This window comes from Nicotiana tomentosiformis, chromosome 11 (genome assembly GCF_000390325.3).
Source record: "Nicotiana tomentosiformis chromosome 11, ASM39032v3, whole genome shotgun sequence".
Lineage (NCBI taxonomy): Eukaryota > Viridiplantae > Streptophyta > Magnoliopsida > Solanales > Solanaceae > Nicotiana > Nicotiana tomentosiformis.
Window position 1 is genome coordinate 114,702,927 of NC_090822.1, and position 72,089 is coordinate 114,775,015.

Below are 72,089 nucleotides of genomic sequence, written 5' to 3' on the forward strand. Positions count from 1 at the left end.
CCTCGCCTTACGCCCACGCCTTTTAAAACACTGATCATAATGTGGCCTGTTTGGCTTTGTTTTTATTATATTTTGACACCCCTAGTAACTGCCCTAATTAGTTCCTAACATGTTATGATCTGTTGCAAATTGATTTCTTCTTATGACACTAGTTTCTGCACTTAACTTAATCTGGATCCTCCTTTATCATTATAAATCTATATATATATATATATATATATATATATATATATATATATATATATATATATAGTTTTCTTTATTTTTATGTAATTTTACCTGTTTATAAATATTTACTGTAATTATATTATTTTATAAAATATTAAAAATTAAATACCTATGGGGCTTCGCCCCGTGCCTCATGGCTTACGCCTCGCCTTACGCCCACGCCTTTTAAAACACTGATCATAATGTGGCCTGTTTGACTTTGTTTTTATTATATTTTGACACCCCTAGTAACTGCCCTAATTAGTTCCTAACATGTTATGATCTGTTGCAAATTGATTTCTTCTTATGACACTAGTTTCTGCACTTAACTTAATTTGGATCCTCCTTTATTATTATAAATCTGTCTTATGACTTGTCTTGTTAGCATGTGATTGAGTTTATTTCCTGAAACTTGACTAAGTCTGCCTAGGTTCAAGCATGCCTGTTATTTGTGTGTATATGCTCAGTTTGGATTCTGTCCTTCAGTGAAATACCTTGACTCCATTCTATTCCTTTACTATCTGGTCCTTCTGAATTCTTATTCTTAGCCGGCTGAAAATCAAGGCTATTTAGGTTCTGTCCTTTGACCTCCCTAGTGTGAGCACTGCTCAGGGTTCATGTGAGACCCTTGCGAACTCTGACACACTAGGACCTGGTCCCTAATCTTTTCCCGAATTATTTTTGATCAACCTCCCTAGTGTGAGCACTGCCCTGGGTTCTTGAAGCCCTTGGGAACTCTGGCACACTAGGATCTTGGGTTCTATATGCTCAGCCTTGATATATGTTCACTGGGTGAATCACTCAACAATTGGCTATTTATTTTTGGAGTTGTTGAAGGCTTGGCCTGTCCAGGTGTATTTGGTCCTGTTGTAGGCTCCCTATAGTTATATTTATTCTGTAATTTACTACATTCAATTCTGGGTCTGTAATAATTATTGTAATAACAATTCTGGGGTGTTAGTGAAATTGGTTACACTTGCAACAAAGTTGGGTAGAAATCCCGCATATAGGTTCGATACTATGTTGTTAAATGTTGTATGTTAGAAATCATGTCTATAGGTACTTTATTATGTTCAGTCATCATATGCTAGCAGCCATGCCCATAGGTTCAATACTTGGTTCAATTATGTTCTGTTAGAGACCATGCTTACAGGAAATGGTGTGATTCAATATGTGTGCAAAATCCTGTTTACATATTGTTCTGTTCACAATTTATAGAAACCATGCCTATAGGATCTAAAACTGGATCAAATTGTAGAAAGCATGTCTATAGGTCTGAATCTGTTAAATTATCATTTTTGCCCGTTGGCTTTACACTGTGCTGTTACTCTCATTAGAAAACATGCCTATAGGATTAAAACAAGTAATTATGGATATGTTTCTGTGATTACCACTATTTATTACCGCGTGAAACACCTAGATATCATGCTGGTAGGCTTAATCGTATTATGCTAAAATCAGTAGGCAAACTTACGTAGGTCCTGGTAATCGTATTAAGAAACTGGTTTTTGCGCACAACTGTCTGATCATTCGTTCAGTATCACATAGAGATCCTGCCTATAGGATTCTGCAAATTAGTTATAATCTGTCAACATTAATCAGTTTGGCGTGTATTTGTTATCTAAATGCGGAGGCTAATTTGAGCCCATGCTTGCTTATATTTGAAAGTCCTAAACTATTTTTGTATGTCACTTAGTATTTTCTATTTTGAGCAGCCTAGTTAAAGTCTAGAACCACCCTTAAATAGAGGTCCAAATGCCTCCTGGACCATAGGCATGGGACGGGTAGTGCACGCATAGGGTACGACTTAGAATTAAATAGAGTGCTTTAGGTAAATAACTTAAAGATAGTAATCAGGTAGCAGGAGATGATAGTCTATTCCCGTTGAATAATATGAGTAACACCCCATCTTGAGAGAGCTACGAAGTATTATTTATGTTGCACGGGGTGATCCTTTAGGCTAAAAAACTTAGGACCCCCCCACTTCTGTTTAAAGTAATTCGTTTATTGCACTTGTCCAAACTGTTTCCTTTCTCTTAGATTAATTCATATAATTTGAGTTCGGCCGGGACCCACCGTTGTGGACCTCGAGGAGTGCCTAACACCTTCTCCTCAAGGTAATTTGAGCCCTTACCCGATCTTTGGTGACGCAAGCTAGTAAACCCGAGTCATTAGCAAATAGGTGCCCTAACGCACCTTAATCCATTAGGTGACGGCTCTCTCTTTTAATACCCTTCCTTAAAAAGAGTTGTCACGTGTCGAAACCTGATTTTGCAAGAAAAAAGGGCGCGGCAGACTTGAGTTACGGAAAGATTATGATATCACTATCCTTTACCATCCGCGCAAAGTGAATGTGGTTGCAAATGCTTTGAGTAGAAATGCGGAAAATATTGGTAACTTGGAATTTATTTCAGCAGAGGAAAGGCTATTAGCTTTGGACATTCAGTCCTTGGCTAACAGAGTTGTGAGGCTGGATATTTCAGAGCCCAGCCGAGTTCTTGCGTATGTCGTTGCCCAGTATTCACTATTTGAGCAGATCAAGGTTCGCCAGTGTGATGATCCACACTTGTTGGTTCTCCGAGAGGTGGTACTACGGGGTGGTGCCAAGGAGGTTTCTATCGGTGATGACGACGTTTTGTGACTCCAGGGTCGCCTATGTGTACCTAATGTTGATATATTGAGGGCAAAGATCCTAGAGGAGGCAAACAACTCTCGGTATTCTATTTATCCAGGTGCTATGAAGATGTACCATGACCTGAGGCAGCATTTTTGGTGGCAGCATATGAAGAAGGACATAGTTGAGTATGTAGCTAGGTGCCTAAATTGCTAGCAAGTTAAGTATGAGCACCAGAGGGGTGGCCTACTTCAGCAGATGACGATACCAGAGTGAAAATGGGAATGCATTACTTTGGACTTTGTAGTTGGGTTGCCGCAGACCTTGCAAAATTTTGATGCAGTTTGGGTCATTGTCAACAGGTTGACCAAGTCGGCACACTTCATTCCGGTTGTGACAACGTATACTTCAGAGAGGTTGGCCAAGATTTATATTCATGAGATAGTTTGGTTGCACGGTGTGCCAATTTCCATCATATTAGATAGGGGCTCTTAGTTTACTTCATATTTTTGGAGGGCAGTACAGAGTGAATTAGGGACCCGTGTAGAGCTCAACACAGCCTTTCATCCGCAGACTGATGGGCAGTCGGAGCGGACAATTTATATTTTGGAGGATATGCTCAAGGCATGTGTGATTGACTTCAGAGGTCAGTGGAATCATTTATTGCCTTTGGCCGAGTTTGCTTATAACAACAGTTACCAATCTAGCATCAAGATGGCTCCATTTTATGCTTTATATGGTCAGCAATATTGTTCGCCCATCGGATGGTTTGAGCCCGCCAAGGCTAAGTTATATGGTACTGATTTGGTGAAGGATACCTTGGAAACGGTAAAGTTAATTCAGGAGCAACTTCGTACAGCACAGTCCAGACAGAAAAGTTACGCGGATCAGAAAGCGCATGATTTATCGTTTATGGTGGGTGAAAAAAATTCTCTTAAAGGTTTTGCCGATGAAGGGAATCATGAGATTCGGGAAGAAGGGCAAGTTGAGCCCAAGGTTTATAGGCACATTTGAGGTGTTGAGACGAGCTGGGGAGGTTGCTTACGGGCTTGCTTTGCCTCCCAGTCTATCAGGAGTTCATCCGGTTTCTATGTATCTATGCTCCAGAGGTATCATGCCGACTTGTCACATATGTTAGACTTCAGCATGGTTCAGCTAGATGAGAGCTTTGGCTATGAAGAGGAACCAGTTGCCATTGTGGATAGGCAGGTTTGCTAGTTGAGATCCAAGAAGATTTCTGCGGTAAAGGTTCAATGGAGGGGCCAACCAGTCAAGGAAGCAACTTGGGAGGCCGAGGAGGACATGCGGAGCAGATATTCACACTTATTCAGCACTTCAGGTATAATTCTAAACCCGTTCGAGGACGAACGTTTGTTTAAGAGGTAGATAATATAACAACCCAACCAGTTGTTTTGCCTTTTAAAACCCTGTTCCTCTAAATAAGAAGCCCCATATATGCTTTTACTGTTTTATGACTTGCAGGGATGGTTAGTTCGGGATTTGGAAGGGTTCGGGTTGAAATCGGAACACTTGGTTCCTTAGTTTGGCTTTAAAAGGCCAAGTTTGACTTCGGTCAATATTTTGAGTAAACGACCTCGGAATCAGGATTTGACGGTTCCAATAGGTTTGTATGATGATTTTGGACTTGGGTGTACGTTCGGATCGGGTTTTGGATGAACCGGGAGCATTTTGGCGCCTAATAGTGAAAGTTGGCTCTTTGAAAATTTTAAAGTTCTTTAAATTTAGTTTGGAGTAGGTTTTGGAGTAATTGAGGTCCGTTTGGAATTCATAGCCTAGGAATAGTTTTGTATGGTGATTTAAGACTTGCACGCAAAATTTAATGTCATTCTGAGTAGTCTACGTATTATTCGGCGCGTTCGGAGCAAATTGGAAACTTGAAGTTCATATTTTGATTTAATTCGATTTTGGGGTGCGATTCTTAGTTTCGTTATTGATTTACGCATTTCAAGAGTTCGAGCAGGTCCGTATTATATTTAAAGACTTCTTTGTGCATTTAGACGGGGCCCCGGGTGGCTCGGGTGAGTTTTGAACCACCCGGAGCTAAGTTGCAAAAACTAGAAATTCCAGTTCTGGTTTCCTTCTTCGCGAACGCGACAGGTCCCTCGCGTTCGCGATGAAGGAAAATGGGAGCTGGGCTATTGCCCTTCACGTTTGCGTGAAGGGCGACGCATTCGTGAAGCCTAGGAACTTAGGCCTACGCGTTGGCGAAGGCCCTCTCGCATTCGTGTAGAAAAGGGAGGGGGGGGGGGGAGGCCAGTGTAGTTCACCCTTCGCATTCGCGAAGGATCCCACATGTTCGCGAAGGGTAAGTCAGGCAAGCCTTCGCATTCGCGAGACCCTTGTCGCATTCGCGAAGGGCATTTTGTGGCCTGTGAAAATTTGCCTTCGCGAACGCGAGGCACCTGTCATGTTCGCGAAGAAGAAGTCAGCAGAGCTGGGCAGAATGCCTTAAAAATGGGGCTCAGCCATTTTTGAGCCCATTTCTTCCATTCTTGGGCGATTTTGGAGCTTCTTGATAGGGGTATTCAACTAGCAACTTGGAGGTAAGTTAATTCTACCCATTATGAGTTAAATACATAGATTGTGGGTAAATTATAACATGTAAATTGTAAAAATCAAGGGTTTAGATGAAAAATCTAGGTTTTGACAAAAATGAGATTTTAACCACAAAAATGGTTATGGAATGGGATAAAACTTGTATATTTGAGTTCTTGTGATTATGGGTATCGATTTCCTCCAAAAACTTTCGGAATCCGGGCACGTGGGCACAGGATAAATTTTAGGAATTTGGGTTGGATAATTAATCTAATTTCGATTTTTTTAAGCATTGTATTAATTAAATTATATAACATTTGGCTAGTTTCGGATTTTTCGGCACCAAATTGAAGCTTTAACACGAAATCGTGATCGGGAAGTGAACTTTGAGACAAGATAAGTCTCTTGTCTAACCTTGTAAGAGGGAATTTACCCCATAGGTGTTTCAAATAAATATTTGCTTCTAATTGTGGGGGCTACGTACGTACGAGGTGACGAGAATCCGTGCGTAGCTACTATTATGCTATTGTCCGGGTAGTTTTAGGACCCAATTCATATGTTATTTGGAATTATTGTATCACACTTGTTAATTTAAAAATGCCTAAATTATATTAGTAATGTTTGGAAAATTGTTGAAGATTGCTTGTGAAATTAGTATTATTATTGTCTAACCTCCGTAATATTAGAGTCAAATGCTTATAAAACATCATTTTCTTCTTGTAGAGCGGGCCGAACGCCTCGAAAGTAGATAGATGCATCTATGGTTCGTGCCGCTCGACCCTCGGCATTGTACACATTATTCTGGATCGGGCCATACGACCTCGACAGAAATCTTGCTTAATAATAAAAATCATTCGGTACTTTGATATTTATTTTATTGCAGCTTGTGAAGGTAAATGATTATTTGAAAATTTTCAGATTGTGAAAGAATTAATTATTTCTGCTTGCTAAGGAGATATTATTATTGATTGTATAAATTGTGTTTATTTAAGTATTTCTACCTAAATATTATTGACCCATAGTGAGTGTAAAAGTCGACCTCTCGTCATTACTTCTTCGAGATTAGACTTGATACTTACTGGGTACACATTTTTTACGTACTCATGCTACACTTGCTGCACTTTTTGTGCAGAATCTGAGACAGATACTTCAAACGGTCTTACTGGTGTGCATCCACGCTATCCTGAGGCCTAGTGGTGAGCTGCTTTTTCCTAAACCGTTCCGCAGCATCTAGTGTCTCCCTTTGTATTTGTACTCTGTCTATTTTATGTTCAGACAATATTTTAGATTTTGTATAATCTACTAAATACTCATACTCTTGTGACATCGGGTCTTGGCACACACGCTAGTAGAATTATAGTTTTGAATTATTTCTTCGATTTTATGTACTTAAACCTTTTATTTTTCTTAAATCATGCAATTAAGGAAAGGTTTATTACTCAAAAATTTATTAAAAGTGGGAATATTTGTTAAATTCATTAGTTGGCTTGCCTAGTCACGGCCTATAGGTGAATTTGGGTCGTGATATAGGTGTCTTGACCTGGCCTCGTCACTACTCTACAGAGGTTAGGCTTGATACTTACTGGTACCGCTGTGATGTACTCATGCTACACTTCTGCACATTTTTGTGCAGTTCCAGGTACTCATGATCGAGTTAATTTGAGACTTATGTCTGCGCGGCTGGAGACTTCAAGGTATACCTGTTGACGTTCGCAGGCTCCGATGTCACCTTTTGTTGTATTTTATTTCCATTGTTTCCCATTACTCCAGGATAGTGATGTATTGTTACCTCTAGTGACTCTTAGAAAAACTTATGACTTGTACTACCGATTTTGGAATATTGTATCATGTTGAGATTGTTGTCTCATTATAGAAATTTCTGTTTCATGCTTATTAGTTATTTGGTTAAAAATCTATTATCTAATCAGCAAGTGTTAGACTTACCTAATTTTAGAGATTAGGCGCTATCACAATTCCTAAAGTGGGAAGTTGGGGTCATGACACAGTCTAGTAGTGTACTGACACTTTTTAATTTCCTGCATAAATAATAATTTCTCTGCTCAGCCAAAAAAAAAAAAAAAAAAAAAAACTTTGGGCAGACCTCTACCTTTTCTGAAATTCCTTTAGCCAGGAAAAAGTGCTGCCCGAAGTTTCAACCAGTATGATACTACTACTGCTTTTTTCATATACGATCAGAACTCCACATGCTGGTTTGTTATCAAGTCACTGCCAATATCTATTTCCAGATCCGCAACTCGTGGAATTCTACCTTAACTCCATCTGTAATATATTATTCTCTAGGTAAGGAATAATTATTAGTATAGTGGACTAGAAGCTATATGTGTGTGCTCCTGTCCAACTCCTGTGACATTCACTGTGCTACTTTCCAGATAATATATATATCTGCATATCATTGAACTCTCTGAAAAAAAATCTTTCACCATATTAGTTTAATTTACACGAGAGTGGGTTGCTCTAGTGGTGAGCACTCTCCACTTCCAATCAAGAGGTTGTGGGGAGTTTTGGAGGGAGGGAGCCGAAGGTCTATCGGAAACAGCCTCTCTACCCCAGGGTAGGGGTAAGGTCTGCGTACACACTACCCTCCCCATACCCGAATAGTAAAATTATATTTGATTGTTGTTATTGTTGATGTTGTTGTTGTTGTTGTTGCATATTAGTTTAATTTATTGGTAGCACAACAAAATAAATTGAAAGAGGCTAAAAGAAAAATCAAGAAATGGCATTGAAAGATGTCAAACAAAAAAACAAACAAATAGTGAGTAAAAGGCTTTTCTTCACTTCTCACCATCCTTAGTAATTTTTGTTTTAGTTTTACAATAATTTTGTTTGTTGATAATACATGAAATGGCATATCAAGAATAGTTATTTCGAATTTAACTCAACCTTAAAAGTTGACTGCAAAATGAAAACGGTCCAAAATCATATAAGAAAGTAATAGTCAAATTCCTCGACAATGTCACATTAAAATTAACTACACTTTCCTCGTATAAGAAAACAAGTACACCATAATGTTCGAATATATGTCCAAACTAAAGGGAGGACCAGAAAAGGAAAGAACATTAGAAGAAGTGGGTTGTAGTGATGGTTTTCAAATGATGTTTGCAGAACATGGGGCTTTTCTATATGGTCACTTAAAAGGAAAGGAACAAATGGCCTACCTCGAGAATAGGATACTATGGTGAAAATAGTATTTGAAATTTAAAGTTGTGTTTGGACATGAATATAATTTTGGGTTGTTTTTGAAGTTCTGTATGTGATTTGAGTGAAAATTTTGAAAAATAGCTTTTTGGAGTTTTTTAAAGTTTCGAAAATTTCCAAAATGCGAAAATTAAAAATTTTATAAACAAACGCTGATTTCGAATTTTTTTAAAAAAAAGATTTTACTTTAAACAAGTCAAATTTCATGCCTCCAACCTTGAGTAGTAAAGTATCTGCAACTTGCCAGTAAAAAAGAATAAAAAGAAACTTTTTAAAGAAACGAAACATGATACACAAAGTATCTCGTATTTATGTAAAATTTGAGGAAGGAAAGACCGCACCCTAAAAGGTGTGATATAGGTAGTCTATCAAATTTTACGACTCGAACTCGTGACCTATACCCGACTGCAATCATGCTGTTTGTTTGTAGTGTAACAAAGAATGCCGGTTTGGTCCTTTTGGACAAGGCCCTGATTCTTTGGAAATTCGGCAACACATGAAGATGACAGTTTGTTAAAGAAAACAGGAAAGAGTTGTAGCGGTATCCTATGCATATCCATCTAATGTTGTTTCATGTTCGGCTATTCCTATTCAAGAAGATAACAATTTTGTTTCAAAAAGATCAAAGTGGTCCAGAGTGCAAGTGTCATACCTTTCGATTTTGAATCTTAATTCGGACATCAATTTCTTAATCTTCTCGATATATATATATATATATATATATATATATATATATATATATATATATATACCCTAAAAATCGGATAACAATTAAATTTATAAATGGTTTTAAGAATATACAGATTAATTTGATACAAAACGATAAATTGAGCTAGAATGGACAAGTAAAGATACAATAAATTCAAACCACGCGAGTAGGAGGATTCCAGCCTTAGTGACTTTTTCACTCTCGATCCGGGCTCACAGTGAATAATATCGATGAACGAGAGAAAGAGCTTACAATAGCAGTGAAAATAGTAGTATATTGCTTTGGAATGCGTGTTACAATGTGTCTAATGAATTATCAGACCCCCCTTTATATAGTAGGGGAATCCTACTCTAAGTACAACTCCATAAAAGGTAAAAAAATCTTTTGTTTAATTAATTACCGGTTCTTCATCGATACGTGCCGAGATCCACGCCGTGATACCCGCCTGGTCGCGGATATTACGGCCTTCTGTTGGTCATGCTCGATTGTCCGGCAATATTCTCCGAAGTCTTTCAGGATTTGGATCGATCTCGAATCATGACCCCGATATTCTCGAGGGCAGGCAACGTACCCCCGGATTCTGACTCGATGAGACCTTTACTTCGATTCCGATCCTTCGCAATCATATCTCGAGCTCGTTTTACCCTATTGGAGGTCGGAGTGTATCATGAGCTCGATTTTTACCTGTATACAGATAGTCTCCTCGTTCTCGGAGAGCAAGCTGACGAGAAACAACACGAGCGCCCTGATTCCTTCTTCAATACTCCATGACATAAACGACAAAAAGCCTGAAACGTCTCGTCAGTCATATCATAATGGCCTTAAATCCGCGTCAGCTGCCGGTTGGCTGTCCCTGGAGGCGAAACATCGCGGAACCCCTATAAATAACCCTTCTTTTGTTCATTTTTTACTTTACATCAAACCTTCTACCCTTTTATCCTCAGGATTTCATTACTCTTTTTCATATTCTAGCATTTTTACCTCCGTTAATTGAGATTTCTTTGCAAAATTTTTACTCGTCATCCACTCAAGCCAACACATATGATCTTTCAGCTTTTAACCTTTCTCTATATACTTCAAGCTTTCCCATATAACAATGGCAAAACCCTCAAAATCTATTCTCCAAAAGGTCACTTCTACCTCCCAAACGATTGCTAGAACCAATGAAACCACTTCCGATGTGGTCGACCTCGGGAGATCCGCTGCTAACGTGGTCATCGATGAACCGGCTCCTGAACCTCCCTTGAAGATGTTCATTCCCGGGGGTTGTTCGGTCACTGACGACTTCAAGGTCGAGAAACCCTCTTCGGTGCAGGGTCCGTGTGGGGAGGCATCGAGATATATTTGCTCGATCACCGAAGATGATCTCCCCTTAGTCCGAAAGGACTGCAACTGGGCCGAAAATAACATAGTGGACCCCGACTCTGAGGAGGCCATTACTACACACGTTGAGGGATACCTAAGTGTCTACACTTATCCCTTTACGCTGGGCTCGATGGTTCCGGTCATCATAGACTTCTGTAAGAGCTACGAGGTATGTCTCGACCAGATCCACCCCTCGTTATGGAGGATCGTAATCCTCCTTCGATTTTTTGTGAACAAGATCGACTCCTATCGGTTCACCGTAGATCATCTGGTCTATTTGTACAGTCCCTGAATCTTCCGAGGGTGACTGATAAAGCTCACACGCCGGGTTATTAAGGCCCCATTCTCAAACATCGATGAAGACCGGGATTGAGGTTGGCAGGGACGTTTTATCCGGTGAGGACCTCAGACTTCATTCCGGCCAAATCTAGGCCATTCCCCGAGAAGTGGAACGCGTCACGTAAGTACAACTTCTTTTTGAATTTTATTTCATCCTCATCTCCCCTTTTCCTCATTGGTGTTTATTGTGGCGCAGCTGTTGCTCAAGTCCCGAATGTCATTCCTCGGTTAAAGGAATGGATCGAAGGCATTGTCTTACAGATGCCCTATTCCGAGTGCTCGTGGCACAAACTTTCGAAGGGCCGTTGGGAGGCTCGTTCACATGGTAAGATCTCTTTCCCGAATAGGTTTCTCTATGCTTCTTCTTCTAGCATCATGTTCTTATTATTTTTTCTTTACTTCTCTCTTGCAGGTTTGCCTAAGACCGTCGAGCTTAGGCCTCCGGTTGGGGACGAGGACTTACCTGCCGATTCTTCCACTTCGGGACAGCCCGGAGCCACAACAGGGAAGAAGAAAAGTAAAAGGGCCCTGAGTTCCCCGAGCTCGGAGAAAAAGAAAATGAGAAGGAGGCTGGTTGGTAAGCCAAATGAAACCTCCATCTCCCGAGTGCTTGACTCAGATTCACTCATCCGGCTCAGAGACGAGTCCGAGGAGGATGAAATCTTTGTGGCTTATGAGCCGTCTGTCCCCGAGGAATGGGTGGGAGCCGAGGGGGACACGACGGAAGCTAATCCCCTTCAGGTTCACGAGGCTGATGTCGAACTAAGGGCCGAGAACTCGGGAGACACTAGCCCTGTCCCGCCTGGCATTATAGATATTTCGGGATCGCGTTCCTTCACAAAATTAATGTTCGATAAAGCCCGAACGACGAAGGAGCGATCCCATGAAGGGGTCCATGGAATGGATGATCCTCTCCGAGGCATTTTTTACGGTGCAGACTCATCTGCCCCGGAGGATTTCACCGGATTGGGTAACTTAGAGGTGCCGAGGAAAAGTCCACCCTCGGAGGTCGGTGGGTCGAGCTTGAGCCCTGATGGTAGGCTATAATTGCGTATTTGACGTGATTGCTTGGAATTGATTGCGAATTTTTTCCCAGTTTATTTAATCAAAAGAGGAATATTTTGGTGACTAATTTTGCATTATTTGGTTTGGTTTAATTTAGTGATTCTTCTAAGTAATCGAGATAGTTTTTTGAATTGTTGATTAAATAAGTTAGGAGAATATTCGAGAGAAGTTTTCCTAAATACTAGCCCATTAATGTCTTCTTGCATATCTTCACAGTGCTTTATATTAGTTTATTTTGTAGCGTTCAGATTTAATCTAGAGAGGAATCTTGACCTTACGTTTAAGCCAATTATCGAGTGAATTCGTGAGAATCATTAGAACATTAGAAGTAAATTCAAAAAGAGTAAAATCCTGAATAACTATCTTACACCTATCATATCATGGCCCTTATTTCTCATATTGTTTACAAACTATTTTAGTCTCAGTCTCTGTGATCGGGTCTAATTAATAGTAGTCTTAATTTAGTAGTTAATTGTAGTAGTAATCACTCCAACTCAAGTGTTGATCATCCCGAATAACAATTAAGCCAGAAATTACTCGAACATTATTTAAATCCAATCCCTGTGGAGACGATAATTAAACTATACTATCTTTGACTAGCGAGCAATAATTTTATGTTGTGTTTTGTGCTCGTCAAATTTTGACGTCGTTGCCAGTGATTGTCAATCAATAGTGTTTGAAATAATTTTTAGTGCTAATTCTGGAATTAGGTTTTAGTTTTTTTTCCTTTCCTTTGTTTTCTTTTTCCTTTTCTATTTTATTTTCTTTATTAGTTAACTTCTTTTCAAGATTTATTTTGTAGTACCTGTCACACCTCCTTTTTCCCGAGGGGATAGGGGATAGGGAGTTTTTTCAATTTAAGTGGCATTATTCGAAATGGGATTATTTATTTATTCAGAGTCGCCACTTGGAATAATTTATGGTGTCCCAAGTCACCGATTTATTTTAGAATCCCAAATCGAGAAAAATTGACTCTTATTTTATTTTTTGGGCGGGGGTTAATGATGGCTCAAAAGTGGTCAAGGGCTGGTGGTTTTGGAGTGGTGAAGCTGCTAGATTTTTCGAAAGAAAGCCGAAGAAAGAATGACACGAGTAGAAATTTCCTTATCATAGAAGAAGAAAAATAAATTTTTCTCAATTCCTTCCTCCCTATTTTTTCCTCTCTCTCTCTCTCTCTTTTCATCACATTTCTCTTCTATTTATAGAAAAAAATTTCGGAATTTTCAGATTTTTATTTTTATTTATTTTTTTATTTTTAATTAAAAGGAATTTTCACTTCCCATTTTTCTTATTTTTTTTAAAAAATAATTCCCCACTTTCATTTACTTTTATTTTTAAATTTCTAACTTTTTTTTTACTTTTAATATATTTAAAATCCCACTTTTTAGTTTTCTTTTTTTTATTTCCCACTTATTTTACTTTTCTTTTTTTATTTCCCACTTACTTTTACTTTTTTTTTAAAAAAAAAATCAGATACCCTTACTTTTATTTTTTAATTCCAACTTTATTTTACTTTTTATTTTTTAAATTTTCACATTCTTTTTACTTTTAGTTTTTTTAATTTTCCACTTTCTTTTACTTTTTTTATTAAATAATTTCTACCTACTTTTACTTTTACTTTTTAATTTTATATTTCTACTTTTCCTATTTTTTAATCCCCATCCGAAATTTATTTTTTTTTAAAAACAAATAATAATTAATTTTTATTTATTTTTGGTTTTTAATTCATTTTCTTTAAAAATAAAGATAAAAATAATACTAGTAGTAATAATTGACCTTTTAAATTATTAATAATTTATATATATATATATATATATATATATATATATATATATATATATATATATATATAAGTGTAACAAAGCTAAAAAATATATATTAAATTCTGAAAATATTTACATAGTAGAAGGTGATAAAAATTCAAATATAGTCAAAAATTAGGTGCTCACAGCTGCCCCTCTTTGCTTGGAAACATGAAGAGTTTTCAGGCAAAGATTAGGTGAGCCACGTGACTAATTTTTGACCAAACCATTATTCAAAAGGAAAAGAAATAAAAGATAGGGTGCAACCGAGTCCTGATTTTGGACAGCCTACATATCCCGGGTTATAGGGGAATCAGGTCGCGTGTAGTTCAAAGAAAATAGTGGAATGATGAGTTGAGGAGCCGAGTGAGGTTCCGTCGAGGCTCCGGTCCGCGGTCCTTCTATTATATCAAAATAAAAAAGAAACTAAACAAGCCTATCAATTATGAGTTACAAGATTCCTATCTATGAGTCTTCAGAAACTTGATCTTGAGTCTTGACTGGTTCTTCATGCAGACTCTGATCTAAACCTTGATGCTCGCTAGCTATAGGTTCTAGTTCATTGTTCTATAGCTTCTTCTAATCAAAACGGGACTCCAATGCTCGTGGCTTCAGTCATATCTTAGCATTCCATATTTTTTCAATTGCTTTTGCATTTTGGATTCACTTATTTTTTTCTTTTCTTTTATTCTGAAATGAGACTTCTTCTTTTGGTCATCTCGAACCCTGTGCCTCGAGGTAAAACCTACTCAGACACCAAAACAAACAATCGAACGAAATTTTTCTGCCCCAGTTTGCACTAGGAAAATTTCGTGAGTTATTGTAAAAAAATTCTAAACTACTTCTTTATTGAAAGCAATAAAAGGTCGGGAGTGGTGTACCCTGAAAATGTCTTTTTTTTTGGATTGTGTTCTTTTATTGTCAAAAGGATGTCTCAACTAAGGATTGGTGTACCTTATGTTGGGAAAATGTGGCCAGGGAATAGGATACCCAATATTGGCAAAGATATCGGGGAATGGTGTACCCTGCATTTAAGATCAAATCAACTAGGGATTGGAGACCCTATGTTGGAAAAAGTGACTAGGTAGTAGAGACCCTATGTCAAAAATAAAATCAACTAGGGAGTGGAGACCCTATGTTGGAAAAGACGACTAGGGAGTGGAGACCCTATGTCTACAATAATATCAACTAGGGAGTGGAGACCCTATGTTGCGAAAGCGACTAGGGAGTGGAGACCCTATGTCTAAAAACATCAACTAGGGAGTGGAAACCCTATGTTGGAAAAGAAACTAGGGAGTGGAGACCCTATGTCTAAAAATCATCAACTAGGAAGTGGGGACCCTATGTTGGAAAATCATCAACTAGGAAGTGGAGACCCTATATTTGAAAAGAGACTAGGAAGTGGAGACCCTATGTCTAAAATATCATCAACTAGGGAGTGGATACCCTATGTTAGAAAATCATCAACTAGGGAGTGAAGACCCTATGTTGGAAAAGAGACTAGGGAGTGGAGACCCTATATCTAAAATATCAATCAACTAGGGAGTGGATATCCTATATTGGAAAAGCGACTAGGGAGTGGAGACCCTATGTATAAAATAAAATCAACTAGGCAGTGGAGACCCTATGTTGGTAAAGGCGACTAGGGAGTGGAGACCCTATGTCTAAAAATAAAATCAACTAGGGAGTGAAGACCCTATGTCTAAAATAAAACCAACTAGGGAGTGGAGACCCTATGTTGGAAAAGGCGACTAGGGAGTGGAGACCCTATGTCTAAAAATAAAATCAACTAGGGAGTGGAGACCCTATGTTGGAAAAGCCGACTAGGGAGTGGAGACCCTATGTCTAAAAATCATCAATTAGGTAGTAGAGACCCTATGTTGGAAAAGCGACTAGGGAGTGAAGACCCTATGTCTAAAAATCATCAACTAGGGAGTGGAGACCCTATGTTAGAAAAGCGACTAGGGAGTGGAGACCCTATGTCCAAAATAACTTCAACTAGGGAGTGGAGACCCTATGTTGGAAAAACAGACTAGAGAGTGGAGACCCTATGTCTAAAAATATCAACTAGGCTATGTCCAAAATAACTTCAACTAGGGAGTGGAGACCCTATGTTGGAAAAGCAGACTAGAGAGTGGAGACCCTATGTCTAAAAATATCAACTAGGGAGTGGAGACCTTATGTTGGAAAAGCAGACTAGGGAATGGAGGCCCTATGTCTAAAAACATCAACTAGGGAGTGGAGACCCTATGTTGGAAAAGCAGACTAGGGAATGGAGACCCTATGTCTAAAAACATCAACAAGGGAGTGGAGACCCAATGTTGGAAAAGAGACTAGGGAGTGGAGACCCTATGTTTAAAATAAAATCAACTAGGGAGTGAAGACCTTATATCTAAAAACATCAACTAGGGAGTGGAGACCCTATATTGGAAAATCATCAACTAGGGAGTGAAGACCCTATGTCTAAAAACATCAACTAGGGAGTGGAGACCCTATGTTGGAAAAGAGACTAGGGAGTGGAGATCCTATGTCTAAAATAACTTCAACTAGGGAGTGGAGACCCTATGTTGGAAAAGCAGACTAGAGAGTGGAGACCCTATGTCTAAAAATATCAACTAGGGAGTGGAGACCCTATGTTGGAAAAGCGACTAGGGAGTGTAGACCCTATGTCTAAAAATCATCAACTAGGGAGTTGAGAACCTATGTTGGAAAACGCAGCTAGGGATTTGAGACCCTATACTACCATGATTTTTTTTCTTTCTTTTTAATTTCATATATTTTTTAAGATAATGAGTAAAATGCGGGAAAGAGTTTGGAGAAGACTTCCCTTTTGCAGTAGTTGCTGCAAAACTGTTTCTAGCCTGTGCGTAATTTCATTTTGGTTGCACCTGCTTCTTGCAAGGTTGCTTTTGGATTGCACCTGTTTCCCTATTATTTTTCAAACAAAGAACAATTTGTCAGTTTGAAACGATGGTTGGTTTTGTGGCCTTGATTGTTTCAGTCACTTGGTCTCGGTCCTTTCAGTTGCAACTGGTTGTTTCCTGAATATTGATTGCATTTCTAACCTCGGAGAACCTCTGGCATTTTCGGACTTTTCCATGATGGTTAGTCACATGGGACTTAACCTTTTCAACTTTTATTTTGCCCTTGTGGGCATTTGACTTTGAATTTCCTCTTTCAACAGTTTTTGATTTCGAAACATCGGCCAACATGGCCAGTTGGAGTCAACTTGATGCCCTTGCCGAGATTGGGTGCCTTTTCTTTTGCATATTGGCTTGTATCAAGTGAGAACCCTGTAAATCAGTCCTGCCTTCCCTTTTTTGTCTTAGTTTCAGAACAGAGTTAAACCGAAAAGGATTTAAAGAAAAGCAAACAATGGAATGGACAAATGAATTTAGACAAGAGGTATCCCTTTCGGGGAAAAGAAAGAAGGACTTATATGGAGTGTATACAGACTTCAATGAATATAACATGCCTCTTAGACTAGATGCCTGATTTGTGTAAACCGTCCAACTCTCAGAAATTCATCACAACTCTTGCTTTGAGACTGAGAAACTTTGTCCAGGACTGTGTCAATGCCAGTGACTGTGAGGATCCCCTTTTCGATCAGCGGTGCCCTTTGCGGGTTTTCACCAGCTGGCCTCTCTCATTTATCTTCTCACCATCGCCTTATAGTGCTCTTTGTGAGTTTTCACTAACAAGACTCTCATTTTTGAATTTCTCTGCTTACCATCGCCTTATGGTGCCCGTGAGGTTTTCACCAATAAGACTCTCTCATTTTATTTCTCTCATTTTGTTGTATCAGATCTGAGTAACTGTATCCTCCCATTTTGAATCTCTTTGCTGATTGATCGGAAGGACTTGAAAAGGATTTGGGTAAAAAGGATTTGGATTGAATTACAACTTTGGAACCTTTAGACAAAACCATCGCCAAACCATTATAAAATCTGCCCCAGTTTCACTTTTGAGGGAATTTGGGTTTTTGTTTTGGTGTGACTGAACCCTAGAGAGAGTCTGCCTACGTATTCTTTCGGAATCAAGTCGAACGTAGTTCAAGGAACTTTGTTTTTTTTTTTAAAATCTTTTTCTTTTTTCTCCTTTTCCGTAGTAACTTCCAGGTTCCAAAGAGGGTGATCAAAGAAACAAAAAAAGGGTCAAACATAATACCTCTTGACCGCATCTGCATTGACAGCTGTTTCGGGGTCATTTCTTTCAATGTCTCCCAAGTACAACGCTCCTTTCGGCAACAGTTTTCTTATAATGTATGGACCTTTCCAATTTGGAGCAAATTTTCCTTTTGCTTCCTCATGATGCGGGAGAATACGTCTCAGAATGAGTTGCCCCACTTCAAATTTCCTGGGTCGCACTTTCTTATTGTAGGCACGGGCCATTCTTTGTTGGTACAACTGCCCGTGGTAAACTGCGGCCATTCGTTTTTCATCAATCATAGTTAATTTTTCCAATCGGGCCTTGATCCATTCATCATCATCGATCTCGGCTTCAACAATGATTCGAAGAGAGGGAATTTCAACTTCTGCAGGTATTACGGCTTCAGTGCCATAAACCAATAAGTAAGGCATAGCCCCAACTAATGTGCGCACGGTTGTGCGATCTCCCAATAATGCGAAAGGCATGTTTTCATGCCACTGTCTAGAACTTTGAATCATTTTCTTGAGGATATTCTTGATATTCTTGTTTGCAGCTTCAACAACGCCATTAGCTTTAGGCCGATAAGGGGTAGAATTACGATGCGTAATCTTAAATTGTTCGCATACCTCCCTCATCAAGTGGCTGTTCAGATTTGCAGCATTGTTTGTAATGATAGTTTTAGGAATACTAAAACGACAAATAATGTTGGAATGCACGAAGTCCACCACCGCTTTCTTGGTGACGGCTTTGAAAGTGACTGCTTTAACCCACTTTGTGAAATAATCAATGGCAACCAAGATGAATCTGTGCCCATTTGAAGCTTTCGGCTCGATTGGCCCAATGACATCTATACCCCAGGAAACGAACGACCAAGGTTCGGACATAGGATGTAACTCTGTAGGCGGTGCATGAATCCGGTCACCGTGTATCTGACACTGATGACACTTTCGGACAAAACTGAAGCAATCTTTTTCCATGGTCATCCAGTAATAACCTGCCCGAAGGATTTTCTTTGCAAGGACATATCCGTTCATGTGAGGTCTGCATACCCCCGAATGCACTTCGTTCATGATCTTTTCAGCTTCTAAGGCATCTACACACCTCAAGAGATTCAGATCTGGAGTTCTTTTGTACAAGATTTCTCCGCTCAAGAAGAAACCGCTGGCAAGCTTTCTAATGGTTCTCTTTTGGTCTCCACTAGCCTACTCGGGATATTTCTTTATTTTCATAAACCTTTTGATATCATGATACCATGGCTTAACATCTAGTTCTATTTCAATTGTATTACAATAACCATGCCTCTTTCGAATTTGGATTTCCAGCGGGTCAATATGGACATTGCCCGGATACGGCAGCATTAAGGCCAAAGTAGCTAATGCATCAGCTAACTCGTTGTGGAATCGAGGAATATACCTGAACTCGACGGACTTGAATCGTTTTCTAAGATCTTCCACATGTTGCCTATATGGGATAAGCTTGATATCTCGAGTTTCCCATTCACCTTGGGCTTGCCGAATGATCAAATCTGAATCTCCCATGATTAACAATTCTTCCACATCCAGATCAACTGCCATATTCATGCCCATAATGCAGGCTTCATACTCAGCAGTGTTGTTGGTACAGAAGAACCAAAGCCGGGCTGTGGCCGGATAGTGCTGACCGATGGGCGAAACCAAAATTATCCCAATCCCGACACCTTTTGCATTTACAGCTCCACCAAAGAACATTTTCCAAGCATTGGTATCTTCTGGAATTACTTCAATTGAATTTACTTTCTCATCCGGAAAGTAAGTACTTAGGGGTTGGTATTCATCATCTACCGGGTTCTCAGCTAGACCATCCGCCAAGGCTTGAGCTTTCATCGTTGTACGGGTGACATAGACAATATCGAACTCAGTGAGCAGGATTTGCCATTTTGCTAACCTTCCCATGGGCATTGGTTTCTGGACTATGTACTTCAGAGGATCCATTCTAGTTATGAGATATGTGGTGTAGGCCAAAAGATAATGTCTGAGCTTCTGGGCGACCCAAGTTAGGGCACAACAAGTTCTTTCCAACAAAGTATACTTGGCTTCATAAATGGTAAACTTCTTGCTCAAGTAGTATATGGCCTTCTCTCTCTTCCCGGTCACATCATGTTTCCCCAGGACACAGCCAAAGGAATTTTCCAAGACTGTCAGATACAAGAACAAAGGTCTTCCTGGCTCGGGTGGAACCAATACTGGCGAATTTGACAGATATTCTTTGATCTTATCAAAAGCCTCTTGACATTCATTTGTCCATTTGATCGCTGCATCTTTCTTCAGCAACTTAAATATGGGCTCACACGTGGTAGTAAGCTGAGCAATGAACCTTCTGAGGTAATTCAATCTCCCTAGCAAACTCATGACCTCTTTCTTGGTTCTCGGAGGTGGCAAATCCCGAATAGACTTTATCTTTGTCGGATCTAACTCAATACCCCTCCGGCTGACTATAAACCCAGAAGTTTCCTAGATGGAACTCCGAATGTACATTTGGCTGGATTCAATTTCAAATCATACCTGCGCAGATGCTCAAAGAACTTTCTCAGATCTCGCACATGGCCTTCTTGTGTTCTGGATTTAATGATCACATAATCTACATACACCTTTATTTCCCGGTGCATCATGTCATGGAAGATGGCAGTCATGGCTCTCATGTAAGTTGCCCCGGCATTTTTCAAAGCGAATGGCATGACTCTGTAATAATAAGTGCCCCACGGCATGGTGAAAGCCGTCTTTTCTGCGTCCTCCTCACCCAGCATGACAATCCATGAAAGACTGTATCTCATGTTTGGCACAGTTGTCAACAATAATATGAATGTTTGGCAGTGGAAAGTTGTCCTTGGGACTTGCTTTGTTCAAATCCTGATAATCAACACACACTCGGGTTTTACCATCTTTCTTCGGCACTGGGACCACATTAGCCAACCACGAGGTGTATCGGACCACCCGAATCACACCAGCTTTTAATTGTTTGGTGACTTCTTCTTGATCTTATAACTGATTTCCATTTTGAACTTTCTTTGCTTTTGTTGTATGGGTGGGTAACCGGGATAAGTTGGCAATTTATGTACTACCAAATCAATCCTCAAACCTGGCATATCATCATAGGACCATGCAAACACATCCTTGAATTCAAACAAAAGTTGAATCAATGCATCCCTAGTTCTTTCATCGGCGTGAATGCTTATCATGGTTTCTTGGACCTCTTATGGACTGCCCAAATTAACTGGCTCGGTTTTATTTAAGTTTGGCTTAGGCTTATTCTCAAATTGTTCCAATTCTCGATTTATTTCCCTAAAAGCCTCATCTTTATCATATTCTGGATCTTGATTCATTATTTCACAGTTAGACAATATTTTAGGATCTGGGCATGAAGTCTGCAAGTATGTCATGTTATTTAAGTCTGCATTATTAGAACTGAAAAGGAAAAGATAAGAAAAATAGCAAAATTAGAATAAAGAAAAAGGAAACATCCATTGATGATGAAATATTGATTTTATTTCATTAAATTGAAGATAAGAGGGTTTACATCGAAATCAAAAGACAATAAAATAAAAACATTCAAGTTACACCCTGAAATAACTCGTAATGTAGAAACGATGGCAAGACTGGACTACCGGGATTCCCGCTTGATAGGGAATGGGGTAGCTTTCCAATTTTGAAGCTTGGCATTTGGCCCCATGTATAACACCTCAGCAGTGCTCGTTCCTTCCCCCGGCTGGACCATTGGGACTCATACATCATTCGTTTCATGGCTTCACAAATATCCTCAATCTCTTCAGCCGTGAAGGATTCTTCTTCTTCTTCTTCTACATATTTGGGATCAATAAATGACTTGGCGAGATGCGGAACGGGCTGAGGAAGGACCCACCCATTTTTCTTGCGCTCATCAGCCCATTTTCTATCGGCCTCTGTAGCTCGGAAACCTACGCCGAAGAACTTCTCATTGGCGATTGATGTAACGGGCTCTATGATGCCTTGTAGATATACCCCAAGCCCCTTTCCGGGCTTATACCCATGTTTAATCATTTCAGTGGCGACCATGACCGAGGCATTAGATAAGCAAGGTTGAGGGAATGGGGCCACTTCTTTGTATTGATCAACGATCACAATTTCGAAGGCTTGGTAGACAATGTGCTCACTTCCTTCTCTAGCTTCGAGACATGGGACTGAAGGGTCCCTGTAAATGGACTGTTCATCCTCCTCGTGGATAACAATTTCTTGGTTTTCATGTTCAAATTTGACCATTTGATGAAGAGTGAAGGGCACAGCTCCTGCAACGTGAATCCATGGTCTTCCTAGGAGAAAATTATATGAAGTATCCATGTCTAGAACCTGGAAAGTTACTTCGAAATCCATAGGGCCAATGTTCAAAATCAAATCAATTTCCCCTATTGTGTCTCGTTTGACACCATCAAAAGCGCGCACACATACATTGTTTGGTCGGATTCTTTCTGTTCTAATTTTCATCCTCTGGAGCATTAAGAGAGGGCAAATGTCGACCCTAGACCCACCATCTAGCATGACTCTCTTCATATAATAACCTTCACATTTGACCATTTGACAGTAAAGTGAAGGGCTTTGTTGTGGGCGGCTCCCTCTTGGGGAAAATCATTGCGGCTGAAGGAAATACTATTAACTTCAAAGAATTGTTCAGCCATTCTTTCCAGTTGTTCAACTGAAGTTTCAACCGGGACATATGCCTCGTTCAATGTTTTCAGGAGTACCTTCTGATGTTCATTTGAGCTAATAAAAAAAGATAAAAGTGAAACCTGGGAAGGAGTCTTCCTGAGCTGGTCAATTATTGCATATTCCAAAGTTTTCATTTTTCAGAAAAACTCTTCTGCTTCCTCAGAACTCACAGGCTTCTTAGGCAGAAACCGTTTATCCTTGCTCAGTTTTAACATCTTTTGCTCTTCTGGGTTGTGGTACTTCCTAGGTTGGTTCATTTCGTTCACCTCTCCAATAATCTCTTTCCCCTTGTAAGTAACCACTGTTTTGCTATAATTCCAGGGGACTGCAGTGGGGTCTCTCATAGGGCTGTGTGGTGCGCGGCTAATAAGCACGGGCTCATTCAGCCTTGGTGAAATTACCGGCCCCCGCGCCACATAATTTCCTTTTGGCACATACAACTTTGGCACATTTAGCGTGACTTTGCTCTGCTCAAATCTTTTGGGAGTGTTCAATATGAGTTATTCTTTACTTGGGGCTCTAGGAATATAGAGAATTGCATCCTTAGCAGGTGCTGCCCCAGTATTTGTTTCTGCAACTTGAGGAGTTAGAGAGATTTTCTTCTCATTTTTGGCTTGTTTCACCGCCGCTTTAGGTCTTGCCTCTGAATCGACAATGGCCATGATAGCTTTCAAAGCTGGATAAAACTCTTTATCATCAAAAATCATTCCAATGACCGGCCCGTTGTTGTGAGTCGGTAATGGATTGTTAGTCACATTGGGGACTTCCTCGTCCCTCAGCACCACTCGTTTTTGTTCTATCAAATTCTCAACGGCTCTCTTGAGAGTCCAACAATCCTCCGTATCACGACCCTCTGCCCCCGAATGATAGGCACACCTAGTACTGGGACGGTATGATGGAGATTTCGGATTTTGCCGGTTTGGAGGCACAAGTTGCAATAGACCCATCTGGACTAATTTTGGAAATAGGCTAGAGTAGGACTCACCAATAGGGGTGAAGTCGTTTCTCCTAGGATGCTCACGAGGGCGTGTATTATGTTGGTAATTGTTTTGTGGGGGACAGGGGTTATATGGAGCTTGGTAAGGATGGTTATTTCTGGGAGTTGGAGCTCGGTTTTGGTTGTAGTGTTGTTGTGGCCGTGTATAAGGTGGGACATTCACCACCACATAGGGAGGCGGTGCCATGGCATATGCTGCATCTTGATGCGGGTAGTAGTGTTGTGGGGTTCTGGAAGGCAGGTAAGAATGATCGCGGGATCGATGGGGGCCTCTCAAACCTGAAGTCATCATGGCTCCTTCTTCCCTCTTCTTCCGATTTGCTAAACCTCCCGAGCCGTTCTGGATGGCTTGGGAGGTGGTTCTCAAAGCAGATTGACTTATGATTCGACCAGTTTTCAAGCCATTTTCTACCATTTCTCCGATTTTTATGGCCTCTGCAAAAGGTTTTCCCATTGCAGACATCATGTTCTGAAAGTAATAGGCCTCTTGGGCCTGCAAGAAAACATTAACCATTTCTGCCTCATCCATAGGCGGTTTCACTCTGGATGCTTGCTCATGCCACTTGATAGCATATTCACAGAAGCTTTACGCGATTTTCTTCTTGAAATTGGTCAGAGAATTCCTATCTGGAGCTATATCAATATTGTATTGAAATTGCCTGACAAAATCTCGGGCCAAGTCATCCCATATATGCCAATGGGAGATGTCCTGATCTATGTACCATTCTGACGTAATTCCCGTCAAGCTCTCCCCGAAATAGGCCATCAAAAGTTCTTCTTTTCCACCTGCCCCTCTCAGCTGATTGCAATATCTTTTCAAATGAGCGATTGGGTCTCCGTGCCCATCGTACTTTTCGAATTTTGGCGTTTTAAAATTGGCGGGCAAATGAACATGAGGAAACATACACAGATCGGAGTAGGAGACACTCTTTTGGCCACTCAGGCCTTGCATGTTCTTCAGACCTTTTTCGAGGCTTTTTATCTTTCGAACCATCTCTTCTTGCTCGGGGTTTTCTCATAGCTCTTTCCTATTCCATAGGAGACTCAAATTGCGGGTGTTGAGGGTAAGAGTTTGGGGTAACATGAGCGTTGTCTAGCTGAAATTGCGGGACTTGAAAAGTGAAAGCTGAAGGCTCGAAGCATAGCCTGGGAACTGTTGGTTGTGCCGTAGTAGAGACTGGTGGTGCGGTGAATAATGTAGAAGGTACCCCTGAAAATGGTGCCTGAGGGCAAACCTCAGAAGGCATACCGATGAAATTGGCCGATATAGTGGGGTACCCAAAAGGGATGAATGGGTTTGTTATGTGGATGGGGACATTAGACATTCCACTCGTCCTGGGAAGCAGATCAGGAAATCTGGGGATTATACTAGGCGGTTCTTTGCCGTTAGACCAAGCGTCCCACATTTCTAACATGCGGATGCGCAGCCTCCTATTTTCCTCAGTGGCTGCGGACTCTGACTGTGGAATAGCCGATACAGGACTATCCTCAGGCTCAATAATTGGTAGATGACTTTCAGAGGCCATAGGAACACTACCTTTCGATCTCGTGAAGTAAGGATGGGAAGCCAGATTACCACAAAATCAACCACCTAAACAGGACCTTTGTATTTGCTCACACAACAACATGGTTAGTTTGAGATATTTAACAGATAAGGAATCGCATATTGGGGATGCAATGCACTTAAATAATTAAATATTTATAAATGTCTTTGCAACGACTGTATGTTTTATCCCAGCTTTACTATCTCTTTTCTCAAATTTCGAATCCTTATTTCTTTTTCCTTCCCTTATTGCTGTTTTTGCTCTTTTATTTTTCACTTTTTTTTCTTTCTTGTTCACTCAATTTTCCTTCTTTTTCTCTCTTTTTCTTTATTTTTCACTCAGATTGTCTATAGCTACGAGCGAATCCGATGGGGATTGCCTACGTATCATGACGCCGCATGAATCAGATCATTACGTAGTTCAGGAAATAATTGCAGAATAAAAGAAAAGAAAATTTTGGTTTTTGGTTTTTTTCAATATTTCATTAAATAAAATCTTTTTGGGTTTTTCTATTACAAAGATTTTGGAAATACTGATGATTAAACATACATACTCAAAACAAAAAAAAACAGACTCGAAAAGGTAAAATACAGACTCAAAGCCAAAAATAATATTAAAAAAATCAGAAATATATAAGAGCCTCTGATACTACTCCGGGGCCCCGTGGTACATCAATCGGTCTCGACGTGGGCCTGCGTGCAATCTCTTCTTGAAGGTACTCTAAATTATCCATCACATGACGGACAAAAGTCATCATAGAAGTAAAGAACATGGACCTGGTCATATCTTCGCATTCATGGCATTTCATTGCGACGTAATCTGCGATTTCTTTAATCCTCATTCTAATGACGCCCTTTTCTTGGAGCAAGCGTCCAATTTGCTGAGACCGGGCCTCCAACACTTGTGTGGCCGTATGATTTTGGTCTTGCAATTGTGTATGACTTCTTCCAATCGGGAAATCAATGTATAGCAATGCTCTCTTTCAGCTTTGAAATCCTTTGTTTGTTGGACCATTTTATTTTCGAGATTAGTCAGCTTTTCCATTAAGATCGCGACCCCTCTATACTTTTGCTTTAAATGCTGAACACACCTTGCCCGTTCTTCTGCATTATGCGCCAATTTTGCCCTCGGCCTTTGTCAAATCAAACCCATAATCATGAACTTTCCGCCTCAGATTGCCTATGAGTCTTTCATTTTTTTCGCTTTTTACCAGGTTTTCAACAACTATTTTCATTTTCTGAATCTGATCTCGGAGGGCTTCATTTTCTCGGGCCAACCTTTTCTTTTCTCCTTCATCCTCGGCAGCCTGCAAACTACTGTTAAATTTGAGGTTTTTGATTTGATCCTCTAGTTTGCTTATGGTGGTCCGATATTCCTTTTCTTTAGCTAACCAAACCCACTGTTCTCGCGCTCCATCGGTGAATTGTTGGACATGGGGTCTTTTGGCGGGCTGTTCTGTCTCTTGATCGACTCGAACTCTCTTACCATACCAGGATGTGTAGTTAGATTCTACTTCACCCAAGGAACAATCTCGTGCTTGAGTCTGTGGCTCCAGAAACCTACATTGGTGCCAAATTTGGCGAACCTTTTCTTCTGGGAATGTGGCTTTTGGGCATAGTTCAATAACCTGTGGACTCAAATCTTCATCATAAGGGACTGTTTGGTATCTTCCCAATTGGCGTAGGACTCGATGCGGAGCATATGGATGAATACTCCGAAGTCCCATCAATAAAAGAAAGCACACTCTTGCAGACATGTAAATAACCTCATTGACCGTAAGCCAACTGAAAGTCCACTCAATTCGATTTGCGGTCAGAAAACCCAAATACGCGAACCAAGCCTCAGTACCTTTCGGTAACTCATGACCATTTACCCGGTTTCCGTATTCTTCAATGCAATCGAGTCCGGTCAGACCGTAGTTCATGTATCTCGAACGATGGCAAAGATGTTCCACCAGCCACATTTGCAAAAGTAAGTTGCAACCCTCAAAGAACTTTGTCCCAGCTCGACAGGCGGTTAAAGCTCGATAGATTTATGCGAGAATCATCGGTATAAGAGTGCTGTTGGCCTTTTTGACCATAAAGTCGGCCATTCCTGCAAGTCCTAGCTCTATATATCTGTCACTCCTTAGGCATATCAGAGTGCCTAAAAAGGCAACTACGAAGGCTAAACCTCTGCGTGCTTCCCATTTGTTTTTATTTCCCTGATGACTCAAACCATTGTCCGGAGCCTCAAATCCTCGGGGATCCCCATACCGTCTGTATAAGAAGTGGAATGTGCAAAATTCTTTGGCCAAATTTCCATCTTTAACCTGCCGGCTAATGCTTAGAAGGTCCAAAACTTATGAGGAGTTATAGGTCTTGGTGCTACTGGATATCGGTGCCTGAGATTCCCATCAAGACCAACATAACCTGCCATCTCTTCTAGCAAAGGGGTCAACTCAAAATCAGAGAAGTGGAAAACATTGTGCGTCGGGTCCCAAAACGGTATCAAAGCTTCAATTATATCAACCCTTGGTTTAATTTTCAGAAGCCCGGTGAGCCCACCTAAAGCCTTTGTCACGTAAAGCTTGCTGACCTCCCCCAGGTCATTCCACCATATGTGGAGTCCCAGTGGAATCTCATCTACGACCAGAAAAGGTACATTCTCAACGGTGCTCCTTCTGCACACAAATTGAGGACAAAAATCAAAACCGACACATTTTTCAAAAACACAAAGTGGTTAATTTTAAAAATCCAAATCAGTAAATTTCGTAACAATTTTTTTTTTTTTGCAAATACGGCCCTTTCAGCACTTGAGGAAAGTTTTTAGGGTTGTTTCTGCCAATTGAGGTTGGTTATAGGAAAAAAAACTGACTTGGGTTTACATTGTGGCTATTCTTGTGAAAACAGCCTTCCAACGCTCTAGGAGAATGTTTTAAGGCTATTTTGACAAGAACAACCCCGGGTGATGATCATGTTTCAAAAGGTTCTTATTTTGGTTAGTTTTGAAAAAATGTGGTCGGACCTGATAGGGGTTGCCTACGTATCTCACATCCGGTGAGAATCAGACCCGCGTAGTTCGGTAGGTTTTGGAGCAATAGGAAAACACGACTTATTTTGAAAATAACTTTTTTTTTCCAGAGTTTCAGTATTTTTCAAATACCTGGATTTTCAAAATCGGGTAAAATTGTTTTTTTTCTCCTACCTCACTCTTTGTTTTTTCTTGGTTCCCTTTCTCTATTCTAGAAGCCGGTCAACATGCAAGCTGAAACAAACATATGCACAAGTAGCACGTAAAATGCATCAAGATGGTTCAATATATTGGGTACACCTGTCCTAGACGGACCCAACCCCTATGTTGAGTCCCCAAAGTCAAATGCACGTGATGCAAATAAACGTTCCTACTAGGGATCCGGCATGAGGCTATGTTATTCTAGGTTTAGATCCTAGGTGTGTTGTTCTAGACCTGGCTTACCCGAGCAGACAACTCGAGCCGATGGGGGGCAGCGTACCGGGAATACAGAAGCTTCACCGGCTTTGCAACTTGTCCGAACCTCGTTCTAAAATTAGAGTATGACTCTAACAGAAAAGAAGCCACGCGAAGCGCACACTTCCCAAAAGATTTAGAAGACTCAGAGAGAATAGGGTTTCGTAACAGTTTATATATAGTTCAAGCAATATCAAAGCGGTAAATAGCGGCATTTAGCACATTAGGCTCAAACACGTAAAAATCAGACAATAAATAAAAGCCAAGTATAACAGCTATTCTAAGCTCGAATTCTGAACCCTGAACCAGAGATTCTGGGTTCTTATTCCCCAGCAGAGTCGCCAGAGTTGTCACACCTCCTTTTTCCCGAGGGGATAGGGGATAGGGAGTTTTTTCAATTTAAGTGACATTATTCGAAATGGGATTATTTATTTATTCAGAGTCTCCACTTGGAATAATTTATGGTGTCCCAAGTCACCGATTTATTTTAGAATCCCAAATCGAGGAAATTTGACTCTTCTTTTTGGTCCACGAACACAGAAGACCGGGTAAGGAATTCTATTAATCTGGGAGAAGGTGTGAGACACTCCCGAATTCTGTGGTTTTAGCACGGTCGCTTAACAATTAATATTTGGTGTAATTATCTTATTTATTACATGTTTTAAACCTATTGTGCATTTTTGTCTTTTAACGCTTTTTAATATTTATGAAATTTATTTGAACAAGTCGCGATATCTCACACTTGTCGTTTTGGTACACATTGCAAACCGCACCACATGAAACGCACCCGCGATTTACAACATGTTTATTTTTATTATTATTTAAAGTTATAGTCAAGTCGCGTGAAACGCGCACTTGAATTGGGGTTTACATATCATGACTATGCCACAGGAACCGTACCCACACTCACGATGATTTATTATTAATCACGCCTAAATCAAGCTACGGTGTTCGAATATTATTCAATTACTAATTTTGACATTATTGTAAGGTCATGAGGTATGTATATTGTTATGGAGGAAATGAAGTAAATTAATTATGGAAAAAGTTGGCTAGCTTATAAATGTTTATTTGTTTTTGGTCATGTGCAACAATTAGCCCATAAATACGCTAGGGAAGTCCAATTAAAGTCTTACACCAATCATGGCCCAACCTAATCTCTTATAATTATTTTACTGCTAACCAATATTTAAAATTAGACTAAATTTATGGCAGAAAAAGATAGATACAGGCAGGACCAATTTAGTCACTAAGATAGGAGATCAAAATGAAACTAAAGCATGCTAAAATGGAAAGCCATTACTTCATTGAATAAACAAGAAAAGTAACGAATTAATACATATTCATCAATAAAATTAACCATATGAACTACTAAAAAGGACAATGAATTAATCTTAACAAATATTCAACATGAGAACAAATTAATCTTAGCACACTCAGATGCGAACTCGATCATATCATACTCAAAGTTAAATTAAAACAGAGTGACCCAAAACATTAATGAAAAAAAAATAAAATAGAAAGAGAAGTGAACCTTTGTATTGATGATTGTGGATTTAAATTACAACCACTCAATGATCGGATAACTCTCAACTAGACCGACCACGGAAAACTCGAGCGGCAAATCTCAACTTGCAACCTCAATCGACCTTGCAAATCTGACGATTTAGTGGCTATTTTTGGAGCTTTTTTTTGGGGGGGTGGGGGGGGAGGGTTAATGATGGCTCAAAAGTGGTCAAGGGCTGGTGGTTTTGGAGTGGTGAAGCTGCTAATTTTTCAAAAGAAAGCCGAAGAAAGAATGATACGAGTAGAAATTTCCTTATCCTAGAAGAAGAAAAATAAATTTTTCTCAATTCCTTCCTCCCTATTTTTTCCCTTCTCTCTCTCTCTCTCTCTCTCTCTCTCTCTCTCTCTCTCTCTCTTTTTCATCATATTTCTCTTCTATTTATAGAAAAAAATTTTCGGAATTTTCAGATTTTTATTTTTTATTTTTTATTTATTTATTTACTTTTAATTAAAAAGAATTTCCACTTCCTATTTTTCTTTTTTTAAAAAAAAAAAAAATTCCATTTTCCTTTACTTTTATTTTATAATTTCTCACTTTTTTTTTTTACTTTTAATATATTTAAAATCCCACTTTTTACTTTTATTTTTTTATTTCCCACTTATTTTACTTTTCTTTTTTTATTTCCCACTTACTTTTACTTTTTTTTAAAAAAAAATCAGATACCCTTACTTTTATTTTTTAATTCCAACTTTATTTTACTTTTCATTTTTTAAATTTCCACATTCTTTTACTTTTAGTTTTTTTAATTTTATACTTTCTTTTAATTTTTTTATTAAACAATTTTTACCTACTTTTACTTTTACTTTTTAATTTTATATTTCTACTTTTCCTATTTTTTTAAATTCCCATCCGAAATTTGTTTTTTTAAAAAAATAATAATTAATTTTTATTTATTTTCGGTTTTTAATTCATTTTATTTAAAAATAAAGATAAAAATAATAATAAAAATAATACTAATAGTAATAATTGACCTTTTAAATTATTAATAATTTGTCTATATATATAAGTGTAACAAAGCTAAAAAATATATATTAAATTCTAAAAATATTTACATAGTAGAAGGTGATAAAAATTCAAATATAGCCAAAAATTAGGTGCTCACAGTGCCTAACAAGTTGGAGAAGATATTGTAGATTTTGAACTCTTAATATTGTAGAGATGGAGTACAACTAGCCTAAGAAAACGGTTGAAGAGTTAGCAGCTGGACATTATCAGTGGTCTGCGATGTGTTTTAAATACGGTAGAAATCATCTATGATTGACTGTCAAGCAGGTATGTATTCTTCCTATCGTTTGTATTTTGAGCGGTCTCACTCCGTTTCTAGTTCGTACAGGTATGGGGATTCATATGGGTACCATTCTGACTCTGGTTGGGATGAATACCCTTATTATGGCTGGAATGAAAGCAAAGTGAGACAACCACCTAAATAGGAGAATGGTAGTTTAGAAGCGCTTATTCATATGTTCATGAATAGTGTTGAAGAAAGGTTTATGAAAAATTATGAAGCTATTAAGAACCTAACAACGCGAATGAGTCAAGTAGTAAGTATACTTTCAGAAAACTTATTGCGTTGTGATGGTAAATATATGGAGGAGATACCTTGTGAGAGCGAGCCTACTCAAGAGGAAGAGCATCCACAAAGAGAGCTTTCCACTGTTCAAGAGGACTCTGATTCAACTGAGATGATTGAAAATAAGGTTGTGGTTGAGTGTGAAGCAACGGAAGAAGAGTTCAAACCCCCACCCACCTTTCCACATTTGCAACCTTTAGTAGAAGAGAATGATAAACAAATGGTCTTGGACATACCACAGGAATATTCACTTGACCTTTCTTCTTTGTTTTCTTATTCTAACCTTGATCATGTGGATTTTATTTTTGGGGATTTACAGGAATATGTATGGATTGATAATGTGAAAGAATGCAGAAACAAGTTAATGATCATCATGAACGAGCAATTCACTGCTCAAGATGAGGATAAGAAAGAAAGAAAAGAGCGGGTCTTGCAGGTATCCTCAGAAGAATTGGGCTTATTGAGCTCCACAAAAAGTCCCAAGGAGTGAAAACGAGGAATGAATTCAGAATTAGGGTTGGAGTTCATAAGTTCTCGGAAAAGAAGAAAATTCAGGGAAGTTTTCTTTACCTTATACTTTTTAATTGTGTGTCATGGGAACATGCCACCATTTAAAGTGTGGGCTGAGGGATATTCGTATGTATGTATATGAGTTTTCTTTTTGGTAGTTGTAGTTTTATTTTGGTTAGTTGTAGTAGTTAGAGATAGAAAATAATTGATTTTGTTTAAAGTGTTGACTTTTCCCGACGATGGATATTAGTCGACAGGTTTCTTGAGGGATTAAAGTCGAAAGAAAAAGACAAAAAAAATTTCTTTTGTAGGTCGTGTATTAATTCCCCTTTGGTTTTTCTTCGTGCCGTTGTTCTTTTTCAAGGGTTTTCTTTGAACCGAGTGTAGTTAGTTTTTATTTTGTAGAGTAGTAGAAAACCTTGTGCTATAATTTGAATTGAAGGCAATATCTCTTGACTCTATTATGCCTTGAGAATAGTGAGTGCTTTAGTTGTGACGCTTAGGCTCAGTTTTTGACTCTTGTATAAGTACCTTAAATTGTATGATCTTATCTCTGCTTAACTGCTTTGACTAGAGTGCCTTGACAGTCCAATCCAGATTGAGTTATGTGCCATGTGTGTGTGTGCGGTTTGTGTTATTCTGTGCATTGCATTTGATGTCTAGAACTTGCCCTGTGTGTTTGCAAAGCAAAATAGTAGTTTTATTCAGTCTTGGAAGTGATATAGGTATTTTTTTGTTGAGCCAAATATATATTTACCCACCTAATTGTTATGTATCTTAGTTAACCTCCTTTTGAGGCCGCAATCTTATTCTTTGGGCTACTACATTTCAATCCCTACCCAATTATTTGAATTAACCATCTATTGAAACCTTTTACCTCTCGTGAGCATTTGAATATTTTATGAACTTTATAAAAGTTAAAGTGGGGGTGTTGGTTTGGCTTTTGAGTGAAACTAATAAAATAGGAGAAAGGTGCAATGTTTTGGGAAAAAAAAAAGTAAGATCTACTTGAATTGAAAAAGAAAAAAAGAAGAAGAAATAATTGTATGATTGTGGAAAATATCCTTGATAGCGGTAAGTCTTAATGTATTTGTGCTTAAAGAAATGGGAGTTTAAGTATAAATATGTGAAGGTGGAGTTATGGTTTGACATAAGTGTGGGATTTTGAATTGTAAAAGTGTTTGTATTAAAAGTGCTTAGGGAGGTATAGTCACTCTTATATCTAAATGTATCCTACCCGTCCCACAGCCTACATTGCAACTAGTTAAAGTCCTACTTGATTATTGACTGAATGAGCTTAATTAGTAGAGTAGTACACTACGGGCAAGCCCATGGTTCATCTATTGTGGCATATGAATGTTGTTTCTAAGAGAGTGAATTCTTTCTATCTTGAGTTCCTAATTGTTCTTAAATTTTATTGTGTGTTGAACTACTCTCCATTGTTGTGTGAGGGCACTTGATTCATAAAGAAAAGGTAATGTCGTCGACCTCTGTGTTAGAGTAAGTGAGCGGGTTATAAATAATGTGTGGTGCTTTTGAGTCAAATCTTGAGGTTAAGATGTTACGATATTGTACTTAGTTTGTTTTAAAGAGTCTTTGTGTGATGGGTCATGAGAGTTGTTGAAAAATGTCATATTATGTGAAGTATAGTTTGATTGCTCGAGGACGAGCAATAGTTTAAGTGTGGGGCGTTGATGGTAGGCTATAATTGCATATTTTGGTCACTAGTTGCACTCTAATTCACTGCACTTTACTAGTGTTTGAGCTTTAAATGGTATTGTTTTGCACTAAGTGTGTGTTTTGTGCCTTGTAGGAGCAATTCTGAGTTATGAAGTGGTTGTGGATCTAATTCGAGCTATTGTGGAGCTTTGAAGTATGATTAAAAGCCTAAGGATTAAGTTGGGATCGTGTTCGGGGATCAACGGACAATAGTGCACTTAACGGGAGAAACGGAGAGATGAGCAGGAGGCTTACCCAGATGCGCGACCGCGCATGAAACCCCTCCAGCGCGCAAGTAAGGTAGTACACTGCCAGAGGTGCGCGGCCATATGCGTGATCACACCTCCAGGTGCGCGGCCGCGCACGTCCAGTTCCGAAAACTTTTCCAAGCCTATTTTTGTAATTTCAGAGGCGCCTCCTTTTGACCTATATGAAGCCTAGCCCGTCTAAAAAGAGGGTATCTGGGAATTTTAGAGCAACTTTTGGGAGAGAAGAAGAAAGGAGGCAACGAGAACGTAAAATACTTGATCCAATTCATTCAATATGGAAGTTAGTTTGATTTTGGGAATTGTAATGTCTTCTTGTTCTTCCAATACTCATGTGATGAATAACTTCTTCAATATGGAGTAGTTCTTCCCTAGGGTTTTGAAGGATATGGTATTTTGAATGTTGTTTGTAGATTTAACTCTAGTTTAATTGCATGAATTCGTTTATGGTGCTTTGAATTGAATGCGATTTTTTTTACCAGTTTATTTAATCGAAAGAGGAATATTTTGGTGATTAATTTTGCATTATTTGGTTTGGTTTAATTTAGTGATTCTTCTAAGTAATCAAGAGAGCTTTTTGAATTGTTGATTAAACTAAGTTAGGAGAATATTCAAGAGACGTTTTCCTAAAGACTAGCTCATTAATGTGTTCTTGCATATCTTCACAGTGCTTTATATTAGTTTATTTTGTAGAGTTCGGATTTAATCGAGAGAGGAATCTTGACCTTATATTTTAAGCTAATTATCAAGTGAATCTTGAGAATTATTAGAACATTAGAAGTAAATTTAAACAAAGTAAAATCCCGAATAACTATCTTACATCTATCACGTCATGGCCCTTATTTCTCATATTGTTTACAAACCGTTTTAGTTCATCACTAATTCTTTATGATCGGGTCTAATTAATAGTAGTCTTAATTTAGTAGTTAATTGTAGTAGTAATCACTCTAACTCAAGTGTTGATCATCCTGAATAGCAATTAAGCCAGAAATTACTAGAACATTATTTAAATCCAATCCTTGTGGAGACGATAATTAAATTATACTATCTTTGACTAGCGAGCAATAATTTTGTGTCATTGTAGTATAGTGTTGAGTATTCCCGCCTGTCACGCGGGTGACCCAGGTTCGTTCCCCGACAACAACGCCAAAATTTGACAAGTACAAAACACAACACAAAATTATTATCAAATATGTGAGGTGGCAGTCCCAAAGGGAGGCTCTCGAGGAAGTTCATGCCCGGGGGTTCGATTTATCGGCCGAGCTTGAATATGTTAACAGGCTCGAGGTTGAGGACAAGAATTTGGCATACCCCGAGGGTAGCCCTTGAACCGGTTTAGAAATTTTGAAGGCCTTATGTTTTAGTTAATGATATCAGACGTCTCCGAGCTGTTCTAGGATGACCGTAGCCTTTTAAGTTCGGGTGTTGCCCAATGATCTTATTACCCCGAGCCATCCGGGCTTGCCCGGGACAACAGTCCCCGAATAGGGATGGCCGTAGCCTTTGAAGTTCGGGCACTGCCTAATAGGTTTTGTGCCCCCGGGCTTCATAGCCCGAGCTATCCGGGCTTACCATGACGATAGTCCCCGAGCAGGGTGATCTCTTTGATTCGGACAGAGGTGTCCCTTGGGCCCGATGCCCTTAAGAAACAAAATATAGTAGTTTTTAAGAGACAAAATATGTATATGCAAGGTAGAAACTTTTTTTTATTAATGTGCAACATACAAGATTGAAAATATGTACAAGCTTCATGTTATGGTTTAAGTGGTCTATGTGGACACAGTTTATTTGACCGTTTGGACCTTACAACAAATCTTATCCACCAAGTCCAGACTTGTTTGAGCATGAAGTTTCCTTCCTTGCTAAAATCATTACCCGAGGGTGATAGCCCCCAATATTCGATGCCGATCTTAGAGAGGGCTTAGATACTGTTGATGCGAACCTTGACTCCGGTTCATAGTCGGTCTTCAATTCTAAGTTAGCACGATCTACTGTTGCCTCGTTAAAGACCTGGCCGGAAAACTCATTTGGGACAAAATCGGTTCAAGGGAAAAAGAGTGCAATGCGTGCTTTCAGGCCTAATAGTTGCGTCATTCCTTGGCCGTTACCTGCAAGTAAGGGTGGCAAGTGGGCCAGTCCAGGCCCGGGACCGCGGGCCAAACGGGCTAAACGGGCCAGGACCGTTTGGCCCGATTTTAGTGGGCCTGGGCCGATCTCGTGGGCCGGTCCTATGATTTGAGCCCGTCAGGCCCGGGACCGTTTAGCCTGCCAGAGCCCGGGACCGGCCCGATCCCTTAACGGGCCAAACGGGCCCAACGGCTTTTTTTTCATTTTTTTTAAATTTTTTTTTAAAAACAATATAGCCGTTGGGCTATCAAAAATAGCCGTTGGCTATTTATAAAATAGCCATTTAACCCCCCCAACTTTGTTTTAATACCAAACTTTTTATAATTACACTTTTTCCTATTTTCAACTATAAATACCCCATCATTCTTTCATTTTTTCTTATAAAATCATCAATCTATCACAATCTCTCTCTAATTTTCTTCTATAATTGCTACTATTGTTTACTTTATTGTTACTAAGTGTATAATATATAATAAGCTATATATACATCTTATATACTATAAATAAGATGTATATATAGTATAGTATAGTATATATTATACTATACTATATAACATTTAATATATATCGGTTGAAGAGTTAGCAGCTAAACATTATCAGCTGTCCGCGATGTGTTTTAAATGCGGTAGAAATCATTTATGGGTTGACTGTCAAGCAGGTATGTATTCTTCCTATCATTCGTATTTTGAGCGGTCTCACTCCGTTTCTAGTTCGTACAGGTATGGGGGATTCATATGGGTACCATTCTGACTCTGGTTGGGATGAATACCCTTATTATGACTGGAATGAAAGCAAAGTGAGACAACCACCTAAATAGGAGAATGGTAGTTTAGAAGCGCTTATTCATATGTTCATGAATAGTGTTGAAGAAAGGTTTATGAAAAATTATGAAGCTATTAAGAACCTAACAACGCGAATGAGTCAAGTAGTAAGTATACTTTCAGAAAACTCATTGCGTTGTGATGGTAAATATATGGAGGAGATACCTTGTGAGAGCGAGCCCACTCAAGAGGAAGAGCATCCATAAAGAGAGCTTTCCACTGTTCAAGAGGATTCTGATTCAACTGAGATGATTGAAAATAATGTTGTGGTTGAGTGTGAAGCAACGGAAGAAGAGTTCAAACCCCCATCCACCTTTCCACATTTGCAACCTTTAGTAGAAGAGAATGATAAACAAATGGTCTTGGACATACCACAGGAATATTCACTTGACCTTTCTTCTTTGTTTTCTTATTCTAACCTTGATCATGTGGATTTTATTTTTGGGGATTTACAGGAATATGTATGGATTGATAATGTGAAAGAATGCAGAAACAAGTTAATGATCATCATGAACGAGCAATTCACTGCTCAAGATGAGGATAAGAAAGAAAGAAAAGAGCGGGTCTTGCAGGTATCCTCAGAAGAATTGGGCTTATTGAGCTCCACAAAAAGTCCCAAGGAGCGAAAACGAGGAATGAATTCAGAATTAGGGTTGGAGTTCATAAGTTCTCGGAAAAGAAGAAAATTCAGGGAAGTTTTCTTTACCTTATGCTTTTTAATTGTGTGTCATGGGGACATGCCACCATTTAAAGTGTGGGCTGAGGGATATTCGTATGTATGTATATGAGTTTTCTTTTTGGTAGTTGTAGTTTTATTTTGGTTAGTTGTAGTAGTTAGAGATAGAAAATAATTGATTTTGTTTAAAGTGTTGACTTTTCCCGACGATGGATATTAGTCGACAGGTTTCTTGAGGGATTAAAGTAGAAAGAAAAAGACAAAAAAAAATTCTTTTGTAGGTCGTGTATTAATTCCCCTTTGGTTTTTCTTTGTGCCGTTGTTCTTTTTCAAGGGTTTTCTTTGAACCGGGTGTAGTTAGTTTTTATTTTGTAGAGTAGTAGAAAACCTTGTGCTATGATTTGAATTGAAGGCAATATCTCTTGACTCTATTATGCCTTGAGAATAGTGAGTGCTTTAGCTGTGACGCTTAGGCTCAGTTTTTGACTCTTGTATAAGTACCTTAAATTGTATGATCTTATCTCTGCTTAACTGCTTTGACTAGAGTGCCTTGACAGTCCAATCCAGAGTGAGTTATGTGCCATGTGTGTGTGTGCGGTTTGTGTTATTCTGTGCATTGCATTTGATGTCTAGAACTTGCCCTGTGTGTTTGCAAAGCAAAATAGTAGTTTTATTCAGTCTTGGAAGTGATATAGATATTTTTTTGTTAAGCCAAATATATATTTACCCACCTAATTGTTATGTATCTTAGTTAACCTCCTTTTGAGGCCGTAATCTTATTCTTTTGGCTACTACATTACAATCCCTACCCAATTATTTGAATTAACCATCTATTGAAACTTTTTACCTCTCGTGAGCACTTGAATATTTTATGAACTTTGTAAAAGTTAAAGTGGGGGTGTTGGTTTGACTTTTGAGTGAAACTAATAAAATAGGAGAAAGGTGCAATGTTTTGGGAAAAAAAAAAGTAAGATCCACTTGAATTGAAAAAGGAAAAAAGAAGAAGAAATAATTGTATGATTATGGAAAATATCCTTGATAGCGGTAAGTCTTAATGTATTTGTGCTTAAAGAAATGGGAGTTTAAGTATAAATATGTGAAGGTGGAGTTATGGTTTGACATAAGTGTGGGATGTTGAATTGTAAAAGTGTTTGTATTAAAAGTGCTTAGGGAGGTGTAGTCACTCTTATATCTCAATGTATCCTACCCGTCCCACAGCCTACATTACAACCAGTTAAAGTCCTACTTGATTTTTGACTGAATGAGCTTAATTAGTAGAGTAGTACACTACGGGCAAGCCCATGGTTCATCTTTTGTGGCATATGAATGTTGTTTCTAAGAGAGTGAATTCTTTCTATCTTGAGTTCCTAATTGTTCTTAAATTTTATTGTATGTGGAACTACTCTCCATTGTTGTGTGAGGGCACTTGATTCATAAAGAAAAGGTAATATCGTCGACCTCTGTGTTGGAGTAAGTGAGCGGGTTATAAATAATGTGTGGTACTTTTGGGTCAAATCTTGAGGTTAAGATGTTACGATATTGTACTTAGTTTGTTTTAAAGAGTCTTTGTGTGATGGGTCATGAGAGTTGTTGAAAAATGTCGTATTTTATGTGAAGTGTGGTTTGATTGCTCGAGGACGAGCAATAGTTTAAGTGTGGGGCGTTGATGGTAGGCTATAATTGCATATTTTGGTCACTAGTTGCACTCTAATTCACTGCACTTTACTAGTGTTTGAGCTTTAAATGGTATTGTTTTGCACTAAGTGTGTGTTTTGTGCCTTGTAGGAGCAATTCTGAGTTATGAAGTGGTTGTGGATCTAATTCGAGCTATTGTGGAGCTTTGAAGTATGATTAAAAGCCTAAGGATTAAGTTGGGATCGTGTTCGGGGATCAACGGACAATAGTGCACTTAACGGGAGAAACGGAGAGATGAGCAGGAGGCTTACCCAGATGCGCGACCGCGCATGAAACCCCTCCAGCGCGCAAGTAAGGTAGTACACTGCCAGAGGTGCGCGGCCATATGCGTGATCACACCTCCAGGTGCGCGGCCGCGCACGTCCAGTTCCGGAAACTTTTCCAAGCCTATTTTTGTAATTTCAGAGGCGCCTCCTTTTGACCTATATGAAGCCTAGCCCGTCTAAAAAGAGGGTATCTGGGAATTTTAGAGCAACGTTTGGGAGAGAAGAAGAAAGGAGGCAACGAGAACGCAAAATACTTGATCCAATTCATTCAATACGGAAGTTAGTTTGATTTTGGGAATTGTAATGTCTTCTTGTTCTTCCAATACTCATGTGATGAATAACTTCTACACTATGGAGTAGTTCTTCCCTAGGGTTTTGAAGGATATGGTGTTTTGAGTGTTGTTTGTAGATTTAACTCTAATTTAATTGCATGAATTCGTTTATGGTGCTTTGAATTGAATGCGATTTTTTTTACCAGTTTATTTAATTGAAAGAGGAATATTTTGGTGATTAATTTTGCATTATTTGGTTTGGTTTAATTTAGTGATTCTTCTAAGTAATCAAGAGATCTTTTTGAATTGTTGATTAAACCAAGTTAGGAGAATATTCGAGAGACGTTTTCCTAAAGACTAGCTCATTAATGTGTTCTTGCATATCTTCACAGTGCTTTATATTAGTTTATTTTGTAGAGTTCGGATTTAATCGAGAGAGGAATCTTGACCTTATATTTTAAGCTAATTATCGAGTGAATCGTGAGAATCATTAGAACATTAGAAGTAAATTTAAACAAAGTAAAATACCGAATAACTATCTTACATCTATCACGTCATGGCCCTTATTTCTCATATTGTTTATAAACCGTTTTAGTTCATCTCTCATTCTTTATGATCGGGTCTAATTAATAGTGGTCTTAATTTAGTAGTTAATTGTAGTAGTAATCACTCTAACTCAAGTGTTGATCATCCTGAATAGCAATTAAGCCAGAAATTACTAGAACATTATTTAAATCCAATCCCAGTGGAGACGATAATTAAATTATACTATCTTTGACTAGCGAGCAATAATTTTGTGTCACTGTAGTATAGTGGTGAGTATTCCCGCCTGTCACGCGGGTGACCCGGGTTCGTTCCCCGACAACGGCGCCAAAATTTGACAAGCACAAAACACAACACAAAATTATTATCAAATATGTGAGGTGGCAGTCCCAAAGGGAGGCTCTCGAGGAAGTTCATGCCCGGGGGTTCGATTTATCGGCCGAGCTTGAATATGTTAACAGGCTCGAGGTTGAGGACAAGAATTTGGCATACCCCGAGGACGAGTAAGATTCCTAGGGTTCAGGCGAATCCAAGGACGGGGAAGACCCTGATGGCCCAGGTGACGAGGCGAGCTCTGGCGAAGATGAGGCTTCTTAGGTGACTTGTAGATTTTTCTTCGCTTTTGTACTTTTGTATTTTGTTGATGCCTTTTGGCCTTTGTAAAGATTTATGTATATATACAAGGCTTTTTCCCTTCGAAAAATTTCAAGCTTGTTTCTTTTTGCTTTTTTCTTTACGATTGTAAAGATTTCGAATGCCTTTGCACGTAATAATTAGGTCTTGTTCAGAGGTTCGAACAATGCTCGTTCTCGATATTATTTTGCTTTAGACTCGTGGGGGCTTGGTATAACCAAAAGCTTTCCCCGAAGTGATTACTTAGCATTTTCTTTTAAATTATAATTTTGCCGAGGGTAGCCCTTGAACCGGTTTAGAAATTTTGAAGGCCTTATGCTTTAGTTAAGGATATCGGACGTCTCCAAGCTGTTCTAGGATGACCGTAGCCTTTTAAGTTCGGGGGTGCCCAATGATCTTATTACCCCGAGCCATCCGGGCTTGCCCGGGACAACAGTCCCCGAATAGGGATGGCCGTAGCCTTTGAAGTTCGGTCACTGCCTAATAGGTTTTGTGCCCCCGGGCTTCATAGCCCGAGCTGTCCGGGCTTACCATGACGATAGTCCCCAAGCAGGGTGATCTCTTTGATTCGGACAGAGGTGTCCCTTGGGCCCGATGCCCTTAAGAAACAAAATATAGTAGTTTTTAAGAGACAAAATATGTATATGCAAGGTAGAAACTTTTTTTTATTAATGTGCAACATACAAGATTGAAAATATGTACAAGCTTCATGTTATGGCTTAAGTGGTCTATGTGGGCACAGTTCATTTGACCGTTTGGACCTTACAACAAATCTTATCCACCAAGTCCAGACTTGTTTGAGCATGAAGTTTCCTTCCTTGCTAAAATCATTACCCGAGGGTGATGGCCCCCAATATTCGAGGCCGATCTTAGAGAGGGCTTAGATACTGTTGATGCGAACCTTGACTCCGGTTCATAGTCGGTCTTCAATTCTAAGTTAGCACGATCCACTGTTGCCTCGTTAAAGACCTGGCCGGAAAACTCATTTGGGACAAAATCGGTTCAAGGGAAAAAGAGTGCAATGCGTGCTTTCAGGCCTAATAGTTGCGTCATTCCTTGGCCGTTACCTGCAAGTAAGGGTGGCAAGTGGGCCAGTCCAGGCCCGGGACCGCGGGCCAAACGGGCTAAACGGGCCAGGACCGTTTGGCCCGATTTTAGTGGGCCTGGGCCGGTCTCGTGGGCCGGTCCTATGATTTGAGCCTGTCAGGCCCGAGACCGTTTAGCCTGCCAGAGCCCGGGACCGGCCCGATCCCTTAACGGGCCAAACGGGCCAAACGACTATTTTTTTTTAATTTTTTTTTTAATTTTTTTTTTTAAACAATATAGTCGTTGGGCTATCAAAAATAGCCGTTGGCTATTTATAAAATAGCCATTTAACCCCCCCAACTTTGTTTTAATACCAAACTTTTTATAATTACACTTTTCCCTATTTTCAACTATAAATACCCCATCATTCTTTTATTTTTTCTTATAAAATCATCAATCTATCACAATCTCTCTCTAATTTTCTTCTATATATATATATATATATATATATATATATATATATATATATATATATATATATATAAAAGCTATTTATACATCTTATATACTATATATAAGATGTATATATAGTATAGTATAGTATATATTATACTATACTATATAACATTTAATATATATCGGTTGAAGAGTTAGCAGCTGAACATTATCAGCGGTCTGCGATGTGTTTTAAATGCGGTAGAAATCATCTATGGGTTGACTGTCAAGCAGGTATGTATACTATATATAAGATGTATATATAGTATAGTATAGTATAGTATATATATAAATTAAATGTTATATAGTATAGTATAGTATATATTATACTATACTATATAACATTTAATTTATATATATACTATACTATACTATACTATATATACATCTTATATATAGTATATAAGATGTATATATAGCTTATTACTTATATATATACTATACTATACTATGTATATACATCTTATATATAGTATATAAGATGTATATATAGCTTATTACTTATATATATATATATATATATATAATACATTTAATATATATACTATACTATATATACATCTTATATATAGTATAAGATGTATATATAGCTTATTACTTATATCGATTATATATATATATATATACTATATATATTAGATATTAAATATTGAATATTAAAATTTAGGTCACAATTCTATAATAAAATTTACAAAGCATTGTCTTAGATATTTTTTTTAACATCCTTTTGTCTCTAATATCTATTTAATTTTTTTTTTATAAAAAATATGTTGGGCCCACTTAGCTCGTTTAGCCCGCGGGCAGAGACCGTTTAGCCCGGGACCAAACGATCCCGGTCCCGGACCGGTCCCTACAAAAAGCACATTTAGGCCCGGGCCTGTTTAATTTGGGACCGGCCCACTTGGCCCATTTAGGTCCGTACCCGTTTAATTTGAGACCGGCCCGGGACCGAGCCCGGGACCATTTGGACGGGCCCACTTGGTCCGTTTAGGCCCGGGACCGGCCCACTTGCCAGCCCTACCTGCAAGCGTTAATCCAATACGTAATATATTTAAAGAAAAGTAATGAAAGGGGCCGTACCTTAGCAGTAGAATCATTTTAGGTGGGTTATATTCCAGTTGTTCGGTAGCCGCTCACCGTTCACCATTTCGAGTTTGTACGATCTTTTGCCAGTGATCTTGATAACTCGATATGGACCTTCCCAATTCGGTCCCAGCTTCCCTTCATTCGGGTTCCGGGTGTTCAGTGTCACATTTCTTAACATCAAGTCCCCGACATTGAAGTGTCGAAGGTTGGCTCTCCGATTGTAATATCTTTCGATCCGTTATTTTTGGACGACCAACCGGACGAGGGCGACCTCGCGCCTTTCGTCTAATAGTTCCAGGTTCGTACTCATGGCCTCGTTGTTTGACTCTTCGGTCGCATATTAGAACCTAAGACTCGGTTCTCCTACTTCGATCGGTATAAGTGCTTCGGCACCATAGATCAACGAGAACGGGGTGGCCATGATAGTGGATTTTAAGGTCGTACAATATGCCCATAGGACTTCGGGCAAGATTTTCTTCCATTTCCCTTTGGCGTCGGTCAACCTCTTTTTGAGGTTTTGGAGTATGATTTTGTTCGTGGACTCTGCTTGCCCATTTCCACAAGGGTGATAGGGCGTTGATATGATCCTTTTGATCTTATGGTCCTTGAAAAACTTGCTCACTTTGCTGCCGATGAACTACTTCCCATTGTCGCATATGATCTCGGCCGGCATTCCGAATCGGCATATTATGTGGTCCCATATGAAATCAATAACCTCCTTCTCCCTGACTTTATCAAATACCTGGTCCTCCACCCACTTAAAAATAATAATCAGTCATAAATAAGATAAATTAAGCCTTACCGTGCACCCAGGGCAGGGGACCAATGATGTCCATTCCCCATTTCAAGAATGGCCAGGGTGACAAGACCAAATGCAGCGGTTCCTCAGGCTAATTGATTATCGGAGGATGCCTCTGACATTCGTCACATTTTTGCACGAACTCCTTTGCGTCTTTTTCCATGTGATCCAGTAGTAGCCGACTCTGATTATCTTTCGAACTAATGACTCAGTGCCTGAATGGTTCTCGCAGGTGCCCTCGTAGGTACCGTCTTCGACAAGCTGAATCGGGCCGCCTTCATATGCAGAGCTCTCAATTCTTTAGGATTCGAGGGACGTTTTCCGGTCGTTAGGTAATCTATGTATCTATTTCTCCAGTCCCAGGTTAAGCTTGTCGAGTTTATCTCGGCATGTCCTTATTCCACTACCAATTTCATGAGTTGTACGACCATTCCCGAGTTGAATTCGTCGTCGTCGACTGACGATCCCAAGTTAGCAAGAGCATCGGCCTCGCTATTTTGATCCTGAGGTACATGTTGTATAGTCCATTCCCTGAACCTATGTAACGTTTCCTGTAGCTTATCCAGGTATCTTCGCATTCGTTCCTGTTTGACTTCGAACGTTTCATTGACTTGGTTCACCACGAGGAGGGAATCACACTTAGCTTCGACCACCTCGGTCCCCAAGATTTTAGCCAGCTCAAGACCTGCAATCATGGCCTCATATTCGGCCTCGTTATTAGTCAATTTTACAGTTCTAATAGATTTTCTAAAAACATTACCCATCGGTGGATTCAACACGATGCCAAGCTCGAACCCCTTTGCATTCGAGGCACCGTCCATAAAGAGGGTCCAGATTCCGGAAGAGGTCCCCGAGTTCAACAACAACTCCTTCTCGACCTCAAGTCAGCTTCAAAGTCCGCTAAAATTTGAGATTTGATGGCGGTTCGGGGTCAATATTCGATATCGTACCCGCTGATCTCCATGACCCATTTGGCCAATCGTCTTGAGTGCTCAGGCTTGTGCATTATGTTTCTTAATGGGTAAGTAGTCACAACACATATGAGTTGACATTGAAAATACGATTTTAGCTTCCTAGAGGCGCTTAGCAAAGCGAGTGCCAATTTTTCTAGGTGAGGATACCTAGTTTCGGCCTCGCCTAGAGTTCTGCTAACATAGTAGATAAGAATTTGCGTACCTTCCTTTTCCCGGACCAGAACTCCGCTTACCGCTACCTCGGATACTGCTAAGTACAAGTACAACTGTTCGTCTGCCTTTGGGGTATGAAGCAACGGTGGGCTCGAGAGGTACTGCCTGAGTTCCTCCAAGGCTTGTTGGCACTCCGGGGTCCATGAGAAGTTATTTTTCTTCTTTAACAGTGAGAAGAACCGATGGCTCTTGTCGGAGGACCTCGAGAAGAATCGACCCAAAATGGCTATGTGCTCGGTTAACCTTTGAACGACCTTGACATTATCCACAACGGTGATGTCCCCGATGGCCTTGATTAATCCAAGGAATTTTCCGGACCCGACTCCGAATGCTCATTTCTCCGGGTTCAGCTTCATATTGTATTTCTTCAATATGCTAAAGGTTTCTTACAAATATTTCAAATGGTCCTCTGCTTGCAGGGACTTAACTAACATATCGTCAATGTAAGCCTCCATTGATTTTCCTATTTGCTCTTCGAATATCCAATTTACTAGGCGTTGGTAAGTGGCACCGACGTTTTTTAGTCCAAATGTAATTACATTATAACAGTAGGTACCGTATTTAGTGATGAAGGATGTTTTTTCCTTGTCGTCCGGGTCCATCCAAATTTGGTTGTACCCAGAGTAGGCGTCGAGAAAACTGAGGATCTCGTGGCCGGCCGTTGCATCGATCATGAGATCAATGTTTGGCAGAGGGAAAGAATCCTTGGGGCATGCCTTGTATAAGTCTTTATAGTATACACACATTCTTAATTTATTTCCCTTTTTAGGGACTACTATTACGTTTGCTAACTAATCCGGGTACTTAACCTCCCGGATGGACCCTATTTTAAGGAGTTTAGATACCTTATCCTTGATGAATGCATGCTTGACTTCGGACTGAGGCCTCTTTTTCTGCTTGACCGGATGGAACTTTAGATCCAGGCTTAGCTTGTGAGTAGTTACCTCCGGTGGAATCCCTGTCATATCGAGGTGGGACCAAGCGAAACAATTTATGTTAGCTATAAGGATTTGAATGAATTTTTTCCAAGCTAGGGACTTAACCCCGTGCCCAGGTGTACCTTTCGATCAGGCAGGTGTTCGATCAATATGACTTGCTCCAGTTCTTTGACTGTTGATTTGGTGGCGTCGGAATCATAGACTATGAAAGACCTAGGAACTCTATAGTCGTCGTCCTCATCAGTCCCCTGCTTCTCCGGTTCGATCGAGGCAGGTATCGGTAATTGCTATTTGGTTTCGTCTTTAGCCACCAAAATTAGACCCTTCAATGTCAAAAGTGCGGATATCAGGATCACCTAGTCGACCGCGAACATCTCCTTTGCGGCCGGTTGTTGTCCGTAAACTATTTTAATCCCTCATGGTGTCGGAAATTTCAGCACCTGGTGGAGCGTCGAGGGTACTGCCCTCATGTTGTGAATCCAGGGTCTCCCGAACAGAGCATTGTACCTCATGTCTCCTTCGATCACGCAGAACTTCATTTCCTGAATGGTTCCGGTGGTGTTCACCGGTAATGTTATCTCCCTTTTAGTGGTCTTACATGCCATGTTGAATCCGTTTAGAACCCTGACTACAGGCATGATTCGGTCTTGTATACCTAGTTGTTCCACGACCCTCGATCTAGTGATATTGGCCGAGCTACCTGGATCAATTAACACACGCTTAACTCGAGATTTATTTATGAGTACAGATATTACCATTGCATCGTTGTCGGGCTGCACGATACCTTCAGTGTCCTCGTCGTTGAAAGACAAGGTTCCTTCTGCTACATAATCTCGAGTCCGTTTTTCTCTCGTGATGGATAATTTGGTGTGCTTTAGCATCGGCCCCTGGGGAACGTCGACCCTACCGATGATCATGTTAATGATATGCTGAGTCTCCTCCTGCTCGATCTGCTTACTAGAATCTCTATTCCTGAAATGGGTTTTGGCTCGAACGCTTAGGAACTCCTGGAGATGTCTGTTGTTGAATAACCAGGATACTTCCTCTCTCAATTGTCGGCAATCTTCTGTTATGTTACCGTGAGTGCCATGATATTTACATATCAAGTTGGGATCCTTTTGGGCTGGATCGGACTGTAGAGGTCGAGGCCACTTGGTGCCTTTGATACGTCCGATGGCAGATACGATAGTAGCAACATCGACGTTGAAGTTGTACTTCGATACCCTCGGTGCTTCTTTAGGCCCAATGGGCCTGTCGAAACCGTTTTTGCTCATGAGTCCCCGGTTATTTTGACCTCAATCGCTTCTCCTTTCACTTCTCACAGGGTTTCGTCCAGACCCAATACCCCTACGATCACCGTTGTACGGTTGATACTAATCTCTACTTGACCTTGGTTCACGATCAATGTCTCTTTTGGATCTGTCACTAGCTCGGACGGGATAAACAGACCAAGAAGGGCCCCCAAGCTGATTATCTTCGACCCTAATTTTTGATTGGTATCGGTTGTGCATGTCGGCCCAAATCACAATCGGATATTCTACCAGATTTATTTTAACTGTTGCGAAGCCAATGAGCTTCGAGTATTGAGTCCTTGGGTGAAGGCCTTGACGACCTAATCGTCTGCCACCAGTGGCAGGTCCATCCATTCCATTTGAAACCATGATGCGAACTCCCTAAGTATCTCGTAATCTCTTTGCTTTACTTTGAAAAGGTCCGACTTCCTGGTCTCGACCTTGATGACTCTGGCGTGCACTTTTACAAAAGCATCTGCAAGCATAGCAAATGAGTCAATAGAATTGGGGGGTAAGTTGTGATACCATATCATATCTTCTTTTGAGAAGGTCTCTCCGAACCTTTCCAGCATAACAGATTCAGTCTCATCATCTTCCAAGTCATTCCCCTTGATGGCGCACATGTACGAGGTCACATGTTTATTTGGATCAGTTGTTTCGTTGTACTTAGGAATTTCAGTCATGCAGAACTTCTTTGGGATTGTCTTCAGAGCTGCGCTCGGAGGAAAAGGTTTGTAATCAAACATTTTGGAGTCTAGGCCTTTCAGTATCGGTGGGCTCCGGGGATTTGGCCGACCCTGGAGTTGTAGGAATCCACCTTCTTGTTGTTGGCTTCGATGTTCTTTTCTCCTGTTTCCACCCGTTTTGTCAATTCCTCGAGCATCTTTATTATCTCAGGGTTGGTCCCGGGTTCAGCTTCATTTGGCCTATCTGTGGCAGGTTCATTTTTGCGAGTATTTTTCCGGGATGATTCAGGCTCAACTCTGCTGGGAGCACGTCTTTGGTTCTGCATTTGCTCTATCGCTGCCTGCTGAGCCTGCAACATTTCGAAGATCGCCCGTAAGTTAATCCCATCTTCTTCACCGTCATGAGTATTTTGGGCTACCGATCGGTCTCCCTCGCGGATGCTGTTCTCAGGATCTGTAGGCAAATTCATCTTAATGACCACATGTAAGTTGACATCGATCGGGTCCGCGACCGGAATTCCATTGGGATCGGTAGGGGGTACCTCGTTATCGGGCATCGTATTGTTGTTCTCGCCATGGTGGCCAGACTCAGCATCCGTGTTTAGAGGGGCAGATTGGGAGTTCGACATTTTAAACTTTGACCTGAAATCAGAGACACTTCAACGAACAAGTGTGAAGTAGGGTGTGTTATGGAAATTTGTATCAAATTGCCACTATTATCCTTAGCCCCACGGTAGGCGCCAAACTGTTTACCCTCGAAATCGGATAACAATTAAATTTGTAAGTGGTTTTAAGGATATGCTGATTAATTTGATACAAAACGATAAATTGAGTTAGAATGGACAAGTAAAGATATAGTAAATTCAAACCACGCGAGGAAGATGATTCCAGCCTTAGTGACTTTTTCACCCTCGATCCGGGCTCACAGTGAACAATATCGATGAACGAGAGAAAGAGCTTACAATAGCAGTAAAAATAATAGTATATTGCTTTGGAATGCGTATTACAATGTGTCTAATGAATTATCAGACCCCCCTTTATATAGTGTGGGAATCCTACTCTAAGTATAACTCCATAAAAGATAAAAAATCTTCTGTTTAACTGATTGTCGGTTCTTCATCGATACGTGCCGAGATTCACGCCGTGATATCCGACTGGTCGCGGATATTACGGCATTCTATTGGTCGTGCTCGATTGCCCGACAATGTTCTCCGAAGTCTTTCAGGATTTGGATCGATCTCGAATCATGACCCCGATATTCTCGAGGGCAGGCAGCGTGCCCCGGATTCTGACTCGATGAGACCTTTGCTTCGATTCCGATCCTGCGCAATCATATCTCAAGCTCGTTTTACCCTATTGGAGGGCGGAGTATATCATGAGCTCGGTTTTTACCCGTATATATATATATATATATATATATATATATATATATATATATATATTCCATATAAAATTGGATGGAAAGAGTAGCATTTTAATACTAATACTCCATTGAGATTGAGAAAACGTATGCACCGAAATACAACATTGTTCTTATCCACGTAAAATTTTATAAGTACTTGACTGTTTCCGATAGTGCAACAAGTTTTCTTTTATTTGCCTTTTGTTTTTTTCCCTCGTATTCCAAGCTTCAATTACATAATTATTTAAATAAGTTTGTCAGAATTTGTGCGAGTTACATGTTGAGATGAAATGCCGGCCAGCTTAATTTGGATGTTGCGTATTTTTGTGTGAACAATGTGTTGGCAACCAAGTAATAGTTAAATATTTTCAATCTTAATTAGATAATATACGTTTCTGATCTCTGTCCTTTAAAGATTCTCTCTACATTTCATTTGTTCGGATTTATTCTAATGTCAATGCTAACTCTTGAGCACTTGCCTCCAAGTTTTAAGTAAAACTATACTATGTAAAAGACTTTGTTACTTTCCACAAGGAGCCGACTAGTAATAAAAGTTAAACTCTGTCATTGGATGCTTAGAACTGTAAATATCTTTTTCGCTAAGAAAAGAAACTACAAAACATAATACTTAACTAATAGTTTCTACTCCTTTTTTGTGGTTTCCTTTTGGGTTAAGAAATTTGGCTTATGCTTCACAGTTAGCTACCAATTGATTAAGATTTAAGTCGTTAGAGTTTCCAATAGGAGATAATTTCTAGTAATTCTACGGCAGCTTGAACAAGAAACAGCTACTTCCAATGAAACATTTTTTAAGGTAAATGAGAAGGAATTACATACTCTAACAGTTTTAAAAGATTTATACTATCATTGTACTTTAACTTGTAATAACAGGGTCGCGTTACTATTATGAGAAGATTACTAATCAATTTTTATCATAAAAATTTATATATAAATTTTCTTATAAATAATCTAATTGTATAAATATTTTTTATATTTTCCGTGCATAAAACTTAAAGTAAGAGCTAGCTTAACTGTTTCGGCCATATGGTAGGTGCCATACCTTTGACAAACAATCCTTATCTAAAACTCTAGAAAAAATAAAATAAGATGCTATTTTAAAACCAAAAAAGAAAGAAACTAAAGAGAGAAGAATCGTCAGCTCTACATTCACTTATATATATGCATCAACAAACTCCTCATGAAATAGAAATACATTTCATAAGCACTTGAACAAAGTAATGGAGCTCAACCATTTCCTCTTATTCATCTTTTTCATTCTCTCTTTTCGACTATGTAGAGGTAATACATATATACACATTACTTAGTAATTCTTTCTTCTAAACTCTCTCTCTCAGTAATTCTTTCTTCTAAACTCTCTCTCTCTCTCTCTATATATATATATATCCACTTTATCTAGGGTTTAATTTGATTAATGACGGAATCAAGATTTTTAGTTTATGGATTATGATTCACTCTTTTTAATTTGCTTATTAAGTTCAATAGATTATTTATACATACTAAATAAATTCATAATTCAATTACAGGATTTGAACCAATACGAAGGGGTTCTAGCGAACCTATGACTATAACGGTGGCTCCGCTTGAAAGTGCAGGATGGGGTGAGTTGCACTTATTCAATTTAGGGTGTGTTTGGTATGAAGGAAAATAGTTTTCTTGAAAATAAGTAATTTTCTTACTTATTTTTCAGTGTTTAGCTAGATAGTAGAAAATATTTCTAAGAATATATATAATTTAGGCTAGGAGACGAAATATGTAAGGGTTGGGAAGGGTGGTAGGTCGGGGTCTAGAGGCAGGTGGGGGTAGGGGAAGAGCGGGGTTGGGTTGGGGAATAGGGTGAGAAAAGTTGAAAATTTTTTTTGGAAATTATTTTCCCTCCTTTTGGCAGGAAAATCATTTCCCTTTGATCGGAGAAAAATGAGTTAATGAGTAAAATATTTTCCAAAAGAATTAAACCAATCAAACATGGAAAAAATTGAAAAACATTACCAAACACATCCTTAAAGTGTTTTAATAATCTTTTCTCAAAATTATCATATCTCAGTCTATTTTTTCGCACTTCAATTTTGACATATTTAATTTTTTTCTGAGGCTAACATATTGCATATCTGTCCTTCAATATTTTCACAGCTGGAAATTCAAAACTCTTTCGAGAATATATAGGTGCAGAATCAACCTCAGTGAAGCTAACTGACGTACCAATAAACTCCAACGTCGAGTTCCATTTCATATTAGCATTTGCCATTGACTATGATTATGACAACTCAAAACCTTCACCTACAAATGGAAAATTCAACATTTTTTGGGAAAACAATCACCTTAACCCTAAAGAAATTGCCTCAATAAAATCTCGTCACACAAATGTAAAAATAGCTGTCAGTTTGGGAGGTGACACAGTTGGTAACAACAAGCAAGTTTATTTTAAACCTAAGTCCATTAATTCTTGGGTCGATAACGCGGTCTCTTCGTTATCGTCTATGATCGAAGAGTACAACATCGATGGAATCGACATTGATTACGAACATTTTTCAGACACGGACACTAATATATTTGCAGAATGTATAGGACAACTCGTGACAAAGCTAAAGAAAAATGGAAAAATACAATTTGCTTCAATTGCTCCGTTTGAAGATAGTGTTGTCCAAAGTCATTATATGACTTTATGGAAAAAATATGGGCAAGTTATTGACTATGTTAATTTCCAATTTTATGCGTATAACAAGATTGATGTGTCGAAATTTGTAAGGAATTTTAATGAACAAGCTTCGAATTATAAAGGAGGTCAGATTTTGGCTAGTTTTGTAAATAAAGGTGGTGGCTTGGGACCTAAAGATGGATTTTTTGAAGCTTGTAAAGAATTGAAAGGACAAGGGAAACTTGGTGGGATATTTGTATGGTGTGCAGATGAATCAACAAAAACTGGGTTCAAGTATGAGAAAATGTCTCAGAATTTATTAGCCTCTTCTTGATCAAGATTTGTGAACGAGTTGAATAAGAATGTCTATAAGATCAAATTGTTCACGTTGAAAATTTTCTTTTTTAACTTTTATTCAACAAAGTGTGAAGAAAAAAAATGCAATCGACATTATTTGGTCATTTATAATGGTTAAGTTTTCCAGTGTTTTATCTTGATAAGTCAGGTAGTTCAAAGTGTACATATGATTATCTGAATATATAAAAGATTAGAGCAATTTTGCTTATTGCCAGAGGTCAGTACTTTGTACAAATCAATTATATGCATAGAAAGGAGGAGGAGGAGGAGGAGGAGGAGGAGGAGGAAGAGGAAGAGGAGGAGGAGGAGACAGTAGCAAAGTGATTAAAATTTCAATGCATTAAAAATTGAGGCTATATTCTAAATAGCACTATTAAAAGTGGCTACTTGATGTAATTTCTATAATAGTATTCCGAATAATTAATGCAAATTCGTGTAAATATTTATAATTGAGCACGAAACTTGTATGATCCATAAAAATTCTATGAATATGGTTTCTCCCAAAAAAGAAAGAAAGAAACGTCTTGGTCGACAGTTGGAGCTATGAATATACATAAGCTTTTCCAAAGGAGACTTACATGTACCATATGACCATCATTTCCTATTTTACTTATAATAAGTACTCCTACTAAAATATACTTCATTAAACGAGTGTATGATGTTAAGTGCCTAGAAATCAATGAATGTATCTTATAATAGTAATATCGAGAATCAAACAAGACTCTCTCAAAGTGGAGAGATTGTCGATTCACAGGAGGTGACAACAAGGGGCGAGGTCGAGTGCTGTTAGTAGAGCTGTAACGGCTAGTTTTCGAGATAGGACATTAAAGAGAATATTTTAGTGGATATTCTCTGCACTTGTACTATTATGGTTCTTAGGAACATGTCCCATATAAATAGAAAAAAAGACAATGATAGGGGCATGTAATATTCATTTATAAAGAACACACTTTGACTAAAAGATTCGTCTCTCTCTTGCTAAGATACAAACACCACATTTTCACTAAGATTCTTGTCTATACTTTTTCATCAAATCCGAGAGTAACTCGAATATTCAAGGATTTGTCTATCATTCATCATTGTCAAGGGGAACATCCCCCGATTCCATCCTTTATTGGATGAATCATTCCTCCTATTTACTTAAATGTCATTTATTACTATTGAATGCTATATTATTGTTCCTGATTTCTAGAACATTTATTGCATATTATTGCTTCCGTCCTACCAGACCCACACGACATTTATTATTTTTTTAACAACCATATCTAAGGATATTATTGTTATCTAAGATTAACCCTTGTTCACATAAATTTAATTATTTGAACCAAGATCTATATTTTTTGGTCAAACAATTTGGCGTCGTCTGTTAGGATTTCTTAGTTTAAACTTTTAGTTTCCTCTAGATCTACAACTAGCACATGTCACTAACGTAAAATAAAATAAAATCAAGACCTCCTTTCTTTGTATACAAAAAATCCTACACGGCAGATAACCGAGAAGAAAGGACGAGAATAACGAGTGACCTCCCAACCAACCTCATGAATGTCATCAACGAAAGCTGCGAAAGGGAAGGTGAAGACACGACGCCCAGCGCACGCCCCGACGAGATGGGTCACCGGGCCCCATTGCAGCATAACAAAACCTCGTGGTAAAGGAGCCTCCACGTCGGCAGAGGAAGGAACACCCCCAGCTGTAAAAAAACTCCTCGAGGCATGGGTAACGGACACACTAACAAGCGTCCTCAACAAGCTCGCTCCAGGAACGACTGCAAAAACTGCAAGGACTTGCACGATACAACAAACAGACGAGCAGTGCAACCAACCCCTACTTCCAACGGCAGGTATAACTCACAATGTCATTTATAGTGCAGGTGAAATGACCTAGCCGCCATTCTAGAAAGAATGGAAGAAATGAAAAATAAAAATAATAAGGCGCTCCGAGACCAGGTAAAAGAGCATCAAGAACTGGTCGATAAGATACCAAGCACTCCTAAGTTGCTGCTGAAAAGGGGCGCCAGCCAGTTCGTCAAGCATTCGTACAGTGACGATGCAGTCACAGCCTTTCAGAACAAGATGAGTAGAGATGGTTCGAGAGAAACCATAAAATTATTGAGTCGGCTGATGAAGTATCCCCCAACCACTTGGGACGAAATCCACAATGCCTATTGCGCTGAGGTCCGTGTAGATGAGGAGGATCTCAACGGGCCAACTCACCGACTAACCTCAGTGCAAGATGAATCTAGAAAAGATCGAAGAGACATCGGCAGAAGAGGTCATCCAATTCCGTGACCTAACAGGGAACGACGTCAATCGTATATCAGGATGGCCGCTGCGCCTCCCTCCCGTCACGAAGAAGGCCTATCCAGGACAAGGATGAGAACTCATTGGAACGAAAGAGGTATGCTTCCCTTATTATCTACTCACAATTTTTGTGTGTCACCTACAAAGATAGTCTACTCCCTGGAGAAGCTCGGACCGAAAGTGAAGTAGCCACCGAAAATGAGATCGTACCCAAACACCAAGAAGTCTGACGCCCACTGTGAGTTCCACCAGGAAGGAGGGGACAAAACTGAAGATTGTATCGCCCTCAGGCAAGAAGTCGTAAACATGTTGCGACAAGGGCACCTCAAAGAGCTGCTAAGCGACAGGGGAAGGACCAATTTCGCTAGAGGACACAAACACCAAGCGGCGATGATGCCTCTATCAACAGCGTGAAGTTAACCACTACCCACAGACTCAAGTGATCTATCACCCGCGAACGGTATGATAAACTCGAAGAAAGTATCATCTTTGACAAGTTGGATGATGATGGTTTGACTTTTCCTTATAGTGACGCCCTCGTTATTACTTTATGAATTTTAGATACCAATGTCAAACCCATTATGGTAAATGACGGGAGCGGAGCGTGCATTGTCCATCCCCGAGTACCTGCCCAAATGAGACTCGAAGATAAGATAGTGTCGCGCTGCATCACGCTAACTGGTTTTAACAATGCAGTTGAACGAACATCCAGGGAAATTACACTCCCCGTTTTGGCCGGCGGCGTAACTATGGAGACAACGATCCACATCATGGACCAGGCCACTGCGTACAACGCCATAGTAGTACGACCATGGATACATCCCATGAAAGCCGTCCACTCCAGCTTATACCAAGTAATTAAATTCCCAACTCCATGGGGTATTTTCAGCATACGCAGAGAACAACGCACATCACAGGAATGCTACCGCATCGCCTTAGATAGCACGGCCACCCAACAGAGAAAAGACAAAGGAAAAGAGGATGAAGTAAGAGGAGACATAGGACGTCATCAAGGATGCTGACATGGTCGAAGCCGCTGGGTTGACCCTAGAAGACCTCGACCCAATTTAATTGGATCTCAACGACCACAAAAAGAAGACCTATATTGGCTGCAAGCTTCGGGAACCATGTAAATTCAGTCAATTCTTAACAGCTAACGCAGGTTTGTTTGCTTTCAGCCATGCAGATATGCCGAGCATCCCAAAGGAAATTGCCATGCACAAATTAAATGTCGACCCATTCCACCCCTCAGTGAGATAGGTTAGACGTAAATTCAACTCTATAATTAATGACGTCGTGCGCGATGAGGTGGAAACACTGCTAGAAAATGGTTCCATCAGGGAATCGAAGTACCCAAGTAGGCCGCCAACGTAGTAATGGTCAAAACGAAGAATGGAAAATGGCAGATGTGCGTAGATTTCACAGATTTCAACAAAGCATGCCCGAAGGATTAGTTCCTGTTGCCTCATATTAACCAACTCATCGACGCAACAGCCAGGCATGAGCTATTAAGTTTCTTGGACGCTTACTGAGGCTATAATCAGATCCTCATGGAAGAAGAAGATCAGGAAAAAACCACGTTCATCACCCTCCAAGGAACATATTGCTACAGGGTCATGCCTTTTGGACTAAAGAACGTGGGAGCTACTTATCAAAAGTTGGTGACAAAGATGTTCAAAGATCAGCTCGGCAAAACAATGGAGGTATATATAGACGACATGCTAGTCAAGTCCAAAAGGGGAGGAGATCACATCGATCATTTGAAAGAAATTTTCAACATACTCAGATGGTACGGAATGAAGCTGAACTCAGAGAAATGCGAGTTCGGTGTAGCCTCAGGAAAGTTCTTGGGTTTTCTGGTATCAAAACAAGGTATCGAGGTCAACCCAGACCAAATCAAAGCCATTGAAGGGATACCAGAACTCTTGACCACCAAAACACAAGTCCAAAGGTTGACTGGTCGCATCGCCGTCCTATCAAGGTTCATCTCGCGGGCGTGGGATAGGTGCCATAAATTCTTTGGCGTACTCAAGAAAGACAACGGCCTCGAATGGACTTTCTAGTGCATCCAGGATCTGCGAGAACTAAAAGCATACATGTCATCTCCGCTTTTGCTTTCAAAACCCAAGACGCGGGAGCATCTCCTCATCTATCTGGCCGTATCCGAGGTAGCTGTAAGCGCAATCTTAATTCGAGAAAACAAAGGTACATAATCTCCCATCTATTACATTAGCAAAACACTCATCGATACCTAGACGAGGTACCCACACCTCGAAAAGTTGGCAGTGGCCTTAGTCGTAGCTTCACGACAGCTTAGACGATATTTCCAATGTTACCCCATCTCGGTCGTCACGACCTTACCCCTTAGAAGCATTTTACATAAACCCGAACTATCGAGAAGGCTGGACAAATAGGCCATCGAGCTGAGTAAACACAATATCACGTATCAGCCACGAATGGCGATAAAGTCACAAGTGCTCGCTGACTTCGCAGCCGACTTCAGCACAAAAATAATGCCTGAAGTCAAAAGGGAAGCCGTCCAAACCTTCTTCCGAACACAAGACCTCTAGGTCCTATACACCGATGGCGCATCCAATGCATCGAGGTTTAGACTGGGACTCGTACTCGAAGTCCGAACAGGTGAAGTGATTCGCCAGTCCATAAGTTGCCTAGATATGACTAACAATGAGGCCGAGTATGATGCCGTAATTGCAGGTCTAAGACTAGCATTCAAATATGGAGCAAAATAGTTGAAACTATGATGCGATTCCCAGCTTGTAATCAATCAAGTCACCGGGACTTTCCAAATCAAAGAACAAAGATTGCAAAAATACCAGACCAAAATCTGCCAGCTACTGCCTGAGTTCGATGAATGTCAGCTCGACCAAATCCCACGAGCATAGAATGTCGAGGCAGATGGCCTCGCCAAACTAGCTGCAGCCACCAAAAGCATCACAACCGGAGACAAAAACGTGGTCCATCTCCTCAACTCATCACTATACCAAGTCGATGTAAGAACCATAAACTTAACTTGGGACATGCGCAATCGTATTATTACATACCTACAGAATAGCACACTCCCTAGCAACAAAAATGAAGCCAAGAAATTAAGAATGCAAGAGGTTAGGTACAGTATCCTCCGTAACGATTTGTATAAAAGGACCTACGGAGGCCCTCTAGCAAAGTGCTTGGGCCCAAATCAAACTCAACGCGTCCTTAAAGAAGTTCACAAAGGCCATTACGGGGCTCACTCCGGCAACCTGGTACTGGTCAGATGCCTTATACCGGCAGGATATTACTGGTCCACCATGAAAATGGATGTCGTGAACTTCGTAAAGAGATGCGAGCAGTGCCAAAAGTACGCCCCAATGATTCACCAAGTAGGCAAATATCTCCACTCGATACTCACTTGACCGTTCATCAAATGGAGAATGGACATTGTGGGTCCCGTACCAGCACGACGAGGTAATGTACGATTCCTTTTAGTTTAACTGACTATTTCTTTAAGTAGGTGGAAGGAGGAGCATTTGCCCAAATACAGGAATAGGAAGTAATCACCTTTATATGGAGAAACATCATTTGCCGATTCGGCCTTCCCAAAGAAATCAGCTGTGACAACGGACCCCAGTTCACAGGAAAGAAAACTGCCGAATTCTTCAAAAAATGGCATATCAAGAGGATACTCTCGACCCCGTATCACCCCGCTAGTAACGGACAAGAAGAGTCCTCCAACAAGTCAATACTAAATGTCATGAAGAAGAAGCTCGAAGATGCCAAGGGACTGTGGCCGGAAATACTACTAGAAGTATTGTGGGCCTACCGAACAACTCTGAAAACAAGCACAGGAGAGACGCCCTACTCTTTGGTCTATGGGACCGAGGCAGTAATACCAGTCGAGGTCGGAGAACTCAGCCTAAGGTACTCCCATGAGAGCGGCACGAGTAACGATGAGAGCAGAAGGTAGGAACTCGACGAAGTCGACGAACGAAGAGATATGGCCTACACAAGAATGGTCACCCAAAAACATCAAGCAGAACGCTATTACAAAAGGAAAGCAAAGGTCAGGCCGCTCAAAGTCGGGGATTACGTACTAAAAGTTAAAACTCAAGCGAGCAAAGATCCTAGGGAAGGCAAGCTGGGAACAAATTGGGATGGTCTATATAAAATCACAGCCGAAGCAAAAGAAGGTTTGTTCCAATTAGAGACAATGGAAGGAAAACTGCTACCAAACAATTGGAATATCAACCACCTTAAATACTTCAACTTCTGAGAGAAAAAGCATCCCCTAAGCCTTACTCTTTTTTTCCTCACTCGAGTTTTGTCCCATTTGGGTTTTCTCAATGAGGTTTTTAACGAGGTAGCGAAGGGAACGTTTGGAGTCGAAGTACGTGGAGGTAGGGCCGTGGTTACTATTTTATTGCTTGACCTCTCAATATTCTCTAGATTAACTAATGAAGGGACTAAATATATTGGGACTGAAACACCAGCCAGTACCCAAAAAATCTATAATTTTCTTCAAGTATGTAACCAAAATAAAAATAAAAATGTCAAGGCAATAAATTTTAAGCTTATCAGCACGTCTTTCTAGCATTTAGGTTATATTCGACCCTGCTCGAACAAACACCTATCGGCCCTCGGCCACAACTTAATGAAAGGTTATGTTCGACCCTGCTCGACCAAACACCTATCGACCCTCGACGCATCTTAATGAATGGTTATGTTCGACCCTACTTGAACAAATACCTATCGCCCCTCGGCCGCAACTTAATGAAAGGTTATGTACGACCCTGTTCGAACAAACACCTATCGGCCCTCGGCCGCAACTTAATGAAAGGTTATGTTCGACCCTTCTCGAACAAACACCTTCCGGCCCTTGGCCGCAACTTAATGAAAGGTTTTGTTTGACCCCTCTCAAACAAGCACCTACCGACCCTCAGTCACAATTTAATAAAAGATTATATTCAACCTCGCTCGAACAAATTGCTATCGGTCCTCGACCACACCACAACAAAGAAACAAAAATATGCACAAATATAGAAAATAAACTACAGGAAAAGAAGAATATACAAAGAAATACTTCAACATTTCATGTACTTAAAATATTGTTTCCAATAGGCTCATGAAGATGGCGGCTAAAACATACACAAAAAATCAAAATAAAACTACTGGTTGTCACCATCACGGCCTTCGACATCCCCGTCGCTTGGTCCTCGACAGTATCGCCTCCTTGGCCATCGGAACCCTCGCCATCACCACCTTCGCATTTAGGATATGCAGCATCATACCAGGCATTTTCCTCGAGCCGGTTCACACCCTCGTCATCACCGACCTCAGGTGTAGTGAGGTCATACCCACAAGCGACTCGAGCTTCACGAGCCTTAACACGAACATCTTTGAGGGCTACTTCAGAGACGGATCCCATCTTATACAAATCTTGAAACACATCTAACTAGGCCTCGGTATGAATCCATTCCTCGTACAATTACTGAGGAACATTAGGAAAATCTGAAGTGCGGGAAGAAAATGTTTGTGCCAACAGTTAAGCCTTCTTGGCCTCCAAAGCAACGACTCGATCATAGAGATTAGAAGTCTCTTTCTCCAACTCTCCAATCCTCTCATCAAGGCGCTCATCTTTAAGCTTCGTTGTTGCTAAGTCATTCTCCCACTTGGAACGGAGAGTCTGAATCACCACCTCAAGAGAGTTTGCCTTCCTTAAAGCCTCAGACCGAGAGGACTCCGCCTTCTCTAAACCCTCTGCCTTCTCGGCGACCTCGCCACTTAGAGCCTCCACCCTGAATTGACACTCCTCAAGCTGGCCACACAGCGAGACCACCTGAGCTTGGATATCGCTACAGTGGGCTTCGACCTCTTGCTGAGTTCAAGCTCTTCCTTTTTGATCCTCAACGTCCCCTCCAGGATGCTGCACTTCCCAACTATCCGCACCAGATCCTCGTCTCGGGCCTTCAAATCCTCTCTCAGTAGGCGCAGACTGGCTCCCTAACAAAGCTGACGCCGAAGCTCCCCGTACTTCTCAAGAACTCTGACGTACTTATCTTTTAACTTCACATAAATGTCTTTGCGCCTTTACTCCCTACGAGCACTCTCTATTTCTAAGACGACCGTCTACAAAATGAACAAAAGAAGTTAGAGACTGAAGAAACAAAATCAAAGAAAAAATAACTAACAACGAATGTATTTACCCGAAGGGCGAGGCTAGCAATATTGTTCGACAGGTCGCTGTCGTTCATATATTTGAGGGTCGTATCCTCCACTTCAGAACTGAGAGGGACAAGGGAAGGGATAATTTTCTTGGTATTCACAAGAAGATTATGGTCCATCGGGATCGTAATAGTCTTCCACCCCCCTCCAACCTCACTTCGAGCTGAGTAACCCCCTCGTCGATCATCCTCAGCTCGTCCGCATCCATGTCGGAATCAGATCCAACATCCTCTTCAGCAATAGCCTTACTTCTATCATCAAACAAAGGAGGTGCATCCGCCGCAACACCGAAAGATGGGGCCTCTTCGGGTCGTGGAAGTACAGAGGCGTCGCTTGCCACGCCTTTGACCGCAACCCCCTCAGGTAGAACATCCACATCCTCCAAACAAATGGTTTCGGGAATAACCTCCGAGCTTCCCTAATATGCACTGTGGCCATTTCTCGAAGGACGAAATCGCAGTCTACCACATCGGTAGCCGCCGACCTCTCCCCCATGATGTCTACGGCCCTCCTCTTACGAGGAATCAAATCCCCATCACCAGGCAAAAGCATCACGTCCTCATAAATAAAACAGTATAACGGAGAGGCCGATGTTTCTACAGTCGAAGCCTCCGCGGCTGAAGAAGGGACAACTACTGGAGGAACCATAGCACGAATGGAAGCAGTTGCCGTCGAAGAAGGAACCGGGGCACGAACAGAAGTAGCAGTAGCCGAAGATGGGATATGAGCCGAGGACGCAGTAGCTTTCCTCTTTTGGAACGAGAGCGCGGGAGCTCTCGACCTCCTCGAAGATACCCTAGCCGAAGCTAAGAAAATAAAGGGAAAGGAAAAGATCAACAGAGGCAAGCAAAAAGAAAATGAACTAAGACTCCAATGATAAAAAGCACTTACTGTCACACCTCTTTTTTCCCGAGGGATAGGGAGTTTTTCGAATTAAAGTGACATCAGAGTCGCCACTTGGGATAATTATTATGGTGTCCCAAGTCACCGGTTTATTTTAAAATCCTAAATCGAGGAAATTGACTCTATTTTTATGATCCGCGAACACTGAAGACCGGGTAAGGAATTCTGTTAACCTGGGAGAAGGTGTGAGGCACTCCCGAGTTTCGTGGTTTTAGCACAGTCGCTTAAAAATTAATATCTGGCTTAATTATCTGAATTATTAAATGTCTTTTATGTGTTGCCGCTTCTATACCGCTTTTAATTATTTTAAAACAATTATGAAATTTATTTAAACAAGTCGTGGTGTCGCGCACTTGTTGTTTTTGTACACATCGCAAATCACGGTACGTGAAACGTACCCGTGATTCACAACATGTCTATTTTAATTATTTGAAGTTGTGGTCAAATTGCGTGAACGCACACTCGAATTGGGGTTTACGTATCATGACTATGCTACGAGAACCGTACACATAGTCATCGATGATTTATTATCGCGCCTACAGCAAGCTACGATATTCATGAGTTATTTATTTTCCTAATGTTTGAGATTGTTTGTTAAAGTCTAAAGTTATGGAAGATTATTGTGGGAGAGATAATATGATTTAGCTTTTGTAATTATTTTTGGCGACAAATACCTATTAAAGAACAAAGCACTGACTATCTTGTTAAAGCCAAATTAATGAGCAAATCTTCTCTTTCCAATTATGATACAAACTCCAAATCCCCATGAATTCTTTATTTAAAAAAAATTGAATTACAAAACTAAAATCCATTGAATGTTCAATATACCCAAACTAACGATGGCCCCAATATTTTCATAACTAGATTGTGCCCACGGCCCACTTCAATTATCTTTGTGACAGTCCAATTACCTTTGATTTATAAGTACTAAATTAAGTATGAATAATTATATCCAAAACAATAACTACAGAATAACATGCATTCTTCCTCTAATTAAACATGATTAAACATTTTGATACACTAATAACATTCATAAAAGCAATAACTTTACTCAACAAACATACATCAATTTAAGGAGAATAAACAGACAAAAAAAAGAATAGAAGTGGACCTTTAGGGGAGAAAATCCCTAAACTTTTTTCGAAATAAATCTCCGACTACAACACCAAAACAAAGATGACAGCGGACTCGACCCTTTGACTAGAGAACCTCGCTGTAGACCTCCAGAGAACTTGTTTTTGGTAGTTATTTGCTGTTCGGGGACTGTTTATGTGGTTTTTAGGGCTGTCCGGGGACTGTTTTCAGCTGGTTCGGCTGCTGATTTGCAACTGTTTTCAGCTCATGGTTGCTGGGTTTGGGGAGTATTTTTCAGCTCGTTTTGGAGCTATATTTTTTTTTTGGGGGGGGGGGAGGGGGGGTTGATTTCGAGCAGATTTTGTAGCTGTTGCTGGGTATTTGTTTGGGAGAAAACTGATGGGTTTTTGGCAGCGTTTTGGAGATGATCTCCGGGGTCCTCTGGAGCTGGTTTATGGACTGGTTTTTATAGCCGAAAGTGACCAGCTATTCATGAGCTTTAGAGGCTATTTTCGGGGGTGCAAGATGATGCCTTCCTCCTCCTTTCACGCCCCTTTTCCCTTGTTGTCCCTCTCTTTCCTCCTCCCTTTTTTGACTTTTTGTTGTGTGTTTATATTAGTAAAAGAGAGTGGGAGTGTGAGTTGTTAAAGAGTAAGAGTGAGGGATGTGGGAAGTTAGGTATTGGGGGAATGAGTGGGGAAAATTTAAGTATGGTCAAAAATTAGGTGCTCACATTTACCGGTCGAAGGGAGAGAAGGCCCAAACCTCTTAAAGAAACCCGACCACTCACGAATCGCTACGATGCGAGGGAGGAGCCGACCAACCCAATCATAAATATCTTCGACCAAAGGAGGAGGCGAGGTCTTGGCTGCATGAGAAAAGGACAAGAGGTTAAAGTCCACGACCAAACAAAATAAAAGTACTTACATGCAAGGAAATTAGGTACTTACGAGTATAATTCCAAGTCTAGGGGAAACTGTTGACGTTGACCACCACATCATCGATTCTGACGAAGAAGAAGTTGAGCCAGAATTGGCGGTTAGCTTTGTCATCCATCTTCACCACCAGGCACTTGCCTTCTCGGTGGCGAAGGTTCAGCATCGCCCCTCTATAAAAGCTGGGAGCGAACAGATGTATTAAATGTCGAAGAGTTAGTTTGACCTCGGCTAGCTCGACAAACTTGGTAAGCATCATTATAAACTTATAGATATACGACGCAAGCTGAGCTGGGCAAACACCGTAATAACGATAGAATTCCTTCGCCAATGGAAGAAGAGGGAGAGTGTAGCCGACTTGGAAGGGATAGGCGTAGAAGGCACAATACCCAAGACGGTGGACCTGTACAATATTCCATCAGGCCGGAATCAATTCGACATGGTCGGGAAGGCTGAACTTAGCCTTAAGTTCTCCTAATTCTTTCTCTGTCATCACAGACCGGAAGGCTCCAACATCAGTATCGGGTAATTTAGAGAAGTTAGACCTGGTCTTAGGATTGCGAGGAACTATCTCCTCCACCAATGGGAAACCTCCATCATCAACGACAACAAGAACATTTTCCTCGTGAGGAGGAAACAATGTCGCCAAAGGGATTGCTTCACTCCCCTCACTAGACTTGGAAGGCATATTTTAAAAGAAGTATCGAACGGTGAAGAACTGAGAATGAGTGCAAGTCATTGGAACAAAAAGAAGAGGTCTAGGGCAAGGGAATAATGTAGGGTTTTGATATAGAAAACTTGGAACTTCAGAATCATACCCTAACATCCCCATTTATAAGGATCTTGGCTCCAGAACCAAAGTCGGTTCATCATTAGCTGGCACCGGAACCGAAAACGTAGGTTCAATCAAGGGTCACATGCAAAACGAAGCAACGCATCGGGAATATGCATCATAGTGACGCATAACGTCATGACGTCACCCTAATTCGTGGACAGCATAACTCCAACAAACCAACCGGGAAAATCAAAGAGTTTGAAATAAGCGGCCCACATAGGGCCACGTTGCCAGTTCGTCGTAACCACTACGACCCGCAAATCTTGCTCGATTGTTCCGACCACGACGAACAAAACCTGCTCATCGAACCCAACTGAAGCCGGCTTCAATAAGCGGAGGGACTAACTATATGGGTCAAAGTCTGTCTTTAGAATATTTAAGCTATGATAGTACTAAGGAAAGAATTCCCAAGTCGTCATTTGTCGAAATGGCCTAAGAAGCAACAAAGTTTGTGGTTGAAAAGTCAACAAGAGCACAAGGGCCGTTATCAACAAGAGTCGTAGTCGAGGTGCCAACAAGGGACGAGGTCGAGTACTATTGACAGAGTTGTAATGGCTAGTTTTCGAGATAGGACATTAAAGAGAATATTCTAGTGGATATTCTCTGCACTTGTACTATTAGCGTTTCTTAGGAACATGTCCCATATAAATAGAAAAAAAGACAATGATAAGGGCATGTGATATTCATTTGTAAAGAACACACTTTGACTAAAAGATTCGTCTCTCTCTCTCTTGCTAAGATACAAACATCGCCTTTTCACTAGATTCTTGTTCAAACTTTTCCATTAGATCCGACAGTAACTCGAATATTCAAGGATTTGTCTATCATTCATCATTGTTAGGGGGAACATCTACCTATTCTATCCTTTATTGGGTGAATCATTCTTCCTATTTACTTAAATGTCATTTATTGTTATTCATTATTATTGAATGCTATATTATTGCTCATGATTTCTAGAACATTTATTGCATATTATTGCCGCCGTCCTACCAGACCCACACGATATTTATTGCTTTTTTAATAATCCTATCTAAGGATATTATTGTTAACTAAGATTAACCCTTGTTCATATAGATTTAATTATTTGAACCAAGAAATATATTTTTTGGCCAAACACTTACAAGAAAAGGTAAAATTCAAATATAGAAAGAAAATCATGACAAAATTCAAATAAATAGTATACTACTAGTAGATTTTATAGCTTTTATAGCAAGTATCAATACAAAAATTGCAGAGTTGTTCGTAACAATTATTTTCACACATGGACTTTAATTTTCTTCCCTCCATGCCAAAATTAGTTGCATTACTTATACACTATAAAAGAAACGTAAACACCACAATTGAATCCTCAAAGTAGACAAGATGTTTAAAAAATTAACATTTGTTATAACTTTTATTTGGGCAATTTATGCAGTTAAGAGTCTCCCTGCTTATCCTCCATGTGTATCTTGTAATTGTATTGGCAATCAATGTGCTGGTAATGGGATGTTTCCCCTATGGGCCAAATTGGAGTGGTCAGAGTTGACAGGTATAAACACCGAATTTTGTCCCTCCTTTCGCATAAATTATATTAAACATTTAAATAATTACTCTAGTAAAGGAAAGCTTTGGAGTAACGGTAAAATTATTTTCATGTGACTTATGCTTGTATTAGGGTAGACTGTCTATGTCACATCCCTTAGGATGCGACCCCGCTTGGATCCTACGTGAATGCAGAATACTTTGTGCATCGACCTGCACTTTGTGCCCTTTTTTTATATAAAAAATTATTCATTCTTGTATTTTTGACCTTATTTTCTATTATTCTATTTGAATTTTGAACAGCTACACACGAGAAGGATGCTGTGGCCCAAGTGAAAAAGGGAAATCCTTTTGTTACACCAGTAGTCATTTACAAACAAGTTACCCACATTACAGATAATTGTTGCAATAGGGTTTGGATACTTGTGGATCAACCAGGTGGTAATGGAATTGTTACAAATATTCCTGCAGTTGGATAGGGGAATAATAAAATTTCTAGCATAGTTATATTCATTCATTACTTTCATCATAGTTATAACTTGTTCTTATATAATCCATTACTTTCTCCTCCCATTCGACGTGTAATTTGTCAAAGTTAAGTTTCACAACGAACCACGAGTCAACCTCTAGCAATCCTTGGGCTAACAGACTTAGTATTAGATATGAGAGTTTTTTCACTTTTAGCCCGCATCAAAAACTATTTATATTTGTTAGTCAAAAAAATATATAAAATTTGTATAATTTTTATATAACATACAGAATATATGTGTGTGTGTGTGTGTATATATATATATATATATATATATATATATATATATATATATATATATATATATCGGCTATTATCTTGAGAGCGGCTATGCAATGTGATTTTCCCTAGATAAGAAGTGTGTCAATGCATTAAATTGTGTAGTTGTTCAAATGGATTATACGAAAGAACTCTATAAACTCAAAGTAGGCACTGGAGAATGTTTGGTTAAAGTTGAAAAGAAAAAGTATTTGAGCTTGAAGTTAAAAAAAAAAAGTATTTGGATGCAAAAATTCAAGTAGTACCCTCGAAATTAAGTGGAAATGTTAGTAAATTAAAATTTTAGGTTCACTAATCTGTCTCTATTAAAAAAAATCAATGCTCTAACAACAATTATACAATATAATGCAAGGAACAACAAACTGTAATTAGCCAGCTCAATGATTCACCAGAACCACCCATTCAGTAACTTTGATATTCGTAGACGCATGTTGAAATTTCAGCCTTCCTTCTCCTTTGGGCACGCAAGAGTGACAAAATTAAATTTTCTTACTCTCGCTAATAGTCATTTTCAACAGAAATCAGTCAAAGATTATCTAAAATTAGTCATTTTACCCTAATTACTCCCCCTCAGATTTTATTCTTCTGACCAGACAATTATTACAATAAATTGCTTAGTTGTTCATATTAAATATCCCATCACCTTAAATCCTCAAATGGGGTTACAACTCAAAAGGTCACGCAAACAAGCAGGGGTTAGTTGTTCACATTATCACATTTATCTACTATATCTCTAGTTTCCAAGTAATCTGATTTTGCTTCAATCCTCTTACAATTTCAGTGTATTAAGTTCACTATAAAATGTCTACCACCACATATGTACAAACTACAAATTAGAGAAAATGAGTAATATCATTTGTTATAGCTATTTTTTGGGCAATTTATTTATCAGTGGAGGGTCGTACTGCCTATCCACCTTGTTCACCTTGTAAATGTACTGGCAATGATTGTGCTGGAACTGGTTTATTTCCTAAAGGCTCTAAATTTGTGTGGCCAGAGTTAGTAGGAATCAAAGAAAAGGATGCTGTGAACCAAGTTCTAAGTAGCAATTCAATTGTTACACCAGTTGTCATTTACAATCAAGTTACAAACATACCTGATGATTGTTGGATCCTTGTTGATCAACCAGGTGGTAATGGTCAGGTTGAAAATATTCCTGCAGTTGGATAGTTGTAGATTACGATTTAAAGACAATTAGCGCCCCTTGATATATATTATAATTTTTTTAAGCATAAAGCGCAAATGATTGTAGACCTTGCTTGTATGTGGCATTCGCCACTAAATAATAATTGAAATATTTTATAAAAGAAATTCCTTGGTCCGATATCTTCGTATTAATACTGACCTAATTAGTTTCCAAGCATCCTAACTATTTCACTCATTATCTATATTATTTTTTACTAGCACAAAGTACCGGATAACTTTAGATATTCATAAACTCTCTTAAGAGTCCTTTTGAAAATTTCATTTGGATGCACATGTACCTTCTTGGGCTCATTCCTATTTCATTTCATTTAACTCCTTAAAAGACGAGCTTGAATGGAACATTTGAAGAGTTTAATTCTTCCATATATACTTCATAATAAAAATCATGACTAATTTAATTTAACGGGGTGAATAGATCATGGTTCGTAGGAAGGACTTGTGTACTTCCTACTCCGTCTTCCAACATTTTCCCCTAATTTAAAACTGTATACGCTTAACTTTTTCGTTGTGTGGGACCCCTTTTTATTATAAAATAAAGGTATTACCCTTATAATTAGGTCTTGGGAAATTAAGGTTCCAGTTGATATTGACAGTATCCAAGATAAGCAGATCATTTTTATCAGAAAATGAAATTAGGACAACAATAATATACCATTTCAGCAAATTCCCCGACACGGGAAAGAAGAACTATCCCATACATAAAATAGCTAGCGACATTTATATTTATTATAATAGTACTAAACCTTCCCACGCTTTTGTAATTGAAATATGGAAACGAACGAACTCTTAAATTTTCGCTTTCAACTCAGTGTCAGGAATTAACATGTCCGCAATTAGATGAGACCGGTTTAATCAAGGATGGAGCTAGGCGAGCAGAAAGGGGTTCAGCCAAGTCCTCTTTGTCAAAAATTACACTATATATAAGGTTAATTTTTTTTCTTCCATGTATATATAAATTAGGTATTGAATATCCTTAGTGATCCCCTTGGTGAAAAATTCTGTTTTCGCCACTAAATCGCCACTAAATTAAACGGGTCTGTACTATCACTAAGAAGGTGCCTCTAAATAAAAAACCGATCCACTGTTGTTCTCACCAGATCGGAATCTGGTTTTGATACCATCTTAAACGATACAAATGTTCAAAAAAAATAATTTACTGATAATCCATGAATCTTAATACATATCTTGAATGTTCTCCACACAGAAAATAGCTAGCAAAGTAGAAACATGTGTTTACCCTAAAAAACGAATAACAATTGATTTATATGTGGTTTTAAGGATATGCGGATTAATTCAATACAAATGATAAAAAAACGTTAGATTAAACAGATAAAGGATGTAATAGTTGTCAAACCAATTAAGGGGAGTGATCCCGGACTCAGTAACAGCTTAATGTAATGCCTACCTTCGATCCAGTGCTCACAACAGTGAAGAACTGATGAACAAAAGTAAGAACTTTGAATAACAGAGAAAATAAGAATATATTGCCTTGATATGCGTGTTACAATGATGCCTAATGAATAGTTAGACAATTTCAAAAGAGGTAAAAATCTTTCGTTTTACTAATCACTAATTTTCTGCCAATACGTGTCGAGATTCACGCCGTATCATCCGGCTGCGCACGGATATCACGGCTCTTTGTTTGTCGTGCTCGATTATCTCGTAATTCTCTCCGAAGTTTTGGGGTTCGAATCGGACCTGGGGGACGTGGCCCCGATTCTTCCGAGGGCAGGTGTTTTGCTCGGACCCCGACTCGAGGGGCTTCTTGCCCCGATTCCAGTTCCTTACAGTCATATCTCTGCTCTGTTTACTTCATCGGGAACCGAGGCGTCCAAAGGGCTCGGTTTCACCCGTATACAAATAGTCCCATCGTTTCTGGAAGAGTAAGTTTACGGAAATGACGAGAAATGACATATGCACTTCGATTCCTTCTTCAATACGCCATGACAGAAACAAGAAAGAATCTGAAACGTCCCGTCAGTCGTGTCATTATGACTTCAAACACGCGTCAGCCATCGACAGGTCATCCCTGAATGCGAAACGACGCGAAACCTCTATAAATACTTTCCTCCTTCGTTTTTTTTTTTTTACCTTTTGACCAAGCTTCTACCTTTGAGTTTTCAGGATATCACTACCCTTCTTCACACTCTAATATTTTCACCTCCGTTCTTCGAAACTTCTCAGTAAGTTGCAAGTTTTTACTTATTTTCTACCCAAATCAGCGCACTCGACCTTTCACCTTTCAACCTCTCTTCATATTTTTCAAGCCTTTTCTAGATAACAATGGCTAAAACTTCTAAATATGTTCCCCAAAAAGTCGCTTCTTCTTCTTCTTCTTCTTCTTCTTTACAACTGACCGCTGAAATCGATAAGACCACTCTCGATGTGATCGTCCTCGAGAGGTCCGCTCCTAACACGTCTCCCGATAAACCGACTGCCGAGCCTCCCTTGATAATGTTCGTTCCCGGGGGTTGTTCGGTTGCCGATGACTTTAAGGTTGAGAAGCCCTCGTCGGTGTAGTGCCGATGTGAAGGAGTATCAAGATATATATGCTCCATCACCGAAAACGTTCTCCACGCGGTCCGAGAGGACAGCAACCGGACGGGTAAGGACGTAGTAGTCCCCGGGCCTGCGGATGCCATCACTACCCACGTGGAAGGTTATCTAAGTGTTTACACTTATTCCTTCACGTTGGGCCCAGTGGACCTAGTTATCTTGGATTTTTGCAAGAGGTACGAAGTATGCCTCGGTCAAATCCACCCGTCACTGTGGAGGATCGTGATCATCCTTCGTTATTTCGTGAACAAGACCGATTCTCGTCGGTTCACCATCGATCACCTTTTCCGCCTATACAGTCCCCGATCAGGACTGGGACCGGGGCTGGCAGGGATGTTTCGTTCGGGTGAAGACCGAAGACTTGGTTCCCCCCAAACTCATGTAGTTCCCCAAGAAG

The 72,089-nt window shown here is 39.7% G+C and overlaps 2 protein-coding genes across 3 annotated transcripts; one reads left to right on the forward strand and one right to left on the reverse strand.

Moving 5' to 3' along the window:
* Positions 1 to 19,227: 19,227 nt before the first annotated feature.
* Positions 19,228 to 23,084, reverse strand: LOC138902053 (uncharacterized). The gene is made up of 5 exons (XM_070189865.1): positions 22,888 to 23,084; positions 22,682 to 22,794; positions 21,788 to 22,592; positions 20,566 to 20,823; positions 19,228 to 20,491 (listed from the first exon to the last, which is right to left on the reverse strand). Exons 1-5 carry the CDS (start codon positions 23,082 to 23,084, stop codon positions 19,228 to 19,230), a joined length of 2,637 nt encoding a protein of 878 aa, XP_070045966.1.
* Positions 23,085 to 51,548: 28,464 nt separating this feature from the next.
* Positions 51,549 to 53,525, forward strand: LOC104092636 (chitinase 2-like). Of its 2 annotated transcripts, XM_033655211.2 has the most exons (3): positions 51,549 to 51,624; positions 51,870 to 51,944; positions 52,474 to 53,524. In XM_033655211.2, exons 1-3 carry the CDS (start codon positions 51,564 to 51,566, stop codon positions 53,310 to 53,312), a joined length of 975 nt encoding a protein of 324 aa, XP_033511102.1. In that variant the 5' UTR covers positions 51,549 to 51,563; the 3' UTR covers positions 53,313 to 53,524. The 2 variants fall into 2 exon arrangements, with proteins under 2 accessions (XP_033511102.1, XP_018625136.1); XM_018769620.2 differs by lacking the exon at positions 51,870 to 51,944 and having other exon boundaries at positions 51,558 to 51,624; positions 52,474 to 53,525.
* The last annotated feature ends 18,564 nt before the right edge of the window (positions 53,526 to 72,089 follow it).

Coding starts and splice junctions, on each gene's coding strand:
- LOC104092636 (XM_033655211.2), top strand. CDS start 51,564: ATGGAGCTCAACCATTTCCTCTTATTCATCTTTTTCATTCTCTCTTTT. Junction 51,625..51,869: donor CTCTTTTCGACTATGTAGAG/GTAATACATATA, acceptor ATTCAATTACAG/GATTTGAACCAATACGAAGG. Junction 51,945..52,473: donor GCTTGAAAGTGCAGGATGGG/GTGAGTTGCACT, acceptor ATATTTTCACAG/CTGGAAATTCAAAACTCTTT.
- LOC138902053 (XM_070189865.1), bottom strand. CDS start 23,084: ATGAGAGACCCCACTGCAGTCCCCTGGAATTATAGCAAAACAGTGGTT. Junction 22,795..22,887: donor AGTTCTGAGGAAGCAGAAGA/GTTTTTCTGAAA, acceptor TTTTTTTATTAG/CTCAAATGAACATCAGAAGG. Junction 20,492..20,565: donor TTCTTTGAGCATCTGCGCAG/GTATGATTTGAA, acceptor GTTTATAGTCAG/CCGGAGGGGTATTGAGTTAG.